This window comes from Jatropha curcas, chromosome 3, assembly GCF_041381405.1.
Source record: "Jatropha curcas cultivar XTBG-Jc1 chromosome 3, XTBG_Jcur_1.0, whole genome shotgun sequence".
Classification (NCBI taxonomy): domain Eukaryota; kingdom Viridiplantae; phylum Streptophyta; class Magnoliopsida; order Malpighiales; family Euphorbiaceae; genus Jatropha; species Jatropha curcas.
In genome coordinates this window covers 14871809-14943897 of record NC_143153.1, presented here as the reverse complement: position 1 = coordinate 14943897, position 72089 = coordinate 14871809, and the positions used below count along the sequence as shown (strand labels likewise).

The 72089-nt window shown below is 33.9% G+C and overlaps 1 protein-coding gene and 1 long non-coding RNA gene across 5 annotated transcripts; one reads left to right on the top strand and one right to left on the bottom strand.

Moving 5' to 3' along the window:
* Nucleotides 1–49857: 49857 nt before the first annotated feature.
* LOC149497607 (uncharacterized) lies at nt 49858–50782 on the top strand. Its single transcript, XR_016320156.1, has 2 exons — nt 49858–50456; nt 50558–50782. It is a non-coding gene; the product is annotated as an uncharacterized LOC149497607 (long non-coding RNA).
* Nucleotides 50783–52007: 1225 nt separating this feature from the next.
* On the bottom strand, nt 52008–71324 carry RUG1 (Regulator of chromosome condensation (RCC1) family protein). Of its 4 annotated transcripts, XM_012210065.4 has the most exons (15): nt 70974–71318; nt 69299–69375; nt 65459–65537; nt 60283–60342; nt 59988–60089; nt 59380–59473; nt 57892–57934; nt 57747–57792; nt 57590–57636; nt 56624–56726; nt 54033–54087; nt 53893–53959; nt 53422–53458; nt 52916–52995; nt 52008–52398 (listed from the first exon to the last, which is right to left on the bottom strand). In XM_012210065.4, exons 1-15 carry the CDS (start codon nt 71209–71211, stop codon nt 52273–52275), a joined length of 1254 nt encoding a protein of 417 aa, XP_012065455.1. In that variant the 5' UTR covers nt 71212–71318; the 3' UTR covers nt 52008–52272. The 4 variants fall into 4 exon arrangements, 2 of the variants coding, with proteins under 2 accessions (XP_012065455.1, XP_089575168.1); XM_089719042.1 differs by lacking the exon at nt 60283–60342 and having other exon boundaries at nt 70974–71320; XR_002283690.3 differs by lacking the exons at nt 52008–52398; nt 52916–52995; nt 53422–53458 and adding an exon at nt 55799–55965 and having other exon boundaries at nt 70974–71324.
* Nucleotides 71325–72089: the final 765 nt, after the last annotated feature.

The window sequence follows — 72089 nt, the reverse complement described above, 5'->3', positions numbered from 1 at the left end:
GTGTTCCTAGCTTTTGATTACCATCTTACAGATTGATCTCGGCTGTGATCCCTTCATAACATTTGTATAATTTTGTCTTAGCTTTCTACTGAATCTAATTTCATTCATTTTGGAGACCTATAACTCAAGTTATATCTTAAAAACACAGCAAAGGTCAAGTTTATTTTAATGTTGGAAAATTTCTATGTCTTGAAATATAGGTTTATTTGGATAAAAGTATGTAAGAATCAGGTGTGAGGAAGTTTCTCTTGATTATTTGTATGTTTTAGGATTTATTTAATAAAAAAAGAAGACAAGTTTGAAAAGTGTTAGTGGATATATTTAAATGGATATAAATGGAAAAAATTGTTGGAAATTTCGGGAAAAAGTATGGAATTGGTTTAGATAATGTATGATAAGGGTTGAAATGGATACTTTGGTGCATAAGAGTTATGTTAGCATGCTTGATTGGAGAAGAAAATCCCTCCCCTTGGTTATCATAAGGAGGCCGAACCACTTTAGAATGGTAAGGCTTACTTAATTATTTTTTTTTATCTTAAGCTATATACATATATATGACATAAGTATGATTATTTTGATAACATAAGTATGATTATTATGACATAAGTATGATTATATTGATACCTTTCATATGTTTAGAGTTTTTAAAAAATGGGTATTTAAGGTGTATGTGCTTTGAATTTTGAATAAGGAAAGCATGATTTTATATGATAAGAAATTTCTTATGATAAAGTTCATTATGACTTTAAGAAAGTTTTAAAAGAAAAGGAATTTATGAGAAATTTCCTATATTAAGTAATTATGATTAAGTATGGATTTTTCATGAGTCACATAAGTTCTAAAGTAAGCTTACATGTATGATTTCATATGATAAGAAATTTTCAATGTTAAGGAATTGTGTTTAAGTATGAAGTTTTTATGAGTTACTTACGTTCTAAAGTAAGCTTACATTATGAATTTAAGAAGACTAAAGAATAAGACAAGTTTTATGAGAAGTGTTATGAATTAAAAATTAAAATAAGGATTTTGGGCTCTAATCTACTTGGTGTGAATTTGATGCGAGATTTGATTTTATTATGTATGATGAGCATGCTCGGTATTTGATGCCATTATGATAAAAAGCTATGATCATATGCTAGGCACGTGGGTGTCTTATGTTAGGGCAGACGCGCTCTATATGTTATGAAAAGGTTGGCGACCTAAGGCCATTATGAATAAGTTATGAAAACCTATCTGCTTCTCTTTCTCCTAAGTGTATGCGAGCCCCTTGGAAAATATTTGTATGACAATTAAACGAATGAGATCATATAATTTTAATAAACCTTACTTTGAACATTAATGATTATGTTATCAAATAGTATATGTATTTCGGTACATGGTTTAAAAAAAAAATAGTATATGTATTGGTATAATAAATGAGCAAGTAATGAATTTATGAGTTGAAAGAATTAAATTATTTATGTTATTAATTAATAGTTTATTTGATATTTCTTTTGCTATAAATGTCAATGTATGTTGAAATTTAATGATTTTATGATTGTAAATGATTTTATGTAATTTGTGTTTTAAGTGAGTTGTCATCGCAACTTTAGTAAGTATGTGAATTATAAGCACTTCTGAGTTTTATACTCAGTGCGTCGATTTTTATCACGCGTAGGTTGAAAATTGTGATTGCTACTTGAAGATTAGAAGAGTAGTATCAAAGCAGAAGTGACTAATTTGGTAGTAGTAGATTGAGATTTATGTAATTAAGAATTATGACATGTATAATTATTACATTTTCGGAGATTATATTATTTGAATTATAACTTAAGCTTGAAATTATTTTGGTGTATATATTTGGAGATAAGCATAAGATTGATTAAATGATTTAGTATAAAATATTTTAAGATAGTTGGTATGATTAGTTTATTAAGACTTGATACATGTAATGAATGCAATTAATTGATGAATGTTTAAATGCTATTGAGGATTTATATAGTTATGAAGATATAGAAGTATTGTTGTGTTATGATGATTATTTGGAGATGTTGGAAGTTTGGAGTTTTAATTGGAAGTGTTTTGTATTCACATGTTTGGCAAGCTCAGTTTTTAAAGGGATATTCTTACAGTATTTCTATAAGATTTTTCCCAATCATTATAAAAAAAATTACTCTAAAACTTGTGAGTACTCAATTACTTCTAATTCATAGTTTTAATTTTATGATTTATATGTTAAGTTAAGACGGTGCCTCCGGCATCGAATGTGACATCCGTCGTCGGGTCTCTCGGGGCTGGGCAGAGGGTGTTACACTCTCACTTCCCCTAAAATCAATTATCCATATGTTTTATTCCATAAGCATTGGCATGTCCATGAACTCTTATTTCACTAGTCCCTTCATAAATCAGAAAAACATCCTTAGTTCTTTTCAAATACTTAAGAATAATTTTAACAGCAATAGGGTCTAACGGATAAAAGATATTATTAATTACGAAAAGTGCGATTATAGAAATCTATTGAGGGATAATTCTCCCTAATGCATATAGATGAACTGTGTGGAGAAGACTAACTCATTGAGGATTTTAGGTGATGCAACTGATCGATATCATTTATTTGATTATTTTGTAGCAATGAATTATTTATGAGCACTATAGTTTGACATAACATGACTAGTAGAGTGACATTCTAGAACTTTTGAAATCCATTCATTTCATTCTGTGGATCATGCATTATATATTATTATTCACTAAGCTGAAACAGACCCTCGCTTCACCTAATTTTTCAGGATATCACTCACACTCCCTTCATTTGATGAAACAATGTTCTTCTTTCCTCCACAAAGTTGGCTAATGTAATGATTAAATATTTGTTTTAGCTAGTTATGCTTCCTCATGTTTGTAATAATGGTAGTGTATCTGCAATTATAGTTGATGCATGTATAAATTTCTAAAGTTTTGTAAACCTTAATATGGTAAATTATGAGCTTGTACATGTATATATGTATGTACTTGTTGAATATTGTCTGGTAACCCAATGAATGTGATTTATGAATGTGACTTAGAATGCATACGACACAAGTCCATGCAAATCAATGAATAATGGATACATATTTATAAATGAACTGAACCTTGGAAAAATGTTGAATCAATTTTAGGTATGTTGAGTTTGCCAGATAAATGTTCATAAAAGGCTCGTCTTTCTATTATCTATAATGGGTTTAATGATCAACAAACATTGTTTCGAGCTTATTACGGATCTTGGTGACCTTAAGACTACTTAGGTTCTCGTAGTAGTTTGGCTCATATATAAATACAAATTAAAATTAGGATATTGTGCTAAATGTTAGTTTTTGAAACTTATTTTTAAAAAATGTCAGTTTGACTTTGACATTTAAATTATTTGTCATTTACGGTGTAAATTTACTATTGTGCCCTTATTTTGTTAGCTCTACATTTTTTAATATTTCAGTGTTTCCTTCTTTTTTGTTTTTAGTGTTTCCTTTTTATAGTGTTTCTTTTTTAGTGTTTTCGTTAATATAGTGATCTTCTTCTTCGTTTTCATGAACTCTATCTCCATTGCCATCAGAGGCAGGATCGCATGAATGTCTTCATTGGAAAATCAATTTCGTTTCTATTCTTCTAATACTTCGTTTTTGTTTTTATTGTATTCTTTTTCCATTTGTATTGGCTGCGATTCTACGATTTCTTTATGCTCTTCTACGATTTCTTTTTGTTTTTGAATTTCGTTTCTCTTCTGCGACTTTATTTTTGTATAAACATATCAGCATCTTAATTCTCACCAGAAAACTGTCACCGCCATAGATGTTGTTTATGTGGGTCCCGTATATGTATGCACAACCCAAGAGGGGGGGTGAATTGGGTTTTCTAAAAATCTTTTAGAATTTAAAACAAAATATAGAATTCTAAGTGCAGCGAAAAATTATAGAACTTGTGAGAATAGATTATGGATTAGAATCACCTCACAATGTTCTATTCACAAAAGATAGAAAGTCAGTGCAAAGTGCAGCTATTGATTAGAACTGCTTCACAATGACTTATTCAATATTAGAATTTCTTTATGAAGGAAAGCTATTGAAATTAGAACTTCCTCATAAAGTTTAGAAAATCATATAAGACTGTGTGAGAGACTTAGAACTGCTTCACAAAGCCTTAATCAAGTATCAGAACTACTTTATGATGGAAAGCTATTGAAATTAGAACTTCCTCATAAAGTTTAGAAAATTAATCAGAAACCCAAGCAGTGAAATATACTGTGAATAGAAGAACTGTTTAGAACTTGGTATATTCACTTATCAGAATTTCAGAGTTCTAAGGTTCAGAAAAGATAAGACTTATTACAGTTTTAGAACATCAAATTCATTTTCAACTTTAGCATTTCTAAAATATAAACAGAAGTGTAAGTAAAGCAGTATCAATCAAACTTCAGAAATTAAAAGATCAACACAGTGATTTATAGTGGTTCGGCACTAACTCGCCTACATCCACTCCCCAAGACTCATCTTGAGATCCTCAACTATGTTATCTCTTTTCAAGGGTAAGAGACAAACCAACAGTACAAGGCAATAGATCAACACTTAGATCTACCCTTTTATCCCACTAGATTTTCCAAAGGTTCTAGTTAACCTCAACCCTTTCTGTTTTTGGCAGAGTACAGAAACTCAATTCAAAACATTAGAATCTCACACAAGGAGAAGGCCGCTTGATAACCTCTTTCACAATAGCTTCTAACCTAAGCTATTACACACAAGTTTTATCAAATAAAAACCTGTCTACTATAGATTACAGAATCTAAATAGACAGAAAGAAATGCACATATAAGCACAGAAAAAACAGTTTATCAGATTAGAAAATCGTTTAGAAAACAGAACTGTTTTTCAGAAATAGTTGTAAAAATTCTTTTCTCTTTAAAGATAAAAACGTGAAGTGTAAAGATGAAAAGAAAAAATGGGGGTAGAGAGTAAGTTTTGAGAGATAAAGATTTGATCAATGAGAGAATGCTCTTAAAACGAAAACTCTTACTTCACCAACGTTCCAAGAGTGAAACACTCCTTTATATAGAGAGTTTCGAGTCTCTTGCTTTTGGAAAGTGAATATTTCATTTTGAAATCAGAATATTTGCTTTCCTTATTTAGAAGATACGAAAATCTTAGTTTCCAAAAGTTTATTTTATCCTTTTTGGTAAGAGAATAAAAGATGATTTTACTTTCCTTTAAATAAAAGATTTTCGGCAGCTTTTTATTTTGGAAAATATTTTTACGAAAAGATGCTCTTACTAAAAACGAAAAGATTCTTCCTTCGTTTTTAAGGTAAGAGAGTAAATTGAAGTACTTTTAGATTTTCAAAGAAATTTCCGAAAAAGATAATGTATGATTTATTACCAAAATCGTTTAGAGATAAAATCTCTTTAGTTTTAGGTAATTGAATCATTTCGATTTTAAAGAATATTTTTCGAAAACAAATAAAAGAATTTATTTTGAAAAACTAATTTCCGAAAAATATTTTTGTTGAGAGAAAAATTAATTTATGTGCTCATATATAAATTTTCTCTCTATCCTACAAAGTATCCTAAATACCTAACCAGTAGGGTCTTCGAATTATCTTCACACACTATGGATTTTGTAGGACTTGCCTTGTACGATTTCTTTCCATAATAATTCTTCATAAAATAATATTAGCACAAATAACATAATTTAAATTCATTTGTTTTGTTTTAATCATCAAAATCCGAGATTAGAAATTGACCCTTGAGCCAACAATCTCCCCCTTTTTGATGATGACAAAACCAATAAATTTAATAAACATAAAAGCATGTGCTCCCCCCAAATTTTATGCATATAAGTTCTAATCATGCCAAATGATCTTAATATAAAGCAAATTAGAACATGTATTTTGCTCTCCCTGAATAGATGCAATAAAACTATTTTGTGAAAATTAGAACTAGGGAGACAATTTAGAAACTGATTTTAGAACTAGCAAAAAAATAGACAAGATATTCTAAGTTCTAATAAACAGAACATATGGTCAGAGCAAAAGAATAAAATAAAAACTGATATTAGAAATAGAACAAAAATTTTATGTCCAATCCTACAAAAACAATCGTTAGAATAAGAATCTAAGTTCTAAACACACTCAGTTTATCATATAAAAAATTTAGCTCACCAAAATAGACCATATAGAACGCAATAAACACCAACACAGATTAGAAAACAATAAACGCTAAGATATAAGTACTTTGGTCACCAAGTACGTACCAAAATATTCAAAGTACCACCAAAATACCTGCGTTCTCCCCCTTTTTGTCATCATACAAAAGGGTTAGACAAAATCAGAGCAAAATAAAGAAAAATAAACAGTTCCAAGGATATAACCTACAAAGATAAAGTAAAAATAAATTGTTCAGAACACATAAAAAACAAATAGAGAGGCTTAGAATCAGTTCTAAGTCTCTTAGAACTCCTCAAATTCTGAGTTGGAGCAGTCTCAGAAGAACTTTCTGGCCTTTTAGAAGACGGATGTAGTGGAGGCTTTCTTCCATGAGTCCTATGCTTTCCTGCAGTGTGCTTTACCTTCTTTGGTTTCTCTGAGGAGGGGATGTAGGGTGTTCCTTTCACTTTTAGAGTAGCTAATTTTCTTGCATTTACATCTTTCATCCTTTCCAAAGTCTTGATGAGAGACTGATTCTGTCCAATCACAGTCTTGCAATGTTGTATTGCCTCATAAAGTTCTTTATTGTGTTCTTCTATTAGCTCTCTTTCTAGCCCACCTAGCATGGCCTCCCTACTCCTTTGAGCTGATAGCATCTCAGATTCTTTCTCAGTCTTAACCTCAGTAGATTTCTCTTCATCACTAATTTCTAGCATTTCAGTCTCAGCATCACTAACCTCCTCTACCTTCTTTCCTTTTTCCATCTTTTCAGGCTCTTTCTTCTTTTCTGTTTCTTCTTCTTTTTCTAATTCTTCTTCTTTCTCAGCAACACTTTCTTTTTCAGTCTCCTCCTTTCTTTCTTCTTTTAATTTTTCTTCTTCTCCTGCTTCTTCTTCTAACTTCTCTTCTTTCGTTTTCTCTTCTGACTTTTCTTCTACTTTCTCTTCTGACTTCTTTACTTCTTCTTCTATTTCTCCTAACTTTGCTTTCCCTTTGTCTTCTTTCTTTTTCTTTTTCTCAGTGTCTTCTTTTCTTTTTTCATTTTCTCTTTTCTCCTTCTTTCCTTTCTCAGTATCTTCTCTTCCCTTCTCTTCTTTTTCTTTCTCTCCCTTCTTCTTTTCTTCTTTTTCCTTCTCTTCTCCTCCTTCCTCATCTTCCATTTTTAGAGACCCGCTGTCCAACTTTGAGACAGTATGACCATCATTCTCATCTAGATCAACATCTAGGAACTCAAACACTGGGGTAAGAATCATTCTATAGGGCAACTTTTTAGGGTTATTCTGCATTTTGTCAAAAATAATATGACATAGATTGAGGGGTTTCTTCTCAACTATGTGCCACATTATGCACCGCTCTACTTGGTTCACATAAGTGAGTGAAGCACTCTTGGGATAAATGTAGTGTACAATGAGTTTGTACAACCATTTCATGTTGTCTGTCAGGTTTGAGCATTCTATTATACCATGTTTGTCTGCAGAACCCTTCTTCACAATCTTCTTCACAAATTCTTCCTTTTTATAATCACTAACCCTAGACACATCCTTAATTTTTGTCACCCTAGACCCAGCATTCGGCACATCAAAAATTTTCCCAAAATCAGCGTAAGACAACGCTTTGGTTTCTCCCTGAAGCTTAACAGAGATCGACTCTATTCCATTAACTTTCAAAGAGCCATAGAATTCCTTAACCAAACTTTCATAGCACAGTTTGTTCAGAGACAAAAAATTCATCCAGCCTTGAAACTCAAAGAGTTTCTTAAACTCAAACTCATCGCTACCAAAGAATTTCCAATCAATCACATATGAGCGCATGAGAGGATATGGAGAAAGGACAGATTTACCTTTGTCGCGTGCCCTAACTGCTTCTTTCTTTGAAGTAGCAGTTTCGGTTTTTGCTTTCTCTGGTTCTTCTTCTTGCTTTTTCTGTTTCGACTCTTTTTGCTCATACTTCTTCGAAAGCTTTTTCAGAAGTTTAAGTTCTTGCTCAGTTAGAGAGTCGGATGAGGAGTTGGAACTAGATTCGGCCATTGTTAAGATTTTCAAAACACAGAGCAACTTAGGGTTTTGTTAGCAAGAGGACGATAGAAAGAATACAAAGCAGTTAATAGAGAAATAGGAACACTTAAGTGGTGGAAGAAAAATAAAGAACAGTTTTTAAAGGAAATTCAAAACGACAAATAGGATAAAAAGGAATAAAATAAATAAAGGAAATAAAAACAATAAAACCGCCAAAGCACTAAAGACACAAAAACATAATAAAAACAAACACACACAATAAATTAATTTTTTTTTTTTTTGGATTTAGTCTAAAGCAAGATTCTGATAATGACATTAGAAAGTCATATCAGGGCAATGTGCGATTTAGACAAAAATCGATTTTCACACAGAACAAGGATTAGAACAAAGCAAGTCTTCTATTTTAGAATATAGAAAGCAGTTTAGAACATACTTACAGAGTTCTAAAGTTATGAGTTTAGAACTAACATACCAAGTTCTCTTCTAATTGAGCAGAATTGACTTTCATTCAAAGGTTTTGTAAAGATATCTTCCAATTGCTTTTCTGTAGGAATGAACTCAATTACTATGTCACCTTTTTGTACATGATCACGTATGAAGTGAAGTCTGAGTTCTATATGCTTGGTTCTAGAATGCTGAACTGGATTCTTAGATAAATTGATGGCGCTTATATTGTCACACTTGATTGGCACTGTTTCTAATTTCAGTCCATAGTCTGCCAATTGTTGTTTGATCTATAGAACTTGTGCAACACAACTTTCAGCAGCAACATATTCTGCTTCTACAGTAGAAAGAGCAACAGATGTCTGTTTCTTGCTAAACCATGATACAAGGGCGCTACCCAGAAATTGACAAGTCCCAGACGTGCTTTTTCTATCTATTCCGCTTCCTGCAAAATCAGAATCACTATACCCAACAAGATCAAATGTGTCATCTTTAGAATACCACAGACCCAGATTAGAAGTTCCACAAAGATATCTTAATATTCTCTTCACAGCAATTAAATGAAATTCTTTGGGACACGATTGAAATCTAGCACATAGACAAACACTAAAGTGTATGTCTGGTCTGTTTGCCGTTAGATATAGCAAAGAACGAATCATACTTCTGAACAACTTGATATCCACGTCCTTGCCTTTTTCATCTTTTTCTAATTTTGACGATGGACTCATTGGTGTACTACATACCTTGGCATTTTCCATTTTGAATCGTTTCAACAATTCTCTAGTATACTTTTCTTGATTAATGAAAATTCCATTTTCACATTGTTTGGTTTGAAGTCCAAGGAAGAAGTTTAATTCTCCCAGCATACTCATTTCAAACTCACCCTGCATAATCTTAGAAAATTCCTTACAAAGAAGATCATTAGCAGAACCAAAGATTATGTCATCAATATAAATTTGTACAACTAGAATGTCATGTGCTTTATTTTTAATAAATAGTGTTGTATCAACCTTTCCTCTTGAAAAACCATTTTCTAATAGAAACTTACTCAATCTTCCATACCAAGCTCTAGGAGCTTGCTTTAAACCATAAAGAGCTTTAGTAAGTTTGTAAACATGATTAGGTTTATCAAAAATTTCAAAGCCAGGAGGTTGTTCTACATACACTTCTTCATTTAGAAAACCATTTAGAAAAGCACTTTTCACATCCATTTGATACAACATGAACTTTTTAAAACATGCAAATGCACAAAGCATTCTAATGGCCTCAACTTTAGCAACCGGGGCAAAGGTTTCATCAAAATTGATGCCTTCTTCTTGATTGTACCCTTGAGCCACTAATCTTGCTTTATTTCTTACAACATTACCTTGTTTCTCAAGCTTATTTATAAACACCCATTTTGTTTCAATAACAGAATGGTTTTTAGGTCTAGAAACAAGTTTCCAAACTTGGTTAATCTCAAATTGATTTAGCTCATCTTGCATAGCAAGAATCCAACTTTCATCATTTTGAGCATCTTCTAAATTTTTAGCTTCTAATTGAGAAACGAAAGCAATATTACCAAAATATCTTCTGAGTTGAGCTCTAGTCATCATCCTTTCCGAGGGATTATCCATAATATCTTCTTGACGATGATACTTACGAAATCGCCATTCTTTTGGTAATTGAGAATCTTCATTTTCTGTTTCTGGCATTTGACTTTCAACTATATTCTGATCTTCATGTTCTACTTCTGGTTCAGCCTGACTATTGATGTTCTGATCACTTTCTGGCTGTTCTAGTTGTTCTGATTGCTCATTTTGCTTTTCATGATTAGAATCTACAGCATCATCACTTTCTAATGTTCTAGATGTAGAGTCAGTTTCATCAAACACAACATGAATAGATTTCTTCTACAACTAGAGTCTTTTTATTAAATACTCTATATGCTTGACTATTACTAGAATATCCTAGAAAAATACCTTCATAAGATTTTGCATCAAATTTAGCAAGATGATTTTTCTTGTTATCTAGAATAAAGCATTTGCACCCGAAAATGTGAAAATAACCAATATTTGGTTTTCTACCTTTGTATAGCTCATATGGAGTCTTTTTAAGTTTAGATCTTACCAAAGCCCTATTTAGAATATAACAAGCAGTGTTAACTACTTCTGCCCAGAAATACTTTGGTAGTTTAGAATCACTTAACATGGTTCTGGCCATTTCTTGAAGTGTTCTATTCTTGCGTTCCACCACTCCATTTTGTTGAGGTGTTCTAGGTGCTGAGAAGTTATAGAAGATTCCTGACTCATTGCAAAAAGCATCAAATTTCTGATTTTCAAATTCTCCTCCATGATCACTTCTAATCGCCGTGATGTTGTATCCGTTCTCATTTTGTATTCTCTTGCAAAGATGAACAAACACGTCATATGACTCATCCTTATTTCTAAGGAAGAGTGTCCAGGTGAATCTAGAGTAATCATCTACAATAACAAAAGCATAGAATTTTCCTCCAAGACTAGAAGGAGTAATTGGACCAAATAGATCAAGATGTAGTAATTCTAAAGGTCTAGAAGTAGAAACCATGCCCTTGGATTTAAAAGATGTTCTGGTTTGTTTGCCCATTTGACAAGCATCACAAATGTGATCTTTTTCAAATTTCAACTTTGGCAAACCACGAACCAAATCTTTCTTAGACAGTTTAGAAATAAGGTGCATGCTTGCATGTCCAAGTCTTCTATGCCATAACCAACTAGAATTATCAATAAAAACTAAACATATATCCTGGTTATGCATATCAGAGAGATCTACTAGGTATATATTTCCAAACCTTTTTCCAACGAATAAGGTTTTATTATCATGCATGTTCTGAACTTCACAATGAGAAGGTTCAAAGATCACTCTTCTATTTTTATTACAAATCTGACTAACACTTAACAAGTTGTAATGTAATCCTTCTACTGAGCATACATCTTCTATGGAAGGATTAGAACCTACCACACCAATACCAACGATTTTACCTTTTGCTTTGTCTCCAAAGCTTACTGTACCTCCCTTTTTCTTTTCTAATCTGCTGAACTTCTTTCTATCACCAGTCATATGCCTAGAGCAAGCGCTGTCCATGTACCACATCTCTGTTTTCAGCTCGCTCCTTAGGCACACCTGAAAAGATCAACTAGATTTAGGTACCCAACTCATATTGGGTCCTGGAGGGTTAGTGGTAACAGGTGCACTATGATTTTTCTTTTTGTTGAAACTTTGATATTCTAAAGTCACAACATTAGAAACAACATTTTTCTTATTAGAAACACGATTCAGTTTAGAAATGCTATCGCTAGAACTTGTCTTCTCTTTAGAAAACGATTCTGAAATTAATTTTAGAATTCTAATCTCAGTTTTCAAAGATTCATTTTCAGAATTCAGATTTTTACATTTTTCTTCAAGATGTGTCAGATTTTTAGAAAAACGATTATTACAATTTTTAAGATCTTTGATTTCTATGATAAGATCTTTGCATGTAACTTCTTGATAAAAAGCATCTTTTAAATGATTACTTTTAGATTTTAACTTTCTGAAATCTTTCTTTAGAACTTTATGCTTTCTAACAAGATTTTCAAACTCATTGCAAAGATTATTGTAAGTATTTAGAAGATCATTTTCTGATTCAGGTTCAGAAATACTTACAGTGCTTTCATCATTCTCGTGGATCGTTGCATTTTTTTCATTGACTCCAACTTTCTGTGTTGAAGTCAGAGTGCTGATTTCTTTAGATTCAGAATCGATAGTAGCCATTAGATAGATATTAGCAATTTCTTCTTGATCACTATGGCTTTCAGGATTAGAATCATCTGAATCACTCCATGCAGCTACAAAAGCCTGCTTCAGCTTCTCTTTCGTTGACTTCTTTTTCAATTTAGGACAATTGGGCTTGATATGTCCAGGTTTGTTGCATTCATAACAAACCACTTCAGAAGGTTCTTTCTTAGGCAAGTTACTATTTTTAGGTGGAAAGTTCTTTTTGTTAAACTTTTTCTGTGGCCTTCCACTCTTTCTATAGAACTTTTTAAATCTTTTAGCAACTAGTGCTAAATCATCACTATCAAGATCAGAAGAACTTTCTTCACTAGAATCTACCCTCAAAGCCAGTCCTTTCTTTTTCTTATCTTCTATAGTCAAAGAAGATTTCATTTCTTCTGACATAAGAGCTCCTATAAGATAATCATAAGTGACGGGAGTCTCTTTGTAATTCATGACAGTTCCTATAGAATCCCATTTTCTAGGTAGAATTCTAAGGATTTTCTTAACAAGCTCATCTTCTGAAATTTCCTTACCGAGAGTTCTCAAAGGATTAACTATATTAGTAAATCTAGAATTTAACTCTGCAATAGTTTCTCCTTCTTTCATACTAAACATTTCATATTCTCTCCAAAGGATATTTATTCTGGATTCTTTTACTCTATCTGTACCCTCATAGGTGACTTTAAGTTTTTCTCAAACTTCTGTCGCATATTTACATCCAGACACTTTGTTGTATTCTGTTGCATCTAAAGCACAATGAAGAATATTAATAGCTTTTGCATTTATAGCAATGTCATTCTAATCAGCATCTATATATTCTTCTTCTGTTTTTCTAACTATCTCATCTCCTACAACTTTCATGGGAATACGAGGACCAGTGATAACATTCCTCCAGCAGTTTATATCAATTGATTTCATGAAATTCTCCATTCTAGTTTTCCAGTAAGAGTAATTAGAGCCATTGAACAAAGGAGGTCTAGAAACAGATTGTCCTTCCAAAGAAATAAGAGGAAGTGGGATTGCCATGGGATCTTATCTCTTAAGTGGTTAAGCTTCGGTAAGTCAAGGGCCAAAGCTCTGATACCTGATTGTGGGTCCCGTATATGTATGGCACAACCCAAGAGGGGGGTGAATTGGGTTTTCTAAAAATCTTTTAGAATTTAAAACAAAATATAGAATTCTAAGTGCAGCGAAAAATTATAGAACTTGTGAGAATAGATTATGGATTAGAATCACCTCACAATGTTCTATTCACAAAAGATAGAAAGTCAGTGCAAAGTGCAGCTATTGATTAGAACTGCTTCACAATGACTTATTCAATATTAGAACTTCTTTATGAAGGAAAGCTATTGAAATTAGAACTTCCTCATAAAGTTTAGAAAATCATATAAGACTGTGTGAGAGACTTAGAACTGCTTCACAAAGCCTTAATCAAGTATCAGAACTACTTTATGATGGAAAGCTATTGAAATTAGAACTTCCTCATAAAGTTTAGAAAATTAATCAGAAACCCAAGCAGTGAAATATACTGTGAATAGAAGAACTGTTTAGAACTTGGTATATTCACTTATCAGAATTCCAGAGTTCTAAGGTTCAGAAAAGATAAGACTTATTACATTTTTAAAACATCAAATTCATTTTCAACTTTAGCATTTCTAAAATATAAACAGAAGTGTAAGTAAAGCAGTATCAAGCAAACTTCAGAAATTAAAAGATCAACACAGTGATTTATAGTGGTTCGACACTAACTCGCCTACATCCACTCCCCAAGACTCATCTTGAGATCCTCAACTATGTTATCTCTTTTCAAGGATAAGAGACAAACCAACAGTACAAGGCAATAGATCAACACCTAGATCTACTCTTTTATCGCACTAGATTTTCCAAAGGTTCTAGTTAACCTCAACCCTTTCTGTTTTTGGCAGAGTACAGAAACTCAATTTAAGACATTAGAATCTCACACAAGGAGAAGGTCGCTTGATAACCTCTTTCACAATAGCTTCTAACCTAAGCTATTACACACAAGTTTTATCAAATAAAAACATGTCTACTATAAATTACAGAATCTAAATAGATAGAAAGAAATGCACATATAAGCACAGGAAAAATAGTTTATCAGATTAGAAAATCGTTTAGAAAACAGAACTGTTTTTCAGAAATAGTTGTAAAAATTCTTTTCTCTTTAAAGATAAAAACGTGAAGTGTAAAGATGAAAAGAAAAAATGGGGGTAGAGAGTAAGTTTTGAGAGATAAAGATTTGATCAATGAGAGAATGCTCTTAAAACGAAAACTCTTACTTCACCAACGTTCTAAGAGTGAAACACTCCTTTATATAGAGAGTTTCGAGTCTCTTGCTTTTGGAAAGTGAATATTTCATTTTGAAATCAGAATATTTGCTTTCCTTATTTAGAAGATACGAAAATCTTAGTTTCCAAAAGTTTATTTTATCCTTTTTGGTAAGAGAATAAAAGACGATTTTACTTTTCTTTAAACAAAAGATTTTCGGCAGCATTTTATTTTGGAAAATATTTTTATGAAAAGATGCTCTTACTAAAAACGAAAAGATTCTTCCTTCGTTTTTAAGGTAAGAGAGTAAATTGAAGTACTTTTAGATTTTCAAAGAAATTTTCGAAAAAGATAATGTATGATTTATTACCAAAATCGTTTAAAGATAAAATCTCTTTAGTTTTAGGTAATTGAATCATTTCGATTTTAAAGAATATTTTTCGAAAACAAATAAAAGAATTTATTTTGAAAAAACTATCCGAAAAATATATTTTTTAAGAGAAAAATTAATTTATGTGCTCATATATGAATTTTCTCTCTATCCTACAAAGTATCCTAAATACCTAATCACTAGGGTCTTCGAATTATCTTCACACACTATGGATTTTGTAGGACTTGCCTTGTACGATTTCTTTCCATAATAATTCTGCATAAAATAATATTAGCACAAATAACATAATTTAAATTTATTTGTTTTGTTTTAATTATCAAAATCCGAGATTAGAAATTGACTCTTGAGCCAACAGTTTATGCTCTGAAGAGACAAGATAGGACTCTCGATTCTATTTAAGTTGATACTGATACATGATATATAAATATACATCGTATTAACTTGATTTGATCTATTGTGTTAATTGGTGTATATAAACCACATATATTACCTCATATATACATATATATCTTATTTACCATCACATAATCATTGTTGCCAGTTGTCAGTTGTCATCATTGTTTGTCATCGTCGTGGTTAAATTATATAAGCTATATAGAGATTTGCTCTTACAGATTTCACGTTTCCTTTTTTTAGTTTTTCCTTTTTCCAGTATTTTTTTTAGTGTTTCCATCTCTCTTGTGAGATTAGTTTTGGTATTATTAAAATTTTTCGATCGAATTTATTATCTTAATAAGTATTATTTTCTTAAATTTTGTTAAAATTGAGACCTCATATATGATATTTATTAAATTACCCCATTAAACTTTAGAAAACTTAAAAGTTGAATTACAATTGATAACAAATAACATTTATAACACATTAAATAATATTGATAGTTAGAATCAATATAAATTAAAATTGATACATCAACATTCGCATAATAAGAGCAATGAGTATTCTAAGGTACCTTTGCTAGCGAATCCTTGATAACAAAAGTAAAAAATTTTTGTGACAAAATTAAATAAAACTTGCATAAATAAAACATATACACATAGCAGTGATATATAATATACAGTTCTTAATTAAGATAAGACAATTTTTACAATAAGATTATAATTCCTAATTAAAATATGACAACTTCTACAATAAGACATTATTTTTAAAAATTTTAATTAGTATAAAACTTTTCAATTAGGGATTGTACTATATTTTGCACTTTACTAAATTTGTAATTATTTTGTATACAATTAAAGTTTTTTATTTTATTTTTTAGCCAATAAAATTTGAATTTAAATAAGAAAATCATTACAAATATTCAAATTAAAATACTTTTATTTTTGCAAAAATTTATAAATTTTGTAGTGCAAATCCCAATGTTTCCCTCCCCTTCCCATTATATACAAATAAAATTATAAGATTCACTTATAATTTAAAATTTTCTTTTTTGATACCAATTAAAATAGTTATTCAGTACTTCTATGAGTTCAATATTATGAAAATATTAACTAAATCAACATCTATCATTATAAATAAATTCTATAAATCAAAATTTTTTTGTACCAAACAAGGAGAGAGAGAGAGAGAGAGAGAGAGAGAGAGAGATTATGGAAGGCAAATACTTCACATTCTCATTCAACCCAGTTAATGTCTAAATCTTTCAATTTCTCAATCCATTTTTGTGTATCTTGTGGTACACAAGTTTTGGAAGGACTTGTTTCTTCCCCTTGCACATTAAGTTTCTTATCCTTGGTAACATTTGCCTGCCGATTAGGGTGCCTCACCTTTATTGATAGAAGACGAGAAACTTCATGAAGTCCTCCCCATTTCTCTAATGCTCGCGCAATATCATAACGCCCTGCCATTTTTTTGTTCAAGCAACAATTTAAAAAATAAATGAAACATGCTATTACAGTTCTAAAATTCTAGTCCAAACAGCTCAGAAGTTACCAGCACGCTCAAAAGATTTTCTGCTTGGCATATATGAAGGATCCATTCCCCAGTTACGCTGAAATCGACTAATCTGTTTTCATGGGAAAGCAGGTTTAATAGTGTGTGCATTAATCAAATATCATCATCGCAATCAGATAATTAGCTCCATAGATGAGCTCAGAGGATGGCTTCGGTATGACAGTAAAATTACTCAGCTCCTCAGAAAAAATATAGAGGCAAAGCTGCGTATATTAACTCTTCTCCCGAGCACACAAAATGTCAGGTGTCTCATATATTGAATCGCCTTTTAGATGAACTCAGAGGGATGGCAGATTTTCAGATAAATTTGATTTATTCCAGGAAATCTAATGCAAGTCAAAAGAGAAAATGGTGACGGCCTTTTGAGCAAGAAGTCACTAAAAAATTTTCTGAATACAATGAATAAAATTATCCAACACCAGAGTAACTATCATTGTGTGCAAAGATAATGAAAAACCATTCTCTGTAAGGTTCATGACTGACATACAAATGCACGTGGAAATACAAACACTTACAGTGCATGCACAAAAAAAAAAAAAAAAAAAAAAAAAAAAAAAAAAAAATCCTAATCATGCATACTCCAACATGCAGTTTGTTCATTATTTTATTTTTTCAGAAACTTCCTCGATCTTTCTCCCTCCAAAAGTTTATTTTTCTTCTAAGAGAATGGGAAAATTTTTTGCAGAAGAGTTCTTCTAACAAATTATTATCTACTCTACACAGTTATCTTGAAGACAAACATAAAACTTCATTATGCATCTAAAACATGTAATTTGAATATTCAAATATTAACAAGGCTGTAAAAGACCAGAAAACAACAACAAAAATGCTACCTCCTCCTGCAATTCTCAAGATTGTCCCAGTATCCCTTCGGTTTTCGGCGCTTGTATGCAAGAGAAAGATTCATCAACGATGCAATTTTTCTAAACCCAACCATGTGTGTTATAGCCTTTTCAATATCCACCCTACCATGCTTACGGAGTTGCTTTCTCATAGGCATAAATCCTTCCTGGCCATGTTCTGATATGAATTTCAGAAGCTCAGACTTGAGAATCTCAATGTCCCTCTGCAAGCCAGGAACCCTTGGTCTTTGTCTATGTGAATCTGGATTATTCGAATCAATGACTTTCTCAGTTGCCCTCCTATACTTGGTGTCTCCGTCATCATGAGTTGATTCAATTTTCTGGGAATATTGTATGAGCTCATGAATTTCCATTGAATTTGCAGCTTCCCGTTGCTCGATATAATCTCGAATTGCACATAAATTTGATGGGAGATCTTCATATATAACCTACAAAAGCGGAATATCAAATGTCAAGATCAAATTCAAATAGAGGTCATGATAACTATATTCAGAACAAATCTTGCAGCAAAAAACATTAAGATTAATGACATGGGGATCGGCATTTCGATGGTAAAAGTAAAAAAATTTCCTACCTCAAATTGGTAATTAAACATCTGCGCTACTCTATTCAATGGCACTTGATGATTTCAACGTTTATTAACTTTCTCCATATCAGGTCTTATCATGTAAATAGCTTGTCAACGACTGCAGTTTCGTGCGTGAATCATTCAAGATGCCACTGTCATGCAAATTTTTGAAACAAAAATCAAGCAACTCAATTTCATAATGCCTAAACTTGACCTCGAAGTAACCAGGAAAGTTTCCATACAGGAGCTTCAAATTTGTAAGTGCATAAGTGCATGCTGTTGGGAAAATTGCTATTTTCCCGCCCTTCGGATCGGTTTCAAACAGGAACAAATGAGAAAATAAAATAATGACTGAGAAATTGAAGAGAATAAATAACACCACAATTTAACGTGGAAAACTCCTCAAGTGGAGAAAAACCACGGCCGTTGCCAAACGACAACCAAAAAAAAATATTCACTATGCGGCAAATTGTTACAACCACAATTACAAAATATTTTTCTACTCGACACCCTCAAAACACCCCAAATATTTTATACTCCAAGGGACTCCAAAAGACTTGCTTTAAATCCCTAATATAAAACACATTCAAGTGTTTTTGATGTGTTTTGGTGTGTTTAGAAACCTAAACCTTACTTCCTTTTATAGCCAATCTACTATCCTCCAGAAGCTCTTCTCCCCGATGTGGGATTGAGCAATTTTTTTTTTATTTGTTTTCAACAAAGGCGGCTAACAATCTCTACCTTGAAAATACAATAAAAAAAAACACAACATTGTCTGCTACCGACAATCATAATTCTTATCGTCAAGAATTATCATACTCAACCATAAAAGAGTATCGACACTTGGAACCACTTTACCAACTCCAAGAATTTTCCATTGGCCATGTCAGATCCCACTAATAGTTTATGGTGCAACCCTCCTGTTGATATTTCCGAGAGTTCATTAGCCATCGACATATTTTTCCACCACACACTTTGCATCAACTGTCAACCAATGCCGTGCGCATTTCCGTGGACCTGCTACCAATAATCCGTCCTCTTCCATGGCATCTCAACGGATAGCAATCATGCCATGAGGACACACATCTCTCAATTACAGAGAGATCACATCATCTCCTTCGCCACAGGAGATCACATTGGCAGCAACAACGTTAGAGCTTCTAGCCGACTCAGCTCCACCGTTCGGGCAATCCTTCCTTACATGTCCAGTTTGACCACAACCCCAGCAGACCACCTTCCTCTTTCCGGAGCTTTTATTCTTTTTCCTGGTACCGACAGATAAAACTGAATCCTCATATGGTTTATTTTTCATTTCATTCAGTCTTCTCTCCTTAGTAATGAGCTTACTAACCACATCCGCATACACCACTTTCTTACTACCATATTTCAGAACAGGTTTCATGTGCTCATATGTCGAAGGAAGTGACAGGATGAGTCGGAGAGCTTTATCTTCATCTTCGGTTTGCACTCTAACAGTTTCCAATTTAGAGACGATGCCGTTAAGAACACTCAGGTGATTTGACAGCTTTGTACCTTCCGTCATTTTCAACGTATGAAATTGCTCCTTCAAATATAACCTATTGGATATATTTTTTCCCTGGTACAATTCTTCCAGTTTCTCCCACAAATCCTTTGTCGTGGACAATCCAAGCACATTAGCAAGAACATTTTTTGCTAGACACATGCAAATTTGACTTGCCGCTTTGATATCCAGCTCCTCCCATTCTTCATCACTAATCTTGGATTTTTCTGAGTCTCTACTGCCACTGTCTTTTCCTGAATTCTTTCCGCTGACTGGTTTACCCTGTAAAACCTTATGCAGTCCAGACTGAATCAACACGTCTTTGACTTGCACTTGCCACAATGCAAAATTCATTCTCCCGTCAAATTTCTCAATCTCACATCTCATAGCCGACATGCTTACTTGTGCTTATAACAGTGAACCCAATAATTAATGAAGTAAACCGATTCGGCAATACCCAGGAAAGATCACAATGATCTCCTAGACAGTATTACCATTCCACGTAAAATCTCAGTTGGACGGAGGGGTCACAAGTTGTCCCACTTAAAATCCGGCCTTCTAGACAGAAGTTACGTGCACGGTATATTATCAGAACTTTCGTACCAGAATAACTTCAATAATTATCGTCAGGACCTTCACCACCGATACTCAGTATTACCATTCCACGTAAAATCTCAGTTGGACGGAGGGGTCACAAGTTGTCCCACTTAAAATCCGGCCTTCTAGACAGAAGTTACGTGCACGGTATATTATCAGAACTTTCGTACCAGAATAACTTCAATAATTATCGTCAGGACCTTCACCACCGATACTCAAGCACACCAAAGCAAAGCTCCACCCGCTTCAAGACTTCCAAAACTCCGCCTGCTTTTAAAATAAAATAATTTCTAACAACAGTATTTCTGATGTGAAAGATCAGACTAAGTGGCAACCACAGTGCATACTTATAATTTAAATTACAAGAAATTATTTTAACACTAAAAGCTCCGCCTAACAACTAGGCTCTCATACCACTTGTTGGGAAAATCACTATTTTCCCGCCCTTCGGATCGGCTTCAAGCAGGAACAAATAAGAAAATAAAATAATGACTGAGAAATTAAAGAGAATAAATAACAGCACAATTTAACGTGGAAAACTCCCCAAGTGGAGAAAAACCACGGCCGTTGCCAAACGACAACCAAGAAAAATATTCACTATGCGGCAAATTGTTACAACCACAATTACAAAATATTTTTCTACCCGACACCCTCAAAACACCCCAAATATTTTATACTCCAAGGGACTCCAAAAGACTTGCTTTAAATCCCTAATATAAAACACATTCAAAGTGTTTTTGATGTGTTTTGGTGTGTTTAGAAACCTAAACCTTACTTCCTTTTATAGCCAATCTACTATCCTCCATAAGCTCTTCTCCCCGATGTGGGATTGAGCAATTTTGTTTTTATTTGTTTTCAATAAAGGCGGCACATGCCATCATATAGAAACAGTATCCTAAATATCCAAAGTAGAGTGCCAAAATCCTGAAAAATGTCAAGCTAGAGTACCTCCTCCATAATAGCTTCTGAAAGAATCGAATCTTTGTGCATTTTTGACTCAACGCTATATTTCAGTAATGTGTGATGACTTCCTAATTGCTCTAGAAGCCACTTTCCCTGGAAGGAGTCAAAGTCTCCCTTTACTTGCTCAAAACTGATCTCCTCTTGAAGATGTTCACGTAAATCTAGAACAACATGTGCATGAAGTACCATGTACAGTAGACCCTTGCATCCTTCCTGTAAAAGGGTCATCCTTTGATCAACAGAGTTTTCCATTCATCAATTATTAATAAAAAAAGTTAGATACCTGACAATGGAAAGTACATATTATTATTTCAGATAAAAATGGTCATTTAACCCTTCAAACTGTCAGCAATTTATGAAGTTAAACTAATATTTCAATAGATCCAGGAAAGCAATCAGGGTTCGCATCAGGTAGGGAATCAATAATAAGCTAGTGGCTAATTAAGAAACATAAGTTGTAGCTGCCGCCACCCCACCAACACTAATATTACTCTGTCATGAGTGATGGCAATACAACTGAAATCATCATGCACTGCCACCATCATCACAATCCCATAACATTAAATAGCTTTTACTGACTACCATCATCATTGGAGGTGGCAAGTCAAGTTTAGGAATCGCATTTGTGTTGTATCTAGTGTTTGAAATGACATTAACTGACACGAAACCCAACAGGACCAAATATTGGGATAATAAACTTATACATGAACTACATGACTAGTTTTTAACCTGTCACCAAAGATGTATCTGAACAACACACATGACTTGGATAGCATACTAACTTATTTGATTACTAGATTTAAGTATTATTTTCTAGTCACCTATTTAACTTTAATTTTTTTTCTAAAGTTACATCAGGTGCAACAAATGACATATATATGAAGGGTTGTTTTTTATCTTAAAGTTAATGAGGGGTGTTGATTTTGAATTGGAGGGACAACCCATGACAATTAGTTCGCAGTGACACAATTGCAAATTCAATTAAAAAACAGCAAGGTCAAAGGTAGTTAGTAAAAATCACTTTGACTTCTTACTTGCTGCAATCAAATATGATGGTTTGGATTATTGCCCAGAAAGTAGGATTTCTAAACTCACTTATTTCATAACAAACAAGGCAAGAAGAGAATTCATTGGTTGCTTAAGTGACTTTAACAATAACTCCGGCTACTATTAAAAAGTGACCTCTAAAAGAAAGGACAAGACAAACCAGAAAATCACCATAAAAGGCCCATCAGTATGGTGTTAAATGAAGGCCCATATCAGAGTAGGTGTTCTAAAAGGAAAGCCATTTTTTCAAAGAGATAAAAGACAGGTGCCCAGTTATGCTTCCCTGTCCACCTCCTATTCTCATCTTGTTTCGAAAGAATGGTCATAAAAACATTATAAATAAGATGTCTGTTTCTCATCTGATAATGACGTTATGGAAAAGCAAATTTTGTTTATCCCTAATCCTAGGTGACGGCCACAGGTTCAAGGCTCAAATCTTTGAAGCACTAAGCATCATAAGCTTGCATTATTTATTAGGATACTCATATATATCATGCTCAGTTTTGGCTTATAATTTCAGCTAGTCTTAATCCTAGTTAAGTAAATGAAAAGCAACGTCCACTTTCATCAAATCGAGCACTTTGTAACTATCAAATCTATAATAAGAAGGGAACATTACGAATACAAAATTATGGCTTAACCTGAAGTATGCGAACTTTGTTGTTTTCTCGTGATAAAATCTTACTAATAGCCAGGTTTGGAACTATCCTGCAAATATAGTAGCATAAGAAGAACAAAAATTAGGAATAACATTAGCTTAATTGCAAAGTCAAAAAGCCGATCTTCTCATCATGTTGATTTTTTATACTTTTTCACTTGGAAAAGAATTCAAATCCACATTATTTCAAGTACGCACGTATCCAAATGAACCCTTATTGTAGCGTCTAATACTGATAACCAATTTCATTTCTCTCTTGTGAAATGACTAATATCACACTTTTTTTTTTTCCTTCTTTTCCTATTTTTCTATTATTCTTTTCTTTTCACTCCTTGAGGGGCAAGGAAGACTAGCTGCTATGTTGTATGGAAATGAAAATGGAAATGAATTATGTAAATAGTAAACGGCCCTTCGCTTAGAATGTGACCACATTCAAATCAATCGTATGTAACGTCAAAACGCAGAAATGATTTGGGGAAACTAGATTTAACATATAATCTTACACAAAAAAATGGTATTTTATATGGGAAAAACGACATGTGGAAACATTCCGAAATGCGAAAATGCCCATAGCTAGAAGTTTCCATGCATCGTAGACTAGCTGTTTCATAAGAGGCAATTTATGAAAGATGTTATGCAACACCTAGTATAAATTACACCATCAATCTGCTCCGGTTGAAAATGAATGCAGGAGCATGCCTTCTTTTATTTATTTGTTTAGTATTAGAATTATTAGTTAATTACTAACACGTGCCTAGCATGAGAAAGTTTGCAATGGATTTATTAAAAAAGTTTAAGATGGAAAGCTGCAAATTAGCTGCAACTCCACTAATTTTTAATGAAAAGTTAAGTAAAGAAGATGGCTCCAGTAAACTAGATTACCAGGTCTATAGGAGCTTGATTGGCAATCTCATATGCCTCACACCGTCAAGATCTAATTTGATGCTTACTGCAAGCTTGCTATCTGGTTTCAAGCAAAAACTAATTGAACTTGCAGAGGAACAAAAAAAAGAATGGTGAGACATGTCAAAAACATTGCGATCTCAGAACATGGTATTTGAAGACATTGGAATTGGAAGGAGTTTTAGAAGAAGGTATGCAGAGAATGATTGAAAGGGTTGTGCTGATGATTTGAGCAGCACCACTGGATATGCTTTTACACTTGGATCAAGAGCCTTTAGCTAGAATTTAAAGAAGCAAGAGGTTGTATGGAGAAATGCTCTAGATGTTTGAAAATGGAGTCAGTGAGAGAAATTGACTCCTTGTAGTTGTAGACAACAAATATCCCATTGTAATTGCTAACTAACAACCCAATTTGAGATTGTAGAACTAAATATATCAATGCTAAATTTTGTTTCTTAATAGAGGCTAAAAATGAACAAGAGATATGTTTTACAGAGGGAAAAATGGTTATATTTCTTCTGTAAAAATTACATTGTTTTAATATACAAACTGCTTCTAACTATCCACTAATTACGGCTCTAATTACTCCTAAAGTTCCACCTAACATTGACTTTTACTTTTACTGTGTGTACAGGTTAGTGGACAGGGAAATGATGAACTATGATTCTGATCCCTACTTTTTCTCTTCATCCGACACTCCCCCTCAAGTTGAGTAGTGGGATCTCCAATACTTAACTTGTTCAATACGTTATGAAAGGAATTTCCATTAACTGCTTTTGTCAAAATATCTGCCAACTGGTCTTCAGATCGAACAAACGGCAATTCCACAATTCCTGCTTCTAGTTTTTCTTTGATGAAGTGTCTATCAATTTCAACATGCTTGGTCCTATCATGTTGAACAGGATTTTCTAAAATGCTGATCGCAGCTCTATTATCACACATAATTTTACTTGCTCCAGATGGAGGAAAACCAATCTCACTTAACAATTTCCTTAGCCAAAGAATTTCAGCTAGACCACGAGCTATTCCTCGAAACTCTGCCTCTGCACTAGACAATGCTACAACTTTCTGTTTCTTACTTCTCCATGTGACTAAGTTTTCGCCAACAAAAGTGAAGTAGCCTGAAGTAGATCTGCGATCAACATGACTACCTGCCCAGTCTGCATCAGTATAACCTTGTATATCCAAGTGCCCATTCCGTTTAAACAGAATTCCTTGACTAGACATGCCCTTTAAGTACTTGATGATTCTTAACACTGCATTCATATGATCAGTTTGAGGTCTGTGCATGAACTGACTTACTACTCCAACTGCATATGCTATGTCTGGTCGAGTGTGTGAAAGATAAATTAATTTTCCAACTAGTCGTTGATACCTTTCTTTATCAACCGATTCTGCTCCTTCTACTATCTGAAGTCCATGATTTGTTGCCATAGGCGTGTCAGCTGGCTTGCAGTCAACCATTCCTATTTTTGTCAAGAAATCCAGAGTATACTTCTTTTGACATATAAAAATTCCACTTGTTGATCTCAATACTTCAATTCCAAGGAAGTACTTCAGTGCTCCTAAGTCTTTCATTTCGAATTCAGTGAATAAGTTTCTTCTCAGCTTTGACATTTCTTCATCATCATTTCCTGTAATAATCATATCATCAACGTAGATAATTAAACAAGTAATAAGATTACCCCTTTGCTTAAGGAATAATGTATGATCTGAATTACTTTGTTTAAAATCATATCTCTTCATTACAATTGTAAATCTTCCAAACCAAGCTCTTGGAGACTGTTTAAGACCATAAAGTGACTTCTTCAAACGACAGACTTCTCCAGTTTTAAATCCATTTGTGAACCCTGGTGGTGCTTCCATATAAACTTCTTCTTTTAGATCTCCGTGCAAAAAGGCATTTTTTACATCGAATTGATGGAGTGGCCATCCTTTATTAGCTGCTATCGAGAATAATACTCTGATCGTATCAATTTTAGCTACTGGAGAGAAGGTTTCTGAATAGTCTATACCATACGTCTGTGTATATCCTTTTGCTACTAACCGAGCTTTATACCTTTCAACAGTCCCATCCAGTTTGTGTTTGATCGTGAAAACCCAACGACAACCCACTGATTTCTTTCCATCTGGTAACTGACATTTTTCCCATGTGTCATTTTTAATTAGAGCATCCATCTCCGTCTTCATTGCCTGACTCCAATTTTTTGATTTTAATGCAAGCTCTATAGTATGAGGAACTTCTTCTGAATATAGAGCTATAGTGAAGGATCTGGCCCTTTCTGATAAGCTCCCCCTGACCACATTTGTCACTGGATAGTTCGTTCTTCGTGCTTTGTGAACCCCTACCCCAAATATCATAGGCATGTGAATGCATGTGACTAAGGGCAGAAATGCACGTGAATGTATGAGTCGCCACCTTGTTTAATTATTTTAGGGTAAACTAGGAAAAACCCTAAGTGACTCCGATTTTAATTAACCTAATTACTAGATTAATTAACCCAATGTTTAAAACATGGTCTACGAACCCGAGGTGGATCCCGAGACTATGTCATGCTGATTAACTAACCTAAACAATGAATGCTTTGCAAGGAATATGAAGCAATTAAAAATGTTCATGTGATTTCGACTAATGAAATGTGATTTTTGACTTGCCGCTCGGGGTTAAATCCCAAACGTGCCTACGTACTTCCGTTTGAATGGAAGATCAAAGTCGACGTAGTTCGATAGGCCTTCTTTGAAGGGCTTTGAATGGGTATGCTTAATGCATGAGTGTGTGTATGCTTTGTGCATTTTGTTTAGGCATTTTGCCAAAGATTGATTGTTTTAGGCATTTGATGCCAAAAATGTTGATTTTAATGGCTTTTAGCCAAAAAGAATGATTTAGGCAATTGTTGCCCAAAATTGATGTGATTTAGGCAATTTATTGCCAAAAATTGGTTAGGCGATTTGTCGCCAAAGTGATTAAGGCATTTGTGCCAAAAGTTGGTATTGGAAGGCGTTTAGCCAAAAGATTTAGGCAATTTGTTTGCCAAAAGTGATTATTCGGGCGTTTGTCGCCAAAATGACTGATTTAAGGCTTTTAGCCAAAATGAATTGATTTAGGCAATTTTTGCCAAAAGTTGATGTGATTTAGGCGATTGTCGCCAAAATGATTGTTTGAAGGCTTTTAGCCAAAAGGTTGATTAATTCTAAGGCATTTTGCCAAAGCTTCTGATTTAAGCGATTTGCCGCTAAAAAGTGGTTAATCTAATTTATAGGCAATTTGTTTGCCAAAAATTGATTGAACCGTGGGCAATTTATTGCCAAAATGTGGTTGATTTAATTATAGGCAATTTGTTGCCAAAACGTGATTGATTAAGGCTTTTTAGCCACAATTATTGATTAATTGGACTTAAGCCAGATTTGTTTGAAATAAAGGCGATTACACCATAGCTATTAATTAACTAGGTATTTTAAGCCAATATTGTCGGATTTAGGCTTTAATACCACGATTATTAATTAATCGGGCATTTAGCCTAAATTTATTTAATTGAGGCAATTTGTTTGCCTAATGATGACATAGATGCATTTATGCAGTTGTAGAATTATTAGGAGTAGAAAAGAAGCATGCATGAAGTGCTAAAATTAAATAGGCAGAGTTCAGTTCATGTACCTGATTTAATCGTCGACCGCTTCTTAACTCCAGGTTAAGCTCCTCGTTAAGGGAATTAATTTTAATTTAATTTTAAGTGAAGCTCCTCGTTAAGGGAATTAATTTTAATTTAATTTTAAGTGACCAAGTATCACAATAATAAAATAAAACTAAAATTAAAAAAATGCAAGACAGCAGTAAAGAATCGCAAAGAGCGTATGGAGAAGGAGCGTCCGTCAACACAGACTGAGTGTGGAAAACAGAAGGCCCGGGGCTGCTTTTATAGGGCAAATCGGACTGTTTCGGCGGCCGAGCTCAGCGGCTGGGCCGCCGGGGTTCAGCGGCCGAGCTCGGCGGATCCGGCGGCCCACGGCGGACGAGCTCGACGGCTGGGCTGCCGGATCTCGGCGGCCGGGCTGCCGGGGTTCGGCGGCCGAGCTCGGCGGCTGGGCCACCGGATCTCGGCAGCCGGGCCGCCGGAGCTCGGCGGACGAGCTCGGCGGCGGGGCCGCTGGATCTCGGCGGCCGGGCCGCCTGGTCTCGGCGGCTGGGCTGCCGGAGCTCGGCGGACGGGCCGCCGGGGCTCGGCGGCTAGGCCGCTGGCAGTCGGCGGCCAGAGCCGCCGTGCCTGGTGGTTTTGCTATTTCTCGCTCCGGAGGCTTTTCCGGGAGCTCCTAACCTCCGAAAAAAATTTCGGGACCAGTTCCGCGATCCTCGCGACGTCCCGGACGTTTCAAGTACCATATTGGCATACTTTCGGTGAACTTCCAAAATGGCCTTTGGTCCGGTCGAACTGTTTGCAGTCCGGGAAAATTGGCTCTTCGAGCCTCAAAATAATGGGTATTCACAGGCGACTGCAGCCGCTGTCGCCGGCGGCGCCACCGCTGCGGCCGGGAAAACTGGCTTTTTGAGCCTCAAAATTTGAGTATTCACAGTTGCCCCCCATTGGCTATCATAAAAAATGATTTATGAGAGCCAGTGGCTGTCTGAAGGAGCAAATTTTGAGGATGGGTAGAGGAGGAAAACCCCGCCGTGGGTTTTTTCTATGAAATGAAATGATCAAATGCATGGATTTATGTTTGTAACTTAAAGATGTTTTTGCCTCTTTGAGGACTTAAAAAGAAGTTTTGCCTCTTAGAGGGCTTGGAAAGATGTTTTGCCTCTTAATGAGGGCTTGAAAAGAGATTTTGCCTCTTAGAGGACTTGAAAAGATGTTTTGCCTCTTAATGAGGGCTTGAAAAGATGTTTTGCCTCTTAGAGGACTTGAAAAGATGTTTTGCCTCTTAATGAGGGCTTGAAAAGATGTTTTGCCTCTTAATGAGGGCTTGAAAAGAGATTTGTTTTATTTTTGTTTTTTTTTTCTTTGAGAACCAAGGGTCCACCTAAAGTCGAAATGATCAAATGGCTTGGTTTTTGGATGAAAAATGGTTGGCTATTGGTTAGGGTTTCACCCTAGGTTTTATGTAAAAGAAAGGTTAACCATTAACCGGGTTCTATCCTGGGTTTGTGTAAAAGAGATTGACGATGGTTGGGTTTCACCCTGGGTTGTGCATGTTGTTTTTCTTTTTTACACTTGCCCCTGAATCCGACTTGGAGGATTTTGCCCCCTGCTTGAGAGAATTGATGCCCTTATTAGCTGAAATAGAATTTTTTCTTAATGAAAGACTAAAAATTCAATGATTACTTCTGTGATGGGAGAATGGTGAAGGTTCTTATCACTTCTTGCCCCCAGAATGGTTCTGACCATGGAATACTTCAAGACATTGGTGTTGTACTTGTCCAATCGATTGAGGAATCAAAGAGAACAAAGCCACTTATGTGACTCGAGGAAACGGACGATGTGGATGACATCGCTCGTCTGAAAGGATCGAAGAAACGATGGTCCGAGTGGAGACGAGGTATTAAAGAATTACCTCTCAACGATTATGTTTGACATTTTTTAGGGTTGTTTTGGAAACCCCGGGAATTGAATTGACATTTTCCTCTCTCTCTCTCTTTTTTTTTTTTTTTTTTTTTGAGGAATGACTCAAAGAGTGACGCTTTCAAAACGAACTTTTGAGAATGACTCGGTTTTTGTGACTCGTTGTGGAATGATCACTGGTGATGGAGACTTGATTTTAGAGACTCATTGGAGACTCGATTTAGAGACTCAAATTTTTCTTGTAGTGAATTTTGACTCGAAGGAACTCAGTGATTCCTGGAAAAAATGATTTATATACTCCCAAGGAGACCTTTGAAAACACTTTTTTTTCTTTTTTTTTTTTTCTTTTTTTTACCTTAACTTTTGCCTAGTAGCCGCCCTTTCGGGTTTTTGACTCTAGCAGGCTCTTTGCCCTAACTTTTGCCTAGACCGCCCTTTCGGGTTTTCAGCCTAGCGGGCTCAATTCTTGCCTGAAGCCGCCCTTTCGGGTTTTCAACTCCAGCTTTTATTTTTCTTTTCTTCTCTTTTTTTATTATTTTTATTATTATTTTTTTTATATTGGCAAAGAGAAAATGCTTTTTATGATGCAAACTTATGTTTGTGACCGTGCCTTTGTGGCTGCCTACGTATCTCCAAGAGCTCTTCGGGGGATGGGGAGAATCAGGTCTTTCGTAGTTCCTCCAGGGATGCGAACTTCGTGCTCGGCTGGTGCGGAATTCATCTCCGTCTTTATGTTAGTGCGGAATTCCTTTCCATCTTGGTGCGGAATTTATTTCCGACTTACTGTTGGGGTAAAATTCAATTTGGCCTTAATGCTGATTGTGGAATTCATTTCCGACTTGATTTCTTCGCGGGATTTCTTCCCGGCTTGATATCTTTGCGGGATTCCTTCCCGGCTTGATGTCTTTGCGGGATTCCTTCCCGACTGGATGTCTTTGCGGGATTCCTTCCCGACTTGATGTTGATGCAAAAGGATTAGAGATGGTTTGCGGTAACAGGGAGGACGCTTTGGCTGTCCGTCGGCATAATCAAAGAGACCTGCCGATCAGCGCTACTTGCTATCCAGACTTAGAAGTTTGAACAGAAGAGAAGAAATTCATTTGAAGTTCATTTTTTATGCAATGGAGAAAAAGATTCTCAATCGTGCAAATAAATCAACAAGTTTTAATGTCTTAATTAAATTTCTTTTAAGTTCAAATCTCCTCATCAAGTATTCTTAAAGAAAGAACACTTGATTCGTGCTAGGATACCCTGCAAAACAAAGCATTGTAAAATAATACCCTAAAGAAGGGCGGGTTAGTTTACACAACAATCGTAGTCCACTTTATGCTTATGAATTACATAATTCCCCAGTGAAGTCGCCAAACTGTGAACCCCTTCCCCAAAAGCACATAGGCATGTGATGCATATGATGAATGAGAAGAAATACACGTGATGTGTGAGTCGCCACCTTGTTTAATTATTTAAGGGTAAACTAGGAAAAAACCCTATGTGACTCCAATTTTAATTAACCTAGTTGCTAGATTAATTATCCCAATGTTTAAGGCACAATCTACGAACCCGAGATGGATCCCGAGACTATGTCATGCCGATAAACTAACTGATGAATGAATGCTTTGCAAGGTAAATGATGGATTAATGAAATGTTTGAGTGATTTTGACTTGCCACCCGGGGTGAAATCCCGAACGTGCCTACGTACTTCCGTTTGAATGGAAGATCAAAGTCAACGTAGTTCGATAGGCCTTCTTTGAAGGGCTTTGAATGGGTATGCTTTATGCATGAGTGTGTACGCTTTGTGCATAAGTGTGTATGCTTTGTGCATAAGTGTGTATGCTTTGTGCGTGTGTATGCTTTGTGCATAAGTGTGTATGCTTTGTGCATGATTTTGTGTATGCTTTGTGCATTTTTGTGTGTATGCTTTATGCATGATTGTGTGTATGCTTCGTGCATGATTTTGTGTATGCTTTGTGCATTTTTGTGTGTATGCTTTATGCATGATTGTGTGTATGCTTCGTGCATGAGTGTGTGTATGCTTTGTGCATTTTGTTTAGGCATTTCGCCAAAGATTGATTGATTTTTAGGCATGTTGCCAAAAATGTTGATTTTAATGGCTTTTAGCCAAAATGATTTGATTTAGGCAATTGTTGCCAAAATGTGCGAATTAGGCGATTGTCGCCAAAATGGTTGATTTTACGGTTTTAAGCCGAAAATGTTGATTTTAAGGCATTTTGCCAAAAGATTGATTTTAAGCGATTTGTTGCTAAAAATGGTTGATTTTAGGCCTTTGGCCAAAAGGTGTTGTTTTAGGCAATTAGTTTGCCAAAATGTGCGATTTAGGCTTTAATGCCACGATTATCGATTAATCGGGCGTTCGAGCTTAATCACAATTTATTGTCGAAACGTGATTGATTAAGGCTTTTAGCCACAATTATTGATTAATTGGACTTAAGCCGGATTTGTTCGAAATAAGGCAATTGAACCGTAGTTATTAATTAACTAGGCTCTTTTAGCCAATATCGTCGGATTTAAACTTTAATACCACGATTATTGATTAACCGGGCATTTAAGCTTAATCAAATTAATTAAGGCAGTTTATTTACCAAAAATAATGACGTGGATGCATTTATGCAATTGTAGAATTATTAAGAGTAGAAGAGAAATATGCATGAAGTGCTAAAATTAAATAGGCAGAGTTTTGTTTACATACTTGATTTAATCGACGACCGCTTCTTTACTCCAGATTAAGCTCCTCGCTTAGGAAATATTAATTAATTTTAATTTGTTTAATTTTAATGTCCAAATACCACAATAAAAATGCAATAAAAATTAAATTAAATGCAAAAAGCGGTAAAGAAAACGCAAGGAGCGTGAGAGGGAGAAGGATTCGTCCGTCAACACAGACAGGGGTACCAAAATTGGACTGAAAATGGCCTATTTATAGGCCATTTCCGGGTCCAGGGCGGCAGGTGCCGCCCGGGAGGGCGGCAGGTGCCGCCCTGTCGGTGGGGCGGCAGGCCCCGCCCACGCTGGGCGGGGGGTGCCGCCTGGGCGGGCAGCAGCTGCCGCCCAGTCGGTGGGGCGGCAGGTGTCGCCCAAGCTGGGCGGCAGGTGCCGCCCAGGGGCGTGGGGGGGCCAGGCCCCGCCTGCGCGGGGCGACAGGCCCCGGGCGCGCTGGGCGGCACGCCTCGCCCGCACGGGGCGACAGGCCCCGCGCGCACTGGGCGGGCTGGCCTCGCCCGCGCGCGCGGCAGGCCCCGCCCGCGCGGGTCGACAGGCCTCTCCCGCTCTCGCTTTTCTGCATTCCTCGCCCGCTCGCGGGGCGGCAGGTCTCGCCCGCGCTGGGCGGCAGGCCTTGCCCAGGAAGTGGGGCGGCAGGTGCCGCCGTGCCCGGCGGCTGCTGCCGCCGTGTCCGGCGGCCGGCTCCGCCGTGGCCGGTGTGGACACCGTGCCTCGCTCCGAGGGCCTTTTTGGGAGTTCCGGACCTTCGAAAAATATTCCGGGACCTGGTCCGCGATCCTCGCGATATTCCGGACGTTTTAAGTACCATATTGGCATATTTTCGGTGAACTTCCGAAATAGCCTCCGGTCCGGCCGGACTGTTTGCAGTCCGAGAAAATAGGCTTTCTGAGCCTCAAAATTTGGGTATTCACAGGAACATAAAGACAATTTGATATTTTTAATGTCGGTGAAATTTCAACAGATCCTGCTCCTTCTACGGTTGCAGTGCTTCCATTTGCAGTTTGGACATGTGTTCTTTTTGGTTTTGATGGTGCTATTATGTCAGCCACCTCAAAAGTCATTGTATCAATAGCACAACAGTCAAAAATCCAGCGATTATCTTTTCTTGTCTGTTTATTATTATTTTCAAAAGATTTGGGGCATTTCTGTAATAACTCATATTTTCTTTGGTTAGAAAATAAAGGAAATAAAAATTGGGGTTTTATGTTAAATGACCCCATTCTTTTTCCTTCACCTTCTAGGGTTCCATCTGCCCTTTCATTTTGTGCCGCCACCATTCCCATCGCTCCTCTCTCACTCTGACCTCTTCTGTTGTCGCCACCGCTGCTGGCAGCCTCTAGGTTACCCACGACGGCGGTTGCTTTGCTGCTTTTTGTGCCCTTGTTTCGGTGATTCTCGTTCCACCATTTTGGATACCCAATTAATTCGAAGCATTGATCTTTTGTGTGTTTGCTCATCCCACAATGAGAGCACTTGAGTCTCAATTTATCTGGACGGGATGATGAACCATCGTTTCTTGGTTCTGACCGTCGCTGGACACGCGCAACGAGTCCTACACCAGTTGCTTCACTTGCTTCTTTCTTCCCGATGATGACAAAGCCGTCGCCTATGCCCTGTGATGGCGATTCTCTGTTAGCTGGTCCCATGATGTTCAATCGGGCGGCTTCTTTCCGAACAGAGGCATAGGCGGCTTCAGCTGAGGGAAGATGCTCCGATCTGAGGATTTCCCTTTTGATCTGATCGTACAGGTGATCTATTCCATTTAAGAATTGAAATAGTTTTTGTTCTTGTTTGACTTTATTGTATGTCGCGATATCTGTTGAGCATGTCATCGGATTAGGCTCCCTACGATCCATCTCCCCCCATATTCCTTGCATGGTGAGCCAGAATTCTTCTAGTGTTGATGATCCCTGTTTCATGCTGTTTGCTCTGGTATGTAGATCAAATATCTGTAATTTATCTTTCCCACTGCTATATGTGATAACAAGAGCATTCCACAAATCTTTAGCTTTGGAATACTCTGTTAAGTTGTTTGCTAGTTGTGGTTCCATGTTCTGAATTAACCATGAGAACACAATCAAATCTTCTTGTTCCCACTTTTCAAAAACTGGATCTCCAGCGGATGGAGGTGTAGCAGCTTCAGTGATGTGGTTTAATAATTTTTTTGATTTTCCCCCAATAGCTACTTTCATCATACGTGACCATATTGCATAATTTTGGCTATTTAATTTGACATTGATGGTGAGGTTATCTGAAATGGTTTGTTTCTGGTTTTGGGTATTGATCAGGTTTGCAATTCTTGTCAGGTCTTCGTCGTTGAGACCCGAGGTATGAACACTATCATCAGACATGATGATATTTGGTTATTTCAGGTAAGTCAGAAGGTAGATGATGAGCTAAATGTGTTCAGTCAGTTCTAACTGAAAAACACCAGCTCTGATACCATGTTTTACAGAGGGAAAAATTGTTATATTTCTTCTGTAAAGATTACATTGTTTTAATATACAAACTGCTTCTAACTATCCACTAATTACGGCTCTAATTACTCCTAAAGTTCCACCTAACATTGACTTTTACTTTTACTGTGTGTACAGGTTAGTGGACAGGGAAATGATGAACTATGATTCTGATCCCTACTTTTTCTCTTCATCCGACAAGATACACTAGGTACATCATAGAACACGAGCAAATTGCTGATATTTTTACTAAGGCATTAGCTAAGAGTATATTTGAATTTTTGAACAAGATGCTTGGTGTGTCAAACAAAATTCTCAACAAGCGGTTTTGAGAATTTATTTAGAAACTCTCAAGTTATCTTGATTCAAGGAATTTTGTATTTTGTCTTTTGCTAAGAGCTTACTTAGCAAGTTAGATACTGGTTTTAGTTAATAAGTATGTTACTTTGTATGTTAATTATTTGTATGAACCCCTATTTAGTTATGGGAAAAAGCAAGCATGGTGAGGCATGATTCTGACCAAGTTTCATAGTTGCTAACTTGTAATTAGATCTATACAAACATTAAAATATAGTTAAGTTTTTTGCCCCTTAGGTTCATTTTATAGCAGTTGTTTCTTTCTGTGTGCTGTGTTAGTTAATTCTCTGCTCTAGTATTCTCAATATACATAAAAAAGAGTCTGGAACTATCTTCATCTCACTTTCTTCTCCCCTGCAGCTTTACTAATTACTATAACTCAACCATTGGTACCAGAGGATCTTGATTTACCATCCAAATGACCAAAATCATCTAAAATTGTTATCTCAACTTTTCTTTAGTTGGTGCTGCTTTCAATGTCATCAATATCGATCATTCTTTATTAAATCTTTCCATACTTTTGAGCATCTATTTTTAGTGTCCTCGCTCTAACATGCTTATCCTGTATAGTTTTGCTTCTTAACCACCAAACACATGGTACTACACATCATAACTTCATAAAATTTTCCCTAAGTATACTTTTCCATTTCACCCATCTATATGATTTAAATCCTCATCGTTTCCACTTGTACGAAAGATCTAGGTGTATAAAACATGATTTAAGGCACTTCTACACCACCCAACCAACTCCACTTGCTGATGCCCTCAATTGCTGAAATTTTGACGCCTATTTCTCAATTTATATTCTCTTATTTTCAAACTTTGACTCTAAGATACACCTCTGTAGCTCTCTAGCAATTTATCAAACCCAAATCAAGTTTTGGAGATTAGATCTGTATCATTAGCAAAAAGAATGCACCAAGGACACCTTCTTAAATATTTTTTGCCAGTTCATCCATGGTCAAAGAGAAAAAACATGGCCCTAGGAAAATCCTTGGTATAATCTAACTTGACAAGAAAGTCTTTGATATCACACAAACTCCTAAAATGAAGTGCCTTGCACCACATTGGAAGTGGCATGTGCCATACGTAGTGGCACTAGGCACTTGCCCTGATCAAGGTGTTACAAAGTGGAAAACAAAGCATCCTAACTATAGGAGAAGTGGCGTGCGCCACACATAGGGGTGTGCGCCCCTTGCATTATGGTGTGTGCCATTTCCAACGCAGTCAGAAGCTATTGGTTGTTCACAGATTTCTCTCCCAGCCAATCAAAGAAATGGTATTTTTCACACCTAAATGAAAGAAAAAAAAGATGAAGGAAAGGTTTAATGGTTCTCAGAAGTTACCTCTTTGAAAGAATCCAAAGATTTTTGGAGGATTGAATGCAAGAACACCTAAAAGCTTGGTTCTTAAACTAAAGATCCAATATTAAGATCAAGTGCATGCATTTGTGGTTTTCTTGATTAGCAAAAGGAAAGTTGTTTTCTCAATCAATGAATAAAAACCCTAGATCTAAGAGAAACACTAGTTTTCTTGAATCAAAGGTTTGAGTTTTTGAAAAGCAATAGTTTCCCTTAGCTAAGCCAAAAATTCCTCTTTGGCACTAATCCCAAGGCCTATTTATAGGCAAATGGAAGGTGTTACCCTAATTTAGGGCCTAGGTGGTAAATGCCACCAGTGGGCCTCAAAATCGGCCCGGGCTCATTTTACTGAATCAGATCGAATCGTACGCAAAATAAGGCGGTGCACCGAAAATTGCGCTTAACAGACCTGAAACGCTTTCGGGCTCGGTTTCGCTGTGAAATGCTCGGTAATCCAAAAAATTAAAAATGGTCAAATACATGCATTATCTCAACCACGAACCATCAGTCTGAGAACCAAAGCGATTGGCAATCCCGATTTAATCTTAGTTAAAAAAATGTTATCTAAGCCATTAGAGGCAAAATTCGAGCATCAACAGTGGAGTAGCTGAGGAAAGTTCAGGTATAGGACATACAGGGATTTGACTAAGCATTTTATTGATTCCTTTAATTTCTCATATGATCCTAACAATGCAAAAGACCTAGGGTTTTTATACTTCAAAATCTATAATAGTAAGTTTACTACCATAATGAAGCACATAAATAGGTTATTAGGAACAACCAAAATGTTGCATGGGAATATCTGAGGGGAGACGTCTCTAATTTTAAACCTAGAATTACCTAGTCCTTAGCATTAGCAAATGGAACTCTAAGGGTTATTCATAGGTTTATTAGTGCTTTATTGTTGGGGAGGGACAACGACACGGGTAGACTGTATAAGGAGGACCTGTTTTTGTTATGGGAAATTTATAATAGGAGAGTTATTAACGTAGGGCTCCTATTATGCCATAGATTTTTGGAATTAAGAGGGACATTAGGAGCAAAAGTAGTGCTGAGAGGTTTTATAACAAAATTAGCAGAGGATTTTGGAGTCTTCCGATGCGGATTTAGAGAGTTACCACTAAGAGAGGAGCGAAAAGAAAGATTTCTTTTGAAAAATTTTGAACGAATGAAGATTATTACTCAGTGCAGTAATTTCTATTATTATATGAATAGCATGGGGCGTGCAAAAAGTGACCCTCTTGTCCAGGTCCCATAAAAATATCGAGCTCCACCACCCAAACTCGAGCCAAAAGAGCCGCAAGATGTACCACCCAAACCTGAGCCAATAATTGGAATAAGGGCTGAAAACATAATGGAGTCTGAGAGAACAGTTTTAACAGCCCTAGGTGCAATGGATGCTAGGTTGGCTTGGATGGATTTGCAAATAGGCAAGTTATGTCTCATGGTGGATGAAATTAAAACAATTGTGACCTACCTTCTGCATTATCATGGTTTTGCCCCTACACCTCCACCCAATCCTCTGTGAAAATTGCCCAATCCCATCTACAGTTAGTGCTTTTTGGAAGAAGGCGAGAAGAAATAAAAAATTTTTGGCTTTTTACTTGTAAAATAGAAAAAAATCTATAAATAAATAAAACTTTTTTATTTTTACATTGTTTAATTCCTTAGCTTGCTTTATTTTTTCTTGTTTAATTTTTGTCGTTTATTTGTAAGCAAATCAAAACACATAAATATAAATAACAATAAACAATAAGAAAACATAAAATAAAAAATATATATATTTCACTAGTGTGCCTTAGGAGGAAATAATAATAGACTGCATACGTAAAAAAAAATATAAAAATATATATCTATACAAAATAATAAAAAAGAAAAAAATAATAATAGTAAAAAGACACGAGCAACACCTAGGCGAGGGCATAAGGCTCAGCCTAGGCTATCGACTGGCTTGGAGCCCATATGCCCCTAGGCACTCCCCTATCCCCTTCTCAAGCTCACACATAGGTGCTCACATATACTTATCTCCCTCTTTAAATTTGCATGCGCTCTTCTCTTTGTTTTCTCTCTCTCTCTCTCTTGACTTTCTCATACCATAAGCAACAGTGCCGCTCTCTCTCACTCTCAACTGACCGCCATAGTGCTGCCCTTACCCTTACTCAATTCGGCACTGTAAAGGATATATATCTTGTAACAAACTGTAACAAACCCTCAGAATAGGACTCCTTTAGAATAGGTCTGTTATAACTATTTTTATCTTGTATATATGTAAACCATCCGCAGCAAACAAAGATGATGAGAAGGAGTTTGTCATTCAGCTCCTTATTCAATTATGATCTTATTATGCTAGTTTCTTTAATCCTCTAGATGGTATTAGAGCCAAAATAGAGTTTTTTTTCTCTGCAATTTCTAGATACTGACTCCAGTTCAGTTTCTTAGAATGATGTCTCCGGATGATTTAGCTAAGATTCTCGCTGCTATCAACACAAAGAATAATGCGGATGATCCGTATCATATTAGTAATTCTAATGCTCCTGGATTTAGTCTTGTTAACACCTCCTTGAAGGGACCAAATTACCTCTCTTGGAGTCGATCTGTTCAAATAGCTCTTCGAGCTAAGAAAAAACTAAGGTTTATTAATGGGAAAATTAAAGCGCCAGCGCCAAATTCTGATGATTATGATAAGTGGCTGACGGCAGATAGCATGGTGGTTTCTTGGTTGTTAAACGCCGTGTCTAAAGATATCTCTGATGCGTTTGTATTCTGTAAGAATGCAAAAGCCCTTTGGGACAAATTAAAGCAGCGTTACGGAGAGAGTAATGGGCCGATGATCTATCAAATTGAATGGGACATTGCGGGATACAAGCAAGGTAGCAGTTGTGTCACAGAATATTACATGAATCTGAAATGAAAATGGGATGAATTAATTTGCTTAGCTCCGTTACCTGTTTGTTGCGATTCTGGTACTGCAATTACAGATTATGACAATAATCGGCGGTTAATGCAATTTTTGATGGGGTTAGGCGATGAATACGATAACGTAAAGAATCAGATTCTCCTTCAAGATCCGTTACCTTAATCACTAAGGCTTACTCTATGATCATGAGCGTTGAGAAACAGCGAGAGGTGCAAACTGATAGTACTGCTCCTTCTGAAACCGCCGCCGTCATGCTTGCTCAAAGGGGATCTCTGGGTAATCGAAGCAGTGTTGGGAATGGGCATACCAAAAACTCTTCTTCATCACGAAAGGAAGACCGACGGAAGCAGTATTGTTCTAAGTGTAAAACTGCCGGACACACCATTGATGATTGTTTTATTATCCACGGTTATCCGGACTGGTTTAGTGAACTGCAACGAAAGAAAGGAGTGGACGTTCGCAAATGTTACAGCGCAAACAATGTTGTTCGCGTTGCAACAGACGGAACACCATTGAAATCAGTAATGCCGCAGCAGAAGGGAGTCAATTCACTGAATACGGGAATGACAGATTACTTGCAACAAGAATTTCAGAAGTTCCTCAAAGCCAGAAGCAGCAGCAATGAACACGATGATGGAGAAGTCAGAAACGTGAACTTCGCAGGTACTTTACTCAATTCTGTTTTTACTAGCATTAATTTTAATTGCAAGGATAATTAGATAATTGACACTAGTGCCACTGATCATATCACACCTCATCTCAATTTTTATGATCATGTTATTAAACTAAATCCACCCAAGACTATCAGACTACCTGACAATTCAACCAGATTGGTCACTCATATTGGTAATATCAAGTTGAATGCCAGAATTGTGTTATACAATGTTCTGTATGTTCCGTCGTTCAGTTGTAATCTGTTATCAGTCAGTCTGCTTACAAGGACCTATGGATTATCTGTGCACTCATTTCCTGAATATTGTTCATTCCAGGATTTACTGACTAACGAAGTTTTGGCAAAGGGGACAGTGTTCGAAGATCTTTATTATTTGACAAAAGATTCTTTCCATAAGCAAAACAGTTGTAATTCTGTTTCTCGTTGTTCTGAACATAATAAACAATTGGCCATGCTTTGGCATGCTAGACTAGGACACGTTTCCTTTAAGCATTTGAGACATGTGGATGGAGTTGCCAAATGTGATTACACTGAATTAATGTGTCGTATTTGTCCTGTTACAAAGCAAACAAGATTGTCTTTTCCTATTAGTACAATTTCTTCTGAGCATGTGTTTGATTTGGTTCATGTTGATTTGTGGGGACCGTATAAGTTGAAGTCAATTACCAATGCCGTTTATATGTTAACAATTGTCGATGATTACAGTCGATTTTGTTGGACTTATATGTTGAAAACCAAAGAATAGGTGTTGCTTGCTTTAAAATCCTTTTTCAATTATGTGCTTACACATTTTGACAAACGGATCAAGGTTATTCGAACAGATAATGGGACAGAATTTGTCAATTCTGCATGTAGCTCTTTTTTACAGGAACATGGAACTCTATATCAACGAACCTGTGTTTATACTCCTCAACAGAACGGAGTCATCGAACGGAAGCATCAAACACTTTTGAACATAGCACGTACCCTGCTTTTCCAATCCAAACTTCCTCCCAATTTTTGGTCCGAATTATTGTTGGCCGCCACTCACATCACAAACCGTTTACCTTCTGAAAATTTGCATTGGAAAACTCCTTATGAAAGGCTGTATGGGAAACAGGTAAATTATACTTATTTTCGAACCATTGGATGTCTTTGTTATGCTACTAACACTAAACCGTATAAACAGAAATTTGATCCACGGGCTTTTCCTTGTGTTTTATTGGGATGTGCTTAAAATCAAAAGGCTTATAAACTTTATTGTTTAACTACGAAGACCATCCTTCATTCACGAGATGTTGTTTTTATGGAGAATGTTTTCCCCTTTCATCACACACACCCGGCCGATGTGACTACATTTGTTTTACCAACTTGTGTCGTTGACACTGACTATACATCTCCAGATTCACAACTTTCAATCATTCCTGAACCAGATTCTTCCACCGAATCTCCTCTACCCGAAGTTGACCTTCCACCATCTTCTCATAATTTACCTGTTTCCCCTTCTAGTGTTGATGCTGGTGTACTTAGGGCAGATGAAGCAGTGATATCGATAGTTCCAGTTCCTTCACCAGAGGTTCACCGTAGCACAAGGACCAGACGTACTCTTGCTTGGTTTAATGACTATGACACCAGTGCCTCATTCACTTCACAAACATATTTGCGGACAGTCCTTATATTCAAGGCATGAAGCTAGGCACAGATATGGGGCAACCGTTGCAGGATGCTGGAAGTTACAGACGCCTCATTGGTCGCTTACTTTATTTGTCCATGACTCGACCTGATATTAGTTATGTTGTTCAATAACTGAGTCAATTTATGCAGGTTCCGCATCATTCCCACCTTAAGGCCGCGCTTACCATTGTAAAATACTTGAAGGGTACCAGTTTCACAGGCTTGTTTTTACCAGCCTCAAATGATTTAAAGCTACGGGCTTTCTCTGACGCTGATTGGGCGTCCTGTGTTGATTCTCGATGGTCCATTACTGGTTTCTGTATTTTTTTGGGAACTTCATTGGTTTCATGGAAGACTAAGAAATAATCGACGGTTAGTCAATCCTCAGCAGAGTCCGAATATCGAGCAATAGCTTCCACTATGTGTGAACTTCAGTGGTTAACTTCTCTTTTATATGATTTTCACATTCATATTGATCGACCTATTCCCCTCCATTGTGATAATAAGGCTGCCATACATATTGCGGCTAATCCTATTTTCACGAGCGCGCTAAGCATATTGACATTGATTGTCATGTGGTTCAAAATCAATTGCAGGCTGGTCTTATTAGCACTCCATATCTACCATCCTCTATGCAGCTCGCCGACATGTTTACTAAGCCTTTGCCTTCTCATTCTTATCGCACATTTGTATCCAAGCTTGGGTTGGTTGATTTATTCCCAACACCAGCTTGAGGGGGGGTGTAAAGGATATATATCTTATAACAAACTGTAACAAACCCTCAGAATAGGACTCCTTTAGAATAGGTCTGTTATAACTATTTTTATCTTGTATATATGTAAACCATCTGCAGCAAACAAAGATGATGATAAGGAGTTTGTCATTCAGCTCCTTATTCAATTATGATCTTATTATGCTGGTTTCTTTAATCCTCTAGAGGCACCACTACCTCCCTCTCTTGCCGATAAACATCAAGTCTCTCCCTCCTCCCCAAAATAGTTTATCTTCTCTCTTTCTTCTAGTCCCGTTGATTTTCGTCTCCACCGTCACCGATAGGTAACTCCTTTCTTTCTTTCTTTTTATTTATTTCATTCTTTTAGTTTTTCCATTTTCCATTTATTTGCAATTTCCTTTGAATAAATTTTCACTTCCATTTCCTTTCCTTTTGTGAATTGTTTGCACACAAAGAAAAATCTGGCCAACAAATCTTTTTGGTGCAAAAATAGTGAGGACGAAAAATATTATTCCCGAGGCATAGCAAAAGGACGCTCGAAAATTATGAAAGTCCACTGCGACTAAAGCCGGAACCTCTTTACAGCGTAAAGGGAAAGCTACCGCTTCGCAGCCTCCCTCGGTACCGTCTGCCATCAAAAGTAAGGTAATACGCTTCCTTGATGAATAGACATGTTATACCATCTCGGTACCTAGAATTGAATGATTTGGATGAGATTCATGCTTAAGCCTATTACTGCATTGTTTAGAAGTATGGGATGTGAGACATTTTTGGTTCAAAGCTACCCGACTTACCAGGAATCGACATTGGAATTTCTTGGCTCTTTCCATTTTGAGTATACACAACCGCCCAATGGAAAATATGGTTTAGGATTTGAGGACAAGATTGGGAAATATGCTTTGGTCGATTTATTGAATTATTAAGACTACCCAAAGCACATAATGAGCCATATATGGTACCATCGGATTTTGACACGGAAGATATTTGGCAGAGTTTGACTTTTGGGGCCCCTTCTTATAAAAATGCGAGGCAAAATCCTTGTTCATTGTAGATTCAGCGTTAGGATTTTGCACCGACTGTTGGGACATAAACTATTAGCTAGAGGGAAGAGTCCGGGCTCAATTTCTAAGATTGATCTTTCTATCTTCTATTGCTTTTTATATAGATAGCAGATTAACATAGGACCCCTTATTTGTGAGCATATTGTCACCACCCTATTTGATAACTGGGATATGATAGCAATTGGTAATATAGTCACGGCTTTAGCGGTGGGACTGACCGAGTTTGACATTACTGACCCACCTTACCTAACTGTTATGGGCAGTACTAGATTGGACATAGGAACTTGGAAACATATGCATATGATTCAGTGGCAGGGAGCGAGATATGAGTTTATTAACAAATTTCGTCGAGTTTTACCAGCTCCTGAGGATGGCGATCCACTTCAAAGCCTTGGAGGAGGAGGTGAGGATGACTTAGAGGACCAAGGTAGAGTTGATATGTCTCCAAATATAGTTCAAATCACAAAATGACTCGACCGCATAGAGTCTGGACAAACTAACATTTTATGAGTTCTAAACCGTCAAAGTCAGCAGCAGATGGAGATATATGATAGCCTCTCAAAGCGGGCAATTTGGTTATGTTATTATCGCATAATTTGCATGATTGCATGTTTGTTTTTATACATTTTACGTTTTCTCGTGTTGTTTTTGTTTTAAAGTGATTGTAGAAATGCATTTGAGCAAAGGCATAAAAAGGCTTGCTTTTATAGAAAAAAGAGGACCAAAAGTATGGAAAATCCTGCTTAGAAGAATTCGCGACGCGAATGAAGTCGTGCTGCAAAGGAAGAACTAACAATTCGCGAGCACATCCTGAAATGCGCGAGCGCGACCTATGTGACAGAAAACTCAGAAGGCACCAAACACAATTCGCTAGCGCGACTTTGAAATGCGCGAGCACGAAAAGCACTCCAGAAGAGGCAGAGACTTCATAAGCAACAATCGCGAGCGCAATCCTTAAAATTGCAAGTGCGAGTCGTGTTCCCAGGAGATGTCAACTGCTGCCCTTTCACCAGAAAATCATGTCTTGCCATACACAGGTCGGGACTTTTCCCAAGAGGAGTCATCTGAAGCAACTTTTGGCTAACTAATCACCATCACAACCAACATCATCCTACTCTTCTATAAATAGCAATCCAAGTGAAGGAAGAAAACATTCAGAATCACTCAGAAAAGAAAGAAGAAAAAGTTAGTAGAAAAGTGTGATAGTAGTAGTACTTAGAAGTAAGTTGACGAGAGTCACTTATTATTGTTTATGCAAAGAACACCAAGAAGTTCCTCAAGGTGTGACGCCCTCCGGAGGCTTGAGTTTGATTACTTCTATCTTTCTCTTGTTTCATTAAAGACTTGTTGTATGTTGTTCGTCATTACTCTTCTATACAAAGCAACAATATCAATTGGTTTCATTCAATAAAAGTTCTTTAAGTTATCTTTTGATCTTTGTTTAATCAAATTTGCTAAATTATATTCTCAGAAAGAAATAACTTAGTAAAGATCAAAGAGATAAAGTTCATTTAGTTGAATTTGCATATGCACCTTTAACTTATTTTATCAAAGTTAAATCTGTCTTATTGAAATAATCAAAGAATAAGAATTAGGTTCAATATTTGACAAAGTGAGATATTTATTATAAGTAGAAATACATATAATAAATAGAGTAATTCTATACCAAGAGGTTGAATTATATTTTACTATATGTGATTAAAGATTCATTTATTGCATGTTACAGGTTTTGCTATAGAAAAAGAAAATCCAGTGCATGATCAATTTTTCTAAGTATACTACTACACATTTATCTACAGAATTAAGAAACATTTAATTTTAACATAACTACAATTGAAATTTAATCATTTCACATATGTATTGCTGTAAACATAAGTGTTAAGAATAAGTAGTAAAGTGTACATAACCTGTTCCTCGTGGGATCGATCTTTTTATTACTACGTTGCGATCCGTATACTGGCGGGTAATCAAAAAGACGCAACAACATATCGACGACTTCGACAATCGCGTCAGTGCCTACCGATGCACCTTCATTTTTCTTCCCTCCATAGACCCACCATCACCTTGCACCACCTGATGCTTAGGACTATTTTCTGCACATTTTCATTTTCTTTATGTATCATACTATGTATTTTTATTTGCATGTTTAGTACTTATTTCTATTGCATGTTGTGCTTTTATGACTAACATAAAGAATATTTTTATTAGTCCTTTTTAGTTGATCCCACACTTAATTTAGATATATTTTACGATCAAGATCAGCACTATCAAGTATGATTTTCTCTCACTCTTGATTATTTTATGATTAAATATTGGGAACAATGTCTAATTTAAGCATAGGGGAGGAAAACATAAAATTAAATTTTTTTTTTTATATTTTCAAAAATTTCCACTTAATATTCATTATCAAGTATGATTTTCTCTCACTCTTGATTATTTTATGATTAAATATTGGGAACAATGTCTAATTTAAGCATAGGGGAGGAAAACATAAAATTAAATTTTTTTTTTTATATTTTCAAAAATTTCCACTTAATATTCATTACTTTTCCAATTCTTTCTTTTTCAGTAAATCAAGTAAATTAATTATTTTAAGGATAGAGCTCAAAATTTTATTTTCTATTTCTAAAGAAGAAATAAACTTTCTTTCAGTAGTTAACTCCGAAAATGTTGATCATGCATCATTATTTCTTGTAGTTAATTCTAAAAGAATTGGTTATAATGAATCAGTTAGCTAGTAGGAAAATACTCACTCATTTGGATTCTAAAACCTTCTTTATAACTCTTTGAGACGAAATAGAAAGAATTTTGTGTCTCCTTAAAAAAATGATCTAGCCATTCTTTGAATAAGTTACATCAAGTACCGACAACATTTTTTCTACCCTTTGAACATTAATCCCTTGATAAGCCCCTTTGCAGCTTAAAAATCTGAATTCTTTCTTAAAGAAAACTTGAAATATAAATCACCAAGCCTGAAAGTCTTTATCTATCATTCTTATGTGAATTATATTTTCCAGTTAAAAATAAAAATTGAAATGGTAGGAAGTTGAGATTTAAAAGAAAAAACTGATTCTCTAAAGAAATCCAAAAGCCAAGGGGAAAGTCAAATAAAAAGAAAAAGAAAAAGAAAGAACAAAAAGAATAAAAAGAAAAAGAAAAACTCAAGTTCCCAAAAGAAAAAATGGGAAAAAGAAAGAAAATTCCAAGATAAAATATTGAGGAGGAAAAGTGAGGAAATGTGATTGAAAAAGAAGAAAAAACTGTCAAAAATATTTTTAACTAAGATCAATCACATATTACTTGAACTTAAAATAAATCCAATTTCTTTTTAATACCCTCAATTTTTTTCAGATCCTCATTATAACCATGAAAAAGACCTGTTGATTCTATGGGATGCGCAAATTCTTAATTAGTGGAGAAGAGTTTCTTAGGATAGGCTTATGGAATATAAGTGGAGCTTACAACAAAAATTCTATCCCTATGAACTGACTACTTGTTGTGGTCATTCTTTAAAATTTTCTGCTTATTTATAATAATATCAGCATATAGGAGTTGATTATTGGATAAATTTTCGTTCTTCTTAGAAATTGATCTTAACAGATTGAGTTCTTGAATCAAATATTTAATTTACAGGATTTAAAGAAAAAATTTCAGGAAGAGCTTTTTGCTTCCGTCATTGTTCCTATCTGGCAATGATATTCAATCAAAATTGTGTAGGCCATATGACTTGGAGTTATATGCTTACAATTGTTTCATCTAACTTTGAAGTTGCAATCGTCTCTTTTTAAATTTCGATTTATACCATTGTTTCAGCGTCAATTTGTTTAGAATCACATGCATTCCTCAATTTATTTTTTTTTTTAGTGTTCTTTGTTGCCTTTATTAATTGTTAGTACTCAAAAATTTATGTTAGTATGAACTATTTCTATATTTCAGCATAACTTCAAGCATAAAAGAAAGATTTTGTATGTATTAGGTTTATACTAATATAAAGTTTTGCCTTTACACCACCATTTCTTTTGTTTTTGTTTGTGGTGATGTTAAACAATTTAATTTTATTGGTGTAGAAACCTGACCCTGCGGATTGGCTGAATTTCTCAAACACTTGAATGAAGTAATCATAAATGCAAAATAAAGTTTGTTCCATAGTATTAATTAATTTGTTGTACTCTCTCTCTCCCTCTCTCTCTCGATTTTTCTATTTTTAGAAGAAACTACTAAACAAGACTCTAAAATTAGTTTTCATTTTTAAAACTTTATATATATGACTATATTTATCGATTTAAACCTATAAAGATAAATTTAATTAGAGTTTATTTCCTAATTAAGAGATCCTTTTTTTTTTTTTGTTAATTTATTAGTAAATATAATTTGTAAATTATAATATACTAATAAAACAATCCTTTCAAAATAATAATAATAAAGCAACTCACGCTTAGCATGAGACTTGACCTAGTTCATTAATATTTACAGAATGAGAGGACTCAAATTTCACTGTTATATTACCTGGAATCATAAACTTTTTATCAAATGGTTAAGTATGGAACATAATCTGTTAGTTATATAATAGCCAATTTTATTGGTTATATTTTGGGTATAATATTTTATGTAATAAATATTTTATTATTAATAAGAGGTATTTATTTATCTTTGATATTCTATTGATTGAATCTTGTAAAAGATAAAGTCCATAAGACAATACTACTTTGCGAAATAAATTACAATATAGTTATAATTATGAGTTCTATATTTACATTAAAGCAATGTCTCTAAATATTCCTGGTCAATGTTCTCCTCATTATTAGACGATGATTTGAGCTATTGAAACTGGTAAATATTATGTTCTTTTCTTAGGAAAGCAGTTGTTCTCATAGGTTGAGATATATGTGATATCTAGAACTAATATATAGGTGCTTGTTATTTAAACAAGTCTATTGAATTGACCTGCATGAGAATTCCATATGGAAAATTACTTGTGTCTATGGAATACTTAAGTGATGGTTGCGTAAGTGAACATTTAACTTGAAGTTACTAAGCTATCTTGTATGGGATGACTATGTTTTGGTTTTTCGTTCACACTATTCATTCATAAATAATAAACAATAATTTTTTGGACATAGAAGGAATTGTATGGAGATATTTGTGTAATTAAGAGAGGATTCATCACTCTAGGTAAATCATGAAAAATGTTCTAATTGTTCTCTGTTAGTATTGGTTAAGAAATCCTTGCGCTAGGTAGAATAAAATTAGCAAATGATCAATGGCTAAGATTAAGAGAATTAACATGATTTAGTAAAGTAGACACACTCCATGTCTAATTACTAAATCAGAACATTAATGATGAAGGGATATTAATTATACTGATAAATTATGCACTGAAAGGTTAAGTCAAATCACTTTGACTTTCTAAATATTTGGGTGGTCTTGACATATTGCTAAACAATGTATTTGACCTTCAAATAGTAATTAATTAATTTAATTTACATTTGTTGCCAACATATTTAGAACCTAAAAGGTCACACACATAAGAATGAATATGAAAAAGATAAATGGAATCAAGCATGACTTGATTATAAAAAAGTTTTAGGACATTAAGGACAAAATTGTAATTTATATTTAATTACAATTTTACTTAAATTATTAAATATTGACTTAATTGATTTATGTCTAAATTTTATTAACATAAATTTTAAATTAAATAAACCTAATATTTTAATTATGATTTATTTATTTAAATAGTTAAATAAATAAATATACTTGATTAAATTGAAAATCCTATTACTATATGTATTGTGATTTATTTAAATTGTTTAAATAAATAAATAGACACATATATATTTTAGTTATAATTTATTTATTTAAAATGTTTAAATAAATAATTATAATTAATTTTATTTATGACTTAGAGTTTTCATATATAAGGTTTAAGAGACAATCTAAAGATAGCAATTATTGTTTATAGCCACAAAACAAAATATAGAACATAAGATAGTTAGCACCTAATCTCTCAACCTTCTAAGATAGTTTTAGAGTTTTTTTTATTGTTTATTCGTATAGATACCACTAGAGGCCAGACACTTGGACGACTTGTGGTTTGTGACAACTTAGCTGCGTAGATCGAAGTTTCAAAGAATCTACAGAAGAAGTATTCTTCTAAACAATTTTATTACTTTAATTGTTTAAATAGATTCTTGTTGGTATAATTATATTTGTTGTATTTTTCTCTTTCTATTGCCTATTACGGATATTGAAACGGAACATAATCAAATAAAATACTCCCTCCGAAACTTACAAAATTATTAACATTATATTCTCATAAATCTAATTAGCAAGGCGCGTAAATTTCAATTCTCCTTCTGTGCGCGGATCTATAAAATATTTCGAAATGATATTTTAAATCATTAAAAAATATTTTTTATTGCTAGATTAATTAATATATTATTGAAAATTAATTTTTTGTCTCTCATCCAATTTTCTCTCCACAAATTCATATCGGATTCGGATATTTTCAAAAGACAATCTCCTCTCCCCTCTCTCATCTGGCTGCCAAACTCTCTGTTTCTCACGTATCTTTCTGTTTCTTTAACAATTGGGTTTGGCGTCCTCTTTCTTTTATTGTGGTTTTAATTTCTTTTTTTTTTTTTCTTTAATTGCCAATCATTTTCTATTTTTTTTCTCCTGAGTAACTCTACTTCTTAAGATCCGTTTTGTCTCTTGTTTTTCTTTTTTCAGTTTAATTTTGGATAAAAAATTTAAAGAAATGAAAGGGGAGAGAGAAAAGAGGGATGGTGTTATTTGAGGTTTAGATCTGCAGAAGCGAAGGTAGTTTCATCTAATGTCTCTTAGTTTCTTGGTTTCTTTATGACTTTTTAGCAAAAACCCACTTGCTTCTTTGACAATGGTGGTGGTATTGGTTTTAAAAGGGATGTGCTGGCCAATAACAGCAGCGATTCCATCAAGAACGGGCAGTGATTGGGTTGGGAAAGAACGAAATGAGGAGAAATTTTTGATTTTTCATGGCGTTTTACTGTTGTTTCTAGGAAAGATTCATGTGTTGTTGATGGAAAGATTCATGCACATAAATCAATGTTTCAAATTAAAAGAATGTACAAATGAAAAAAAAAAATAAAAGAAGTTTTCTTTTTCCAGCATTGGATCTTAATTTTCCACGTCATCTGCACGTGTACCGTACAACTTGTATATCATTTTAGTGTACAATTATTATAAAAAAAACAAGTTTAATGTACCATAGAGTCATTTTTAAAATATAACGGTTCACGAGATTTTTTTTGGCAAATTCAAGAGTGATAATTAAAGTCTTGTTTTTTTTTTTTTTTTTTTTTTTAATATTACAGAGAGAACTCAAATTCGAATGTACATATCTATATTAAACTATGTTAAATATGTACTTACCTTTGAAATAATAGTTATATTAATAAATAATTTTATATATATTTTTTCTTTTTTGAGTAGAGGAACGGAAATTAAATTTGGATCTATTGTCAAGTCGTACATACACTCACAATTGGACTATGCCTTCGGATGCAATTGGTTATACAACCTAGATAATCTAGATTAAAGAACTTAAACAATGCTTGAGTAAAGATAGTAATATTGTAAATAAATAAATAAATAAGTAGAAATATTAATGTGCTTTGAATTATTGTAATAAATATCCACTGCTCATTTTATTTTGTTTGCAATATTGTTGTTAATAATGCTCTGTTTTCACCAACAGGTTTAATGGTGATTCATCTTAAATCTATTAAATTTGTCACTTCTCCTCAATTTGACTGTTGCACGATATAAAGGGCATTTATATTCTGCTTTGGCAAGTGTAGCACTTGTCATTTGATTAATTTATCTTTCATTTGACTGCACTTTTTCTCATTGTCTAACAGCAAAATACAACAAAAATAGGCGAAGGATGAAAGCATAATTTAAAAACTCCGGAGTCACTTTTTAAAAATAATAGAACGTATGTGTTAATATTGCTATAATTTAAGGACCTGTTTATATTTTTCCCTTCTAAGTTTATGATCTGGTTGTGAATTACTTAAAAATAGAATTAAGCTCTTGAAATTCAACACTCTTAAAAGCTCTTCTACGATATATGGGTTTCAAATTAACCCAATGGCCTTTCAAACAATTGAGTTGAAAAATAAGGTAGCTGCCACCTACTACAATAATGGAATCACCTTCTCATTCTTATATTTACACCAAAAAACCAAAAAAAAAAAAAAAATCATAAACTTAAAGTTTGCCCCGACTTATGTCCAAAAAGTTATTTTCAAGAAACAATTTTAGCATTTGTCATATCCTATGATGCCCTGAACCAAGTGGAATAGTAAAATAAGATCAATTAAAAGGGAATAGTTACGGAATTCCACTCGTGATTAAACGGGGATCAACTCCCAAATCACCTGAATTATGAGATATACATTTGCTGGCTAGATTGCTATTGCTGCCACTGCAAGTACAGTATTAAACTTTTATTTGTATATAACTACATAAGCACATATTTTTATTGGTGTTTTAAGTACATTAATATTGACCTCATTACATACAATGCAACATTCAGAGGTTCTCTTTACAAAAGTAAATGGTAAAAATTTCTACCTTCCATAAAAATGATTGCCTAAAATTCAACAGTCTCAACTATAGCGCCTGTGTGATTGAATCCACATGATACTTGCAATGGCTTGACATTCTTTTCAAAAGATACCAAAGTTGGGTTTGCACAGTCCACATCACTGCCATGACCCTGTATGCAACAAAATGCAAGGCACAAAGATCTGAAAATAAAACATATAATTTTTTATTTCAAGACATACAAATTGAGTATGTAAATGAATTCTATCAGTTTGATACTAGGAATATAATTTTTCACTCGACAGAAAATGAGATTCTGAACAGTTGGACATTATGTGCTCAAATTATAAAATAAGGTTTAGATCCTTCAAGTTCCGTTTCCTAGTTATAGCATCTCCAAGTATTCCCTAGACATTAACAGAATTCTTAGATATCATGAATGCCAGCATGAAATTTTGATATTTGATGCCATCAGATAGCTGTAGATTTATGATGCATTGGTAGACATGCAAGCATACAAGTGATGTGGCAGATAAATGTTCAGAGAAAGACTAAAATTTATTATTTTTGAAAAAGTTATTAGTAAAGGGAAAGTGAGAATGATCATAAATGCTTAATTGGTGATATATTCAAGTACTACAGGTCATGGACAAAACATTTTATGGAAAGATGTGGAAATGGAACCAGACCAATTGTCCACCAGAGGAATGTCCATCTTCAGAAAATGTTCCATTTGAACCACCCCAACCCCAAGTGTAGATGTTGCCTTCTGAATATCAAAAATAAACTCAGTATTAGTAAGCAAATATTTCTGCATTTCTGCAGTTTCAAACTCAAGATTAATCCTTGCATTGTAAACAACTCCAACAATTTAAGATGGTAGGTGAATGGGACCAAACAGCATGTAGAGTTACAACTAGAGCAGGATCCAACACCAACTATATAGAGTCAAAAGAGTAAAATTTGTGTAGCATATGAGATGTAACCGCAACAAATCCTGTAATATGGACAGTAAACATGCAAAACTGTAACTAGGCCATGTCTTCTAGACATCTCTAAAGCAGTCGGAATTTAAAATGTCAGAAATTAATTTTTTGAACAGATCTCAATGTCTGATGCCACGCTACTAATTCAAATAATTCAGAAATGAAATGACGTAATCAAATTCAAAATTTCAACTAAAACATTTGCTTACCAGAAATTGCTGCTGTATGCTTCCAACCACAGGAAACCTGTCAAATCATATTTGTTAAACATAAAAGAGGAGATGAAGCTGATGCAAATTTATATGTTGATCGAGGTACCACAATGTAAATTTCAACATGTCATCGTACACTTCAAACTGCTAGAATAGCTAGTACTTCAGGTAAAACGTCACTCGTCATTGCCAAACTGATGATTGATGTACATAAATGTCTGAACTTCATTTACTATTTAGATTGAATCTTAATTAACATATCAAACCTGCCATTGGAGATTTATCCTAGACAATTCTCCACTAGAAAGACGAGGTGGATGAGAAGTACATTTTTCTTTTTTATACACAAAAGATGTCACCTCAGCACAACTTTCTCTCTCCTCTCATCCCACCAAAGCTCTCTCATACATTTCTAGACATGATTGACCAAAGATGATTGTTCAATAAATCATTACATAGTGTGCAAACCTTGTCAATCGGAGATCTCAAAAGATGCCCTTGAACTCTTTCTGGCAAATGAAAGGCATTGGTAGAACTGTGAAACAGAAAACATTAGAGAAGAACATGTGAATGTTCTTCAGCGAGATCTGAAGTCCTTGTGAACATACCCAATACCAAGGCAACCATTTTCATTGTCGCCCCATGCATATAGTTCCCCACCACCTGTTGAAAAAGGAGTTAACAGCAGAAAAAGGTAGCTTGATTGAGCGAGTAATTATAATAAATAGCACAAATGAAAATGAGCAAGCATATAATATGAGAGAGGGGGGGGGGGGGGGGGAGGTGTTAAGGGAACTTGTTTATTTTCTATTAGCAGATGCTTCATTTGTTTGTTTGATAAAGATAATAGAAGACATTAACTTAAGCAACTTATCTAGCTTACAATGAGATGTTGCAATTTTGAGCAAGTCAAGTTAAAACCTAGATAAGGGTAGAAACTAAAATTCAATTAGACAGCATTAGGTAGTTGAAATCTATATGCACTTCCAGGTTGTCAGATATGGTTGCAAACACAATTATAACATTAAAAAATAAAGGAAAAAGATAATCTACAATTATCACTGCTAGAAAAAAAATCTATCATAATCAACTTTCCATTTGGCATCATATCTAGTGTTGGATAGCTTCGCACATTCTAAAGAAACATAACCCCCGTCGCATTAAATTTGTTAGTTTTTGAATTTTCACAAGAATTAAGAAAATGATTGAATCATATCAACTTTTAAAAAAAAGATGAGGATAATTTACTAATTTATCCTTTTAATTAATGCTCATTTAATTGAGACAAAGTTTAGTACAGATATCCAAGCAATTGAAATAACATAATCAATGCTACTTCGATTTTCTAAAGTGTCATCTAATGAAACCAAAAAAAAAAAAAAAAAAAAAAAAAAAAAAAAAAAAACTGACAAATCTAACGGAACAGAGGGAGTAGCATTTTTGTTGATTAGAAAACTAAATCATTAGGTTGAGTAGACCTATAAATAAGACACTAATATCCCCAAAAAATCTTATCCTTTGTGGATCTTCTTTTTGGCATCTTCGGCGTAAAAGTTCTGTATATATATATAGACAAATTAAAGAATTCTCATTGCTAGAATAATTTATCAATTCAGAGAGTTCTACACACACACACACACATAGAGAGAGAAATTCAAATGTCCAGACTCTTTAAAGTTAGATATGACACTAGATATCAAATGCAAGTTTCCATATAATAATAAAAAAGAAGTTGGAAATTGTTTAGACATTTCAATGTCCATACTTTATTTCTCACATGTTTAGTCCAATTTTCACATATTCTAAGCAATTGAAAGATTGGTAATTGTTTTGCAAGTTAATAGTGGTGAGAAGAGAGATAAAATAGAACTCCGCATCATGATCAATAATAATTTTGAAAAACACCATACCATTATTCCTTGTTCATTAACCCAAAGGGTCACAAGCTACTATTTATATACTAATGCCCAATAATGAATCTTATCCTTCACAAATTATTAAAAAGAGCTATAAAATCTTGATAGAGGATCAATAATGAATTCTAGAATTGAAGGAGTATCTAGGTTTCTTGTTCAGGAATAGTGATTTAAAAATAGAGTTGATGTCGATTAAAGTGCTTAGCATTAATAAGTGTATTTCGTACAGATATTTTAGCCAAATTTGATCAATGCTTACCATCTACTTGTTATTTAGACCATGTTCTTAAAAGCCTTTGACCAATGAGAACAAAATACCATGCAAAGTTTAAAATTTAACAAGCCACACACCCCACTCTCCCCCCCCCCCCCCCCACCCCCCCAAAAAAAAAAGCACGCTTAAAAAGAAAATGATAACCATGTCATGGTTGGAATTAAGTCAAATAGAGTGAACCTACTTCCTAGTGTTGAGGTTAGGCTTGCAATTGTCATTAAACTAGTTCATCATCTCTTTCTCCATCTTCTTTTGGTAATTCCAATGTTTGAAGACAATAAGAACAACATCCACATATTTGGACGTACTCCAGCTTCCATAGCATCTCCCATGTTTCTATTTGGAGGCAACCTAGTCACTCATAGTGTACCAAATTATAACTGAGATAAAATTCAGATCAAAGTAACTCAACTACAAAAGAGTATTTTAGCCCATGGTTATATAGTGTGATCACCATCTCCAAGAAACAAGGGTTAAAATTTTGCTTCGAAATGAAACTGAATAAGGAAATCAAAAGGTTTGATCCAAGGACATCTCATGCAAGTGAGTTTAAAGGTATAGGAAATTGAAAGAGAGAAATTAAAGAAAATTAAATTTCATTGTGTCACTCATCAAACCAATCTAGAAAGAATTTTATTAGAATAAAATGGAGGGACTTGTACTGCAAGAAACATGCCAAAGTTCTTTGGAATTATGCATTTTTGTAAGATTATGTAATCTTTCAATGAGAAGAAACACATGCATCCTCTAAAATCAGAGCGTCTTTTAGTTTGTTCTAGGACAAAGAGGCGCTACGGCCTCTGTTGCCATATCCTTCTGGAGCTTCTAGAGGATATCTTCAAGTATATCCAACTTGACTGGAAGGCGTTACATTTTTCAGTTTGATTTCATGTTATTATTTGCTATTTTTTGTCAAGTCTTATGACATAATATGCTTAGATGCATAAGCGAATAGCCATATGCATATTCACTGTAGGAACATTAAAAGAAATGGAAAAAGAAAAATTACTTGTGACTACACATGTGTGGTATCCACCACATGCAACTTCTTCAGAACATGGCAATTCGTCTACAATAGATGGTGTTGCAGCATCATTTACATTCCCAAAACCCTAGATTTAAAAAAAAAAAAATCAGAGTTATTGGTCAGATCACATCATATCTTTCCAAACTAAACAACCAAAACCCATGTTTCAAAGGCTATGTTTTATTTCAAAACATTTCCAAGATAGTCATTTTCTTAGACTTCCAAAATTCACAAAAGAATTGTAATCAGTAGAAATCAATAACCAACTATATATTTTCTTTATGCAAGTTTTATTCCTACTCACCACCAATAAAAAGAACAAAAATATGCATAAAAAGAATCTAAAATGTGAAATTCATAATCTACTAAACACAATTAGAGAGAGAGAGAGAGAGAGAGAGAGAGAGAGAGAGAGAGGGAGAGGAGAAAGAGAAAGAGAGAAACGGGGGTGGGAGAGAGAATAAGAGAAATAGGGAAGAGAAGGAAAGAGAGAGGAATGAGGGAAAACAGAGAGAAATGGAAGAAGAAGAAGAAGGGAGAAAGAGTGAGGAGGGCTTGGTCCGAAAAGTTTTAGTTGTATAAGTTTGTACAGGTCATTTGAAATTCCAACAATTTGGATGAAAATTGGTTTAGTTATGTTCAATTCTACAAAATGAATTTGGAGAATTGAAATGAACAGTTTTTATATACCAAACATGAAAATACGAGAATTCAATTGAATATCAAAAACTTTGTTGATTTTATTTATACCATAGTGTGAAAGAATCTTTTTTTTTTTTTTTCATCTACTCTAAATGCTAAAGAACTTTTTCTAGTTGATTTTCAAGTTTATAACGAATCATATTTTTGGAAAACACTTCCTCAATCTCAAAATATTTTCTAAAAACAAGTTATTTTCAATAAAAAATGATGGCTACAAAAGTAACAAACACTAATTATGGAACTTACGAATTTATCTGCTGCTTTTTCACCAAATACAAAAACAGAGCCATTTGCTACAAAATCCAAAAAATTGAAAACAAGATTTTTTAGTAGTTAATCTATATAACAATGGCTAAAATAATGCAGTAGAAGGCCATTAATTAGAAGAAAGCTCAACACATGCCATCAATGCACACTGAATGAAGCAATCCAGCTGCAACATTTTTAACCTAACAAGCCATGAAGCCAAGAAACAAAAGTTATTTATGAAATAGACTTCCATTTTAGAAAAGACACTATCAATCAAAAATTGAAAGTTCAAATAATACCTTAACTCCCTCGAGTTTCTTAATACGCCTAGGTGTGTACTCACTGCAGAGAGAATATATAAGGATATATAAACAAAACAAGACAAAGGGAAAAAAAAAAAAAAAAAAAAAAAAAAAAAAAGAGAGAGAGAGAGAGAGAAATTAATGGCTAGCCAGTGTGAGCAGTTAAAAGAACTCAGGCACTCAGGTCCATCTAAACACCCTCTGTTTATTTCCTAGAGTGTGAGGTATGTATAAAGGGGCAAGAACAACAATGCAAGTTGCTCAAACTTCAAACTGTTAACAAGAGTGAATAATTTTGTATTTCACATCTTCCTTGAAGAATTCAGTATATATGTACACAAATTTAGTTCACCTGTAAGGAAATTAAACAGAATATATGATTCTGCTCCACGAATCAAGCTACACAAATTCCTATAATCAAGCTATTGATTCTTCATATTTTATGTATATACGAGGTTCCACAAGGTTTTTTTAGTAAAGTTTAGGGGTGAATTTATGTATTCAGCCTTTAAAAGATTACTCCCATATCCAGTTACATTGAGTCAAAAAAGTGTCAAAAGAAATTCAACTTATATGGGTGTATATGCACATTTATATTCTACATGGTTAAAAAGGTATTTTGGTCATTATGGAAGTTAAAAATACTGTTACCCATGAATGGTAATTTTTCCTATTGTTTTAGAATATTTATAATGTTATATTAACAACAAACAACTATAGGAATGCAAAACAATTCTATAACTAATCAAGTGAAGTCAATGCGTATGTGACACAGCAATTGTAAGCCAGTAACCGACATATGTTACAACCTTACAACACAAACCTTCTAAAGAGAATCAAACATTTTACACAAAAACTTCTTCTGGAAAATGTTTGAAAGGAAAAATAAATAAAGAAATTGGCAACAAACAAGGCACATGGTTTTCCATCCTGGTAGAAATATCAAATATATATTAGATAGTTAAGAATTTTGATACAAACTAGCATCGGAATTGCATTGGCTTAGTTCACGAAATTTGAAGTTACATAGACAAATAGACGACTCAATAAAGACCACATTCTTAGGTAAAAAATATCAATTACTCAAATGTGCATTTGTGTCATGTCATATGGCCCCATTTTGGTATCCCATCTTCATGGGTCATGCCATAGATAAAAAGTTTTTACTATATTTTAAAACAAAGCACAATTACAAGAGACTCATTTTCCATGAGCCTTGCAACATAGAACTGAAAAAGAAAAAAAAAAGTGAAACTACAATTTTCATCCAGGAGAAATGGAATTACAGATCTACTTAAATAGTATGCAAATAATACATCAATATCATCTCATCAATAAGATTTTGTCCGCATTTTAATTTTACCTTCATCAGGAAATTCTTGCATGACTAAGCAAAGCAAGCTTAAATTTTGAAAAAGGAGAATGAGAAAAGAATATAGTGTTAAACAAAGCAGCTAAAAGAGCATAAAACCCAGTAAACTCAACCTGGAGCTTCTCAAGAACCCTAAGATGCTTGAATGATTCCCATGACCAAGTTGCCCACAGCCTCCCCTTCCCCAACTTAACGTCTCACCTTCATCTAGTGAAACACAAAAGCAAAAGCAATAACAGAATATCTATCTTTAATCATTTAGAGCATTAAGTAAAGGTTGATGTGAGCATTCAGTTAAGCAAAAGCAATAAGTAGAAAATTAAACATAACTGAAACCAAATATTTTGATTCAATATTCAGTAATAACCAATAGTTATAGTTTATAGTTAAAATTTTGTTAATCAAATTTTTACAATATATTATTAATAAAAATATTATTGTAATGAGATATTACTATTAAAAAATAATTTAAAACTATATATTATCAATGTACATGCATAAAAATAATATTTTATATATTAATTAAGAAAAATTCGGTCAGTTCAGTTATCACTTGTGAGGTAACCAAACTGAACTGAACTGAAAACCAAATTTCTCCCCTTTGAAATAACTGAATTTCATCACTTTGGTTTGGTTTTTTTGTTATAACCAAATGCTACATACCCCTAAGTAATAAAAAGTTAACTAGGAAAATATCATTTGAAAATTTTCCATTACCAACCAGTAACAGCAATTGAGTGCTCTGAAGCCAAAGCAGCCTTTTTAATGGTGAGTCCATTCAAGCATTCCACTTTTGTTGGTAGAGGGACTGCTCCTTTTGCTTCTGTATATCAATGTAACATATTTATCATTAAAAATAAGTTCCCATTTTTAATTTTCCATAGTCAAACTAATAAGTAGGTACAAAGTTAAAAAAGCAGAATCCCCACACTGATCTTCCAAACATATAAAAAGCATAAAAGTGGAGAACTTAGGCAATCACAATTGTATGAACACAAGACAAGTTCAGTGGTTACTTTTGCCCAGGCCCAGTTGTCCATTTGAGTTCCTTCCCCACATATAAAGCTCCCCGTCCACTACAAGAAATGGCGTGGATTGTCAAGGAAAGACAAGAATATGAGCACAATACAACCAAATAAACAAAAGAAAAAAAAACTACTAATAGGCACTTCAAATTATGAAGAACAAAATGAATTGAACACCATTACCTAAGCCCCAAAAACTGTTGCTAAAGGCCCAAGGTGCACTAAAGCACAAAGCATCCTGGAGCTTGGGGTCCAAGGCACACAAGTAGGTGTGCGCCTGGTGGATACAAGGCACATCTTGACTTAAAAAAGAAGAAAATTATATTTTCCTAGTTGAATAATAAGATATAACATAGATTCTAATCACATTATAATAATAATAATAATAATAATAATAATATACTAAAAACGCTTCCATAAGTTACTTTCCAGTAACAATTGATATATTTCTCCCTTAAATTAAATTGCACTACTTCTTTTGAGCCATTTATGTTGGCCCTCTTCGCAAAGCAACAAGCTTATTCATCTGCCATCATTTACTATTCTAAAGGGTCCCAACTCCCAAATATCATGCATTTTTTGTTCTGGTGCTAAACCATCTGACATTTCGAACATAAGAGACATATATGTCTATTAAAAGAGTAAAACAAAAGGCTAAATTATAAATTTAGTGTCTGAACTCTCGAAAAATTTCTATTTCAATGTCCCAACAGCATAGTTATTTAAGGCACACCTGAACTTAAGGCTCAAGAGCTTGCGCCTCAATCGCCCTGAGGCGGGCGACTTCACTCAGGCTATCGCCTTTGGGTAGAGGCATGCGCCTTTTGGCGCCTTTTTTGCACCTAAGGCTCGAGAAAGGCGCGCCTTTCTATTTTTTGTTTTCTAGAACAAGTCACCTAGGGTTTTTTTTCAATATAAAGCTATCTAGCCAACATCAGCTTACACAAAGTAAATAAATAAATAAATAAAAAAGAAATAAAATGCAACACAAAAACCGGTGATTTGGTTTGTGATCCAACCTCCACTCCATCCAGCACTCACCTCTTGCATTTAGCCTCATTACATCCAGATATAACTCTTTCAATTTTTCTTCCTATATTTGCTTTCTATTTCTTTTCTTTTTTTCAGTCTTTTGTTATACTCTTTTTTGTCTTAACTTCAATATCTTAAAATATAACTTTTCATGTTGCCATTTTTTTCTGATTTATATGTGTTTCTTTCCATGTTTTCTACTTTTTTCTTTTTTTTTTTTTTTTTATTGATATCTTAAAACATACTTTTCAGATTTATGTATTTTATTCTTTTTTTTTTTTTTTTCCTTTGCACCTCACTTCACTCAGGCGCGCACCTTCGCCTGGAGGCTAGCGCCTAGGCTCCAGCAACCCTTTGCGCCTTAGTACGCCTTGCGCCTTTACTTACTATGTCAAACGGAAAATGTTTGCAATTAAGTTTATAAATCAATAATTTTTTTCAATTAAGCGTCTCTGTCCTACGTGGTTTGCCGGAAAGATGAATAGGACTTATGAGACCCACTTATTGTTCAAAAAATAGTTGAGTAGGACGATTAGTGGCTGGACACGTCAGATTTCACATGTCAAATAGATTTAGGGTAAAAACAATGGACAAAATTGCCTTAGTAAAAGAAAACGCAAGTTGAATGCTGAGAATGAAAATCAACGCCCTTTCTATTATATTTTGAGTTATTTTCAGGAGAAAAATGAGCAAAAATAGACTTACAGATATTTCTATTCAACTAAAAATCTAAAAGGAAATAATAAACCACTTAATGAATCTTTTTTGGCTTGTGTAGTTCACACTCCTTAAAAGCAAACGTAAGTAAGTTAAAATAGCAGTTTTTTTTTAAATAACTTTCCCGAGAACCAAACAGAATCCCAAACAAAAAAATTAAATACAACATTGGAACTGGTAATAAAAATAATACTTAATAATTTAAAACACATGTAGATCGGGGAAAACAGGGAAAGAGAGTTAACAAAACAAACTAAAAGATACACATTATAGATATAAAATCTAAAATCAAATAGCCATGCATGGATAAGAAAAAAGGTCAAAATGAACAGTAAATAAGAAACAGATAAAATGCGAGCCACGTAGAAACCGTCGTTGCTTAACTAATCGGGGCTCGAGATTGTGAGACTGTGAGCATCTAGGATAGAATCGGTGGAGAATAGAAGGCTTTGAGAGGTTTTGAAGATGAAGAATTTGGGGCTTTGGAGACAGTGGAAGTGTTTGGTACTTGAAAGGGCGTTGATTATCATTCTCAGCATTCAGGTTACCTTTTCTTTTACTAGGGGCAATTTTGTCCATCGATTTTTACCCTAGACCTGTTTGACATGTCAAATCCGACGTGTCAAGCCCCTACTGAACTATTTTTTGAACATTAACTGGGTCCCACGCCACATAGGACGGAAACATCTTATTGAAAAAAATTTATCAATTCATAAACTTGATTACAAACGTTTTCCGTTGAGACACTAAAATAGAAATTTTTCGAGAGTTCAAACACTAAATTTATAATTAAGCCAAAACAAAAAACTAATAGATGTTTTACAACATTAAATCAAAAATATTAAGGAAGAAAAAACAAAATCCAAATCAATTTAAAAAAATAGATTATTTAATAAAATAAATTCAAATGCATTAAGATAATTACTCAATTTACTAAATCAAGAAACTATATTTGATAACAAACCTAATAAACAAATTACATAATTAAAGTTCTAAATTATATCAGTAATCATTTGATCTCAATTACTTTTTTTTTTTTTTCTTATATATAACTCTTCATGGTTACTCATTTCTTACAGTCTAATAAAAAGTTATCATTGACTAACGACTAATAGAATAAGAAACAATTATAATAATTTCCTCTATCAATAACAAAGTAAAATTTTGATTTATAAAAAAAAAAAGTTTTCAATGATTTTCTCACAACATCATGTATTCTAGCTTGTATTGTCTAAAAAATATAGAATACAAGATGTAGTAAATAAAATGTTGTGTGAAGAGAAATTCTCATTCATGTGTGAAAAAGATAGTTACAAGCCTATTTATACATAGGACTAAGGTTATAAGAAAAAAAACCTAAAATACCCTTTACAATCAATAATAATCTCCTAAAATAGACAACTATACAAGACAACATAAACAATTATCAGATCAACCTAAATACTCATAAATTTGAGCAGAACACATCCCAAGCTCATATTGCAGCAATCAGCATTAAAGCATCACAAACACAAGTCAAAATTTTGTTAAAAATTGTAAAAACTAAGAATTTTTTACTATAATGAAAAGAACAGCAAATACTACTAAAGGTCATCAATGTTTTATATAAAATAACCAACAAAAGGTGCAATTATAAGCGTATATGTCAAGGTTAATTTAAAATAAATCGAAGTATCAAAATTGAAACCATATATAGGTCTTAATAAATACTTCTTTTTGGGTAATATTTCTTTTGTAGTAATACTTGGAATAGGATAGTTGAAAGCTTCGGTTTTCGAAATAGGTTTTAACAACACTACAACAGCACTACACAAGGATTTTAGCTTCCCGTTTATACTATCACCTCCCACCTCCACCCCTCTCTTCGAGAATTGGGATAGTTCAAAAATGTATACGTAATGCCCTTACATAATGGTAATGCATGTTACTGACTGTTAACTAAGAGAGAAAATAAAATGGGAATCATAGTTAGTCTTGCAAAGGTTCTAAGCTTCTCTTGTACTTATGCTGAAAAACACTTGATTATCTTTTATGGCTTATGAAACTTTTACATGCTCAAATGTCCCGCTCACTTGTTGCATACCAAAAGCTAAAAACCACCCAACAATAATACATCAAAAATGTTATAGGGCACCGAATGCCCAATATGTTGACGAGACAAATGTTGTAAAGATGTGAATGTCAAAACAGATGTGTGATTACACAAGATTGGATGAGATTAGAAATGACCATATTCATCAAAAGGTGCAAGTAGCACAAATTGGAGATAAAATGAGAAAAGGACATCTGGACGATTCTGGCCATGTCTTGTTTAGACCCTTAAATGCCAGTTCAAAAGTGTAACACATTGGAGCCGGAGGATGCTATATGGAGAGGAGGAAGACCTAGAATCACATGGTGGAAAATTGTCGAAAAGATTTTGTCTCTTGACATTAGTCCAGATTTAGCTATGAATGGAGTAGAAAGGAAACAAATTATTCATATAGTTGACCCTAACTAGTTTCGGTCTAAAGGTTAGTTGGTGACGTTGTTATTATTGCAAAAATAAGCTAAAAAATTCCACTTCAGTCCTTATTTTGCAAGTTTCTTTTAGAATTTAGAACACCCCTTTTGATGGTTATAAAACTAAGGCTAGATTTTTTGAGTACTTCATTTTGCTTCGCACTTAATCAACACATAATTGTTGTAATAGTAGTATCCATAGAATTTAGCCAAATTCTTGCAAATGTATGTATAGAATTAACACACAGTTGTTTTATATATATATATATATATATATATATACATACATACATACATACATACACACTAGTTTCCTAGTACCCCTGTAAAAAAATAATAAAAAAAATTAAAAAAAAAAAGTGGCAACAGCCATGACCATCACATTACTACTAGATAAACGGCAGCCATAATTCTGACATAAGCCTTGAACTCAATTAAGATTTATGCCTCACTCCAGAAAGAAACGAGGAAAAGATAAAAATAAAAATCCTCACTCCAGAAAGAAACAAGGAAAAGATAAAAATAAAAATGCATAAGTCCATCTACAACTATCAACAACATGATGACATGCACATGAAATTTAGAGAGATGCTAAACACAGATGCTAAAGTAGGCCCCACTATATACAGATGCTAAAAGTTCATCTTTACTGCAATATACTTCAGGTCAAAGCTTACAAGAACGCCGGTAAAATCTCCAGCAATTGCCGTCAAAAGATTTTCAGCTATCCCATATAACTTTTTGGAATTAATCTTTTTACTTCAACTCTAATTTTAGTTTCAGAGTTTCTGACAGCAAAGGTTTCATATCCATTACCATTATTAGAATGATGCTAATTATTTCCCTCAACAGTGCACATGGTTTTAGCTCTTCATACATCACTTAGAAGCAAAAAATCCATCTTAGCAATACACACCTGTAATAGCACAAGAGTGGTGATAACCAGCTGAAATTTGTATTATCTCCTTCTCGAGTCCAGAGACTTCAATAGGTTTCTGCAATGGTGAGACAAGTGGAAAATTTAAATAAAAAAAAGCCGAAAAATACCATCTCAACATAGATCATCATAATTACATATTACATTATATTTCAAGTCCTCGTAGAGTTATATCTCAAACTACTTCATAATGCAAAAAAGAAGTATGATTCTCACCATAATTACAAGGAAATCAAGAAAATTCAAATTCCAAGGCTCAAAAAATTATGGTCTATATTTTATCTAAGATTTATTTTACATATTACAGTATATTTCTAGTCCTTGTAGAGTTATATCTATATGTCTATTTTAATAAATAAGTTGTTAGTCGAGAACTTTAAGTTTATGGGGAAATTCTTAATTTCAGCTAGCTGGATTTATTTAGGAATTTGTATTTATCTTAGGTCATCTCAGAGTCCTCGTGTGAGTTTAGAAAATGGTATTCTTTTTTATGTTTGGGATTCCAAATCCTTGAAGGATGAGAACTAGTTTTCAAGCCCTGCTAAGTCAAGGTTTAGGATTAGCTTGGACTTATAAATACCCAAGGTTAAAATGCATTTCAATTGAGTTTTCAGTCAATAAAATTACAGCATACTGTACTTTTATATTTTGGTTGTGTGATGCAATTCTAACACTAGAAAGTGTAGTTATCTCTTGATAGGAGTGAGCATAGTTGTCAAATCCAGATTCGAAATTCTTATTTTTAGAATCGAGATCGTGAACCGAATCGTAAGATTTAGTACAACTTTTCAACACTAATTAAAACAAATGCATATAAATTTATGGATACATTTCCATTAATTTTAGCAAAGGTTACTAAAAATTTAATTGCAAATAATGTATTTATATAAATTTCAATTCCAAATCATGTATTAAACGCAAAATGAAAGAGAATCTAATGACTTGTGTAGTTGCCAAGTTCAAGATATCAACCTATGAAGTTAAAATTTTAAAACAAAAAAAAAGTAAAATTATCATGCCGTTAAATTTCCTATCCAAATCTATATTTATTCATTATCATTTCCAAACTCAAGCCCTTTGTCATCTTTATATTCTAATATAACTATATTCTCTTGCTCTTATCTTTCTGCATTGACTTTTCCACTTGTTTATTGGGTAAGATAATCACTGAGCGTGAGAATCAACTCAAATCGTGAGATTAGAATATGATTCATGCTCAATTCCTATTCACCCATAATATTTGAATCGTTTAGTATGAAAATTGAATCAAATCAATATGATTCAAATCGTGAACCGTAAGATTCTGATACCACTAGGAGTGAGTGCTAGAGTCCTATGAGTGTGATGCTAGTAGTTTATTTTCATTTGCTTAATTTTTGCTTTATTTTCTAAAGGGGGCTTTTGGTTCAAATAATTCATAAAACTAATAGCTGATTTTTACACATAAGGTACGTTAAAAGTGTTTGGTAAGGATTTTGGTTAGCGGCTGATTCTATCAGCTATATTTGGGCACTTTTTCTTATCAGTCGTTAGTTAAATCGTATTTATATTATATTTGGACTTTATTGACCTTATAAAAATAATAAGTACAAAAATTATCCTTTTTTCAAATTAATATTTTTATATGATCATTTTATTTATAGTTATTTATTTTTAAATAAATATTATTAAACATTATTATAAAAATTTAATTAAAATTTTTCATTTATATAACACATAAAATAGAAAATAATATACTTACTTCAATATAAATATGTGTGTCATGGCACATGATAATTTATGAAATTAATTAGTCTTCAAGGTCATTTTAATTTTAATAGCAACCGCTATTAAAATTTTACCAAACAAACAACATTAAATAACTAATAGCTATCGGCCACCAGCTATCAACAACCACTATTAAATATACTAGCTAGTACGAACAGCTAAACCAAATAGACTCTAAACAAATTCATATATGCACCAATCATATTCAAGCCCTAACTCTTGATTTCTATAAGTCCTAACCCAAACTTCAAGTTTTCCCAAGCAGTAATTCATCAACCTTTTTCAAGCATTATAATGCATGCGTTTATTTACCAATGGGAGTCCAGATGTTTAGAGTCATGGGACTAGTGTTGAGGTCTTTTAATTTAAAAGGTTTAGGATTAATATGAGACTATAAGTGCCTATGCTAGTAGTGCTTTATATTCGATTTTCAGTGATTAAATTCCTAAAAATTATGCTTGTATTATTGAGTTGTGTGATGCAATATAACCCAAAAAGTGTGAAGCTTTCTTAATAGGAGTGAAACCTAGATCAAACTACCCTGAGGCTCATTTTTATTTTAGTTTGGCTATTTTCCATTGTTGTCCCAAACACTAACCAAAATCCTCCATTTAAGTTTTAAGCAATAATTCTTGCATTGTACAAACCCTCGACTATTCTCTAAGATGGCATTTGGTTACAAGACTGCACCATTCTGATGGAAAATCACTTTCCTAGGAAAGTAGATTTTGGGAAACTAATTATGGAAATGCTAAATTTTTATGTTTGGTTATAACTAACTTTTCCCCATGAAAATGTACAATAATTGTAATTTAATGAATTTATGAAAAGATAAATAAAATTACAATAGTACCATTAATTTATGTACATTTTCTTCAATTGATATTCTAGAATTATACTATAAAATTATAAGCACCAGCTCGATAAAATTCTTTCTAATAATTGACTATTATAACATAAATATTAAAATAAGCATAACATAATAACAATTTAAAAGAACTGAAGTCCAAAGAAATTTTGGTCAAAATTAATCAATGAGTTATTTTATTATTAATGGTAATAATGTCCTTAATCGCTCATGTACATGGGAATATAACTTTTCAACCTCTCTAAATAGGAAAATACTTTACCATAGACATGAGAAAGTAAGGCTATATTCATAAATCTAGGAATATATCTTCCTCGAAATTGTAACATTCGTGTATCAACCAAACACTAAAATCTTACGTTCTCGAGTTACTTTCCCATGTTATTCCAACAACCAAACACCTCCAAAAGTCAAAATTTCTTCATTCCTTCTACATCAATAACACTAGGTGAAACATAAGTGAGTTTCGACTTGTTAAATAGTAGCTAGCAAATCAAAGGCAACAAATTAGATTACATGTGTCCAAATTAACAAAAATACTTGCTTTTATAAAAGTTCATCTCTTGATTAAGGGTGTCTATAAACTGCCAAAAACCGCCAAATAAATCCAAAACCATGATCTTGAAAAGTTGGAGGTTTGGTTCAGTTTGTAAAATTCAAAGAAACGAAAGAAGGAACCATGTGGTTTGGTCTACATTTTTCAGATCAAAACCACCAAACATGAACCGAGCAGAACCGAAAATAAGGCTTTTTTATATTTAAAAATTGTTTATTCACTACAGTAACAAAATAATATAAACTTTTCATCATTTGTCCTTAAACTCAACAAAAGTTATTTAGGATATAAAAGACAACTATTTTTTATATTAGCAAAAGCTTGTTCATCCACCATTATGCATCTCAAGTCTTCATTCATATTTGGTTGGTTGGTTTGAGTACCCTTCACAATTTGGTTTGGTTTGATTTGGCTTGAATTTTCAATAAACTGCCATTGCAGGTTGGTTTGTAGAAATCTTCCCAACCGAACCATGAACATTCTTACTTATGATTATGCATGACAAAAATAATCAAACAAAATGGAAAAGATGTATAATAATAAGTTCAGTTGATATTGCTTTATAAGTCAGTCATAGATAAATGAGGAAAACCAGGGAAGCATTTTGAGAAAGGTCAAGGTAATGTACCATAATATAAGTATCATTGCCCGATACACCAAGCTGGCCGAAGTCATTAAGACCAGCAGCATAAACATGCCCCTCTTCTACAAAAGTGAGACAGTAATTTGTAAGCATCTGATGGATCATGGATAGAAACTTGAAAATTTTTTGTAAAGAATGACTTTTTAATTAACCAGGATATACATTTAGTCTCGTAAAGTAGGAAACAAATAAACATGTTCAACTATACTCAGTTGTCAAATATTATAAATAAGTTACTGTTTACACCCTAAAACTCAACATTTGTGGCTTTTGGATTTGAGGGAAAACCACATGAGATTACTAGATATTATTGATGATCAATAGCTCACTAGTTAAGAGTGTGAGAGGTTAAATTCAACATTTTCAAGCCCCAGAGAGTGAAGCATACAAAGGCTAGCATCCTAATCTTCTTCTAAGGAGAGAATGCAACCTCACTACCTAAACTTGGGCACTAAGTACAAAGAATACTGTAAATATCTCTTTTAAAAGGGTCAATACTGTAAATATCACTTTTAAAAGGGTCCCACCCTTCCCCTTTATTTTCCTTAAATTTACTTCTGTTTTGTTTAAATTCCTGCTTATACTTTTATTGCTCTTTCAAATCTTGCTCAGTATTTAAGTTGGTTGAGTTGATTTTAGTGCAGTTCCAAACTTTTTCTCTTAATCTCTTACTATTTGTATTCCTTTTATGTTATTCTTTATGAATAAGGTCTGCTGACATTGAAAATCCTGCATTTATACCTACAGTTTTAAGTATTTCTGTTCTACCATTCATATATCTGGTCTACTGTTACAGATCTACAGTGGCTAATTTTAGCTCCTAATTCTTTAGCAGCAGATCTGTAATTTTTTTCTTTTTTTTGGCTAGCTTTACAGATACACTTCTTTTTATGTATCTTAATCCTTTAAGAAGTCCAATTCAAGCTATTTTTATTTTCAATCTCTTACATCTGCTTTACTTACTTTTATTGTTTGCCATCCATTTTACCTAAATTAAATCCTAAAAGGATTATTCACCCACAATGATTGACCAATAAGGAACCCAATTAGTATAAATTCAAGATTACAAGCCCTTTTCCACTTTAAGCTAAGATTGATTGATTCCCATGGCTAGGTTTTCTTAGGAAGTATAGAAGGATTTTAGGGGGCAAACTGTTCCATCAATAAAAAAAAATTTTTTTTTTTTTGGTTCACCATCTTTCATTAGTTTCTATTCTAATATCTGCATTGTGAAACGTGCTAATTTTTGTCCAACAAATATAGAACCATTTTTGTCGGTTAATGTGGTATGTAGTGTTAAATCGCACAACACATTGAGTTCAGCAAATCAACCAATCTTGATGTCAACCTAGATTACAAATTTCCTCAAACAGCCACATATAAATTATCAGGTAAAGAGGAAATATAAAAAAAAAATACAACCTCCAATCATATGCTCATTAGCTATATATATATATATAAAAAAAAAGAAAAAAAGCATTGTGTTAACCTACACAAATTCTCTACAGATGACTAATTAAATTTAATCGCAACTTCATCGAAATTTCACTTCTTGTCAATTTTCTTTCTAAAATCTAACTTCAGCACATAAAACAGCAATCGAAATCCAAAAACCAAACAATTGAGATGAAATCAGAAGCAAGATAGAGATTTTGAGAACCTGTTAAGAAGAGAGTGTGAGCTCCACCACAGGCAATGGACTTGAGGTCTTGATTTGAGAAGGAAGAGGTACGAAGAAGCTTAGGCCTCCATTGAGAATCCAAACATCCCAAACCCAACCTCCCGAAATCTCCATTTCCCCACACCGCCGCATATTTCCTAGTCGACACGCTTGACATCCATCTTTTATATTTGCTGTATCTTCCGATTTGTGTCAGGCTTCTACTCCGCACAATCATATTTCCTAAATTTTCTCCTCGCTTCTGTTTCGGAGTATAAAACTATCAAAAATATTCGGGTACATTCGGGGCCATTCGCCACATTCGAGTACGTTCCTTGTAGCTAAATTAAAAGCATTTGGTAATTGTTTTAATTCGCGGTTACTAGTTAGTTGATAATAAAGTTAAATCTTCTCGTCAAGATATCTATTATTATTACTAGTCGTTATTTTGAGAAATTGTTATTTTTTTTAAAAAAAATTTAATTTACAATGTATAAGTATCAAAAAATAATTATTCTACAAACTCTCAAATTATGCATGAATAATTATAGACATTATTATATAATCTAAAAGAATTATGTATCTTTTTTTTTTGGGAAAAAATAAGAATAAAAAAATAAATAATAGATTTGGAAACAATTATAAAAAAAATCTTAATTTTTTAATTTTATATAAAATATTAAAATCAAAAAAATCAAAATTAAGATTAATATTTTGACAATTTTATAGAATTATAAACAAATCTTAATTTTTTAATTTTATATAAAATATTTAAAAGAAAAAAATCAAAACTTAAGGTTAATATTTTGACAATTTTTTTAAATAGTTTAGTAATTTTTAAAAGAAAATTATTAGATATAATTTTTTAATATTTTAGATAATAAAATTAATTTTAAATAATACGATCAATATTTTAAATACAAGTTATAAGATATTTGATTTTTAATATATTAAATGTTATTTTTTATTTAAATAAAATAAAAATAAATCCTATAATTTTTTCATAAAAAATAAATCTTTATTTTTAATTATTTTTATTTTATTCCATGCTTCCAACTCTTTGATGTTGCTTTTACATGATCAATTCCATCTATAGAAATTATTGATTACTCCAGA

Bases quoted from the DNA above. Each gene is read 5' to 3' on its own strand.
- RUG1 (XM_012210065.4), bottom strand. From the start codon at position 71,211: ATGATTGTGCGGAGTAGAAGCCTGACACAAATCGGAAGATACAGCAAA. The intron at 57,793-57,891 runs GTATTATTTGAA...ATGGCTTGTTAG, and splicing joins AGAAACTCGAGGGAGTTAAG to GTTAAAAATGTTGCAGCTGG. The intron at 53,960-54,032 runs GTATGTTCACAA...TCTGTTTCACAG, and splicing joins AATGGTTGCCTTGGTATTGG to TTCTACCAATGCCTTTCATT.